Source organism: Bicyclus anynana, chromosome 10 (assembly GCF_947172395.1).
Source record: "Bicyclus anynana chromosome 10, ilBicAnyn1.1, whole genome shotgun sequence".
Classification (NCBI taxonomy): domain Eukaryota; kingdom Metazoa; phylum Arthropoda; class Insecta; order Lepidoptera; family Nymphalidae; genus Bicyclus; species Bicyclus anynana.
In genome coordinates, this window is record NC_069092.1 from 8,968,214 (window position 1) to 9,040,302 (window position 72,089).

The 72,089-nt window shown below is 35.7% G+C and overlaps 1 protein-coding gene across 1 annotated transcript; it reads left to right on the forward strand.

Annotated features, from left to right (window-relative positions):
• The first annotated feature begins 11,627 nt into the window (after positions 1 to 11,627).
• LOC112042927 (lachesin-like) lies at positions 11,628 to 52,683 on the forward strand. The gene is made up of 8 exons (XM_052883913.1): positions 11,628 to 11,875; positions 37,427 to 37,524; positions 38,499 to 38,706; positions 41,692 to 41,856; positions 45,151 to 45,279; positions 50,749 to 50,883; positions 51,441 to 51,593; positions 52,477 to 52,683. Exons 1-8 carry the CDS (start codon positions 11,797 to 11,799, stop codon positions 52,638 to 52,640), a joined length of 1,131 nt encoding a protein of 376 aa, XP_052739873.1. The 5' UTR covers positions 11,628 to 11,796; the 3' UTR covers positions 52,641 to 52,683.
• Positions 52,684 to 72,089: the final 19,406 nt, after the last annotated feature.

Consider the following 72,089-nt stretch of genomic DNA (forward strand, 5'->3'; position numbering starts at 1 on the left):
TCATTATCTAATATTAAATCCGTGGCTTCTTTTGGTGAATAATAATAATACTTTCGGCATACTACAAAAGAAAGCCTCAGTCTTGAGTCTTGCTCTTGACTCATACCGAAAAATCGTGTGTTTGGTCTTCGCTCGCTGGACTAATTTTCATCAACAAAGTAATTATTTATTGTTATCTTAATATTTAATCGTTGCTTGAAATTGGCGAATTACTAATACTTTCGGAAAATACAAAAGAAAGCCTCATCTCATACCGAAAAGTCGTGTTTGGTCTTCGCTCGTTACGCTATTGTTGTACTTACTCCAAACACAGTCTTTACGACTAACTGGATCAGAATTTAGGCTCTTTCTATCTCGAAAAAATCAATGATTGTTTTTTTTTAATCAGCATAATTACTTAATTAATTAATAACTTGCGTTTTAACTACCGCTTCTTATAATGATGTTAACAAAATATGACCCAAATCCAAATATTAAGGTCGTAGTGCGTAGGACGTTGAATCGGGGTTGCAAATTAATTTTCAATATAAGATAAGGAGGCTGGGTACAGTTGTAATCCTACTCTGGATCACAAGGTTGTCGTTTATGTTAATGTTTACATTCAGAATTTCCAAGCCCCTGACAATCCGTTGATCCCCAATATTGGACACGTTGGCCAAATATTGGTATGTATAAATAAGAAGTTACGATACAAATTCATAATAACGTTCTAGTAAATACAAAAGAGGATTAAAAACATAATTATTATACAAACACTCTACTACATGTTTTTCATATCTTGTTTTAATAATTGTATATTTCTCTCATTAAATTTATTGAAAAATATAATGAAAAATAAATGGTTCCTCTGGTTTAAAAGTCCAAACAACCGGTGGTCAGGATTCCTGGGTTATCCTCTCTGCTTTATTGCCTACTGTATCTGACCTTTGCAATAGCCAGGTGACGTTTTGCGTAGTTTGGAAGTATTTATAAGAGCTGGCAAAGTGGAAGGGAAGAGACCTCGAGGACGTAGCCTGATGCGTTGGTCAGACTAAATCCACGCCACTCTCGACACCAAAGTACACGAGGCTCTGCAAGTCGCGAAAAGCCGAGTCACATGGCGCGACATAGTCAAGAAGCAAGCTTGTGTAAGGGGTCACGACCCTTAGTAATGAGGAATACGACGCAGGAGGATAAGAGCTCTATGTCGCAGTGGATGTTAATCGGCTGATAATGATGATAAATATTTATTGATAAAAATACGTGTTAAAGTCATGCCAAAGAGAGCACATTTCCTTTCCGTTGGGGTTAAGAAACATAGCAGAATATATTATATATATATGTCGGAGATTAGATAATAATAGTGCCATTTTATGGCGGCAGTAGGAAACGTCAAGTACTGCACTTGGGTGAGGTTTATGCCATGAAGGCCTGTACATGTGTAACATGGCCAGTTGGAATGTCGTTGGACGTTTTTAAAAGAAGAAGAAAAAGAATATGGAATATGGAATGAAAAAGTAGAACTGTCATAAGAAAAATGGGACGAACGGCCTCATGGCATAAAACTTACCGCGTTTCCATCCAATTTATTATTGTTAATTAATTGTTATTGTTAAATAATTTTGTGATTACATTTTGTGTTTAAGTGATTATTTTGCTATTTACTGGCAATATTATTTCCAAGATTCCATCATAGCTGACCCATACCTATTCAGTCCTCCGAAATATATATTAGAAAAAAATGTAAATGTTAATAAGAGCTAGGAAATTTTGGATGTAATCTAGTAAAAAGGTTACACAGTAGTAAACCGAGTTGATTATCTCGCCTTTCTCCAGTGTAATCTACTATGTTAATACAATTACAACCACGGAAGGGATGTCTAACATTACGGGATTAGGGGAGGTAAAGATAAAAGGTACGCGACTACTTTAATCAGCACAAATTACGCGATACAAAAGAAAACGAAAACTTGTTTAAACTAGCAAATATACCGGTTGTATGAAAATGCTTTTGAACTGAAAATACTTTTTTGGGTCATGCGGATCTTTGGATTTATTTACACGACCGATTACTTTAAATGTTACCCATAAAATCAATATAAAAATTAATATATAATGACAGAATCAAGACCGGGAGCCGCAGCAAAAAAAGCTGAAACCGGTAAGTGGCACAAGATTGCCTCTCTGACTGAGAGTTACATATTTGTACCTTTTGCCGTGGAGACCCTTGGGCCATGTAGCCATGTAGTTTTATTGGCCATAAAAATTTACCGAATGACTTCACCACGGCTAGTTACCTCGACTGGTGACAGAAGTATTGGCTCATTTTTTGCGCAAAGGGTCAGCCTGGCTGTGTGGAGGAGACTCGAGCTCAGCAGTGAGCCGAATATGGGTTGATAGTGTTGATGATGATGATATAATTCTAGAAAACAAGTTTTATGCAAAAATTAAAACATTAAAATCATCTATCCCTAAAATATACATATTTTTAGCTTAACTTAAAAACAATTCAACTTTCCAGCATTATCCAACAGTGAAGTAGCATACAATTTAAACTTATTTAATATTTAACGCAAAGCTTTTATCGTTATACATTAACGGTCCAACACAACATAACAAGTGAGCGACACTTAAGTACTTAAATAAAACCGCCATGTTTATTGCAAACAGCTTTGCATGAGACATTAAAGTCGAAAGTTTAATATTCTCACAGAAGTTCCTCTTCCAAAACCATTATACGGCGTAACTTTTGACTTCGATACCTGAATGCACACTGTTTCTATAATGGATCACTAGAGTTATGTTTCTGAAGCTACAAAAGGAGTGAAGGCCCTTTGGATTATATTTTATTTTAAACTTACGAAGTTTTTTCCATCTATATCTATCCGTCGCTTGACTATAAACTCATTTTTTCATAGCAGAATGGAGGACTATTGAACATCAAACGAACTTACCAAGTGAAGTTCGATGATAATTATGTGAGCAGCTTCTTTCGACGCGATTTATACACATTTATGTTTTAAGATAAAGGTCACTCCATTAAGTAACTCTTTGTGTTGTGGCCTTCTTTAGAAGTGGATTAAAAAAAATAAGAAAACTAATGTTGAACAAAGGGTATGATTCACAATATTCGTCAGGACAGCATAATTAACAAATCAAACTGTAACTAAAACAAACCCTATAATGGAAGAGAACTTTCAGCAGTCCCAGAGGCTTGTGACTCCGGATGCAGGCTTAAGGGATCCCTCCCGACACTCACCTTCACTGCTCAAGCTTTTCTCCCCGTATATCTCAAATAACCCATGAACGATTACACAACAAGGGTTGTGGACGGGTCGAACGCCACGAGACCACTGAAGCCGACCGTACGGCGAGCGCCTTATTTGCGCAAGTCACTGCCGATCGCTCCTCTCTCAACTCCCACTTTTACGGAAACAAGTTGCGCCACCTTGCGTAAGCACGACCCAACACAAGATCGAGTGACATCATACCCGTCTCAGATTACTATTTCCGACAGTACTCATATTAATAAAAAAAAATAGGCAGCCAAGCCAATAGTCAGTCCATACCTTGTATTTCAATACTTTACTTAAGCTCCCACTTTCTTTCTCATAACGAAAACTTTTTCGCAAAGTAAAGTTAAATTTCCGTATTTAGGTAAAACTACACTTAATCAGTTTCAAAACCTTTGGTGAATGCATTTGTTTGACGCAGACTCTACAAAAGCGCTTAGAGATTTAGATGCCATGTAAGAGTGATCCAAATTGCTAGATGGTATATAACAGCCGGATCTTATCCTACAGTACGTCAGTAGATTGCACTCAGCGATAATCCCTGAAGGATTCGAGCCCATTTGGACACTTAAGTAAAGCACTTCTTAATACTAGACTAGACGATGTGTGCATGTGTATTTTTTTTTAATTTTTAATCGATTTTATACACTCAAAACTGTAAATAGTTATAGAAAAAACCCAAGATAAAATAGAATTTATCCTTTAAGTATGTTTAAATAATTTAATCATTTAAAACACCACCATTACAGTGAGTTATACTAACGTGGACTATGACGTAACACATGTTAAAAGACTCTATTTCTATAATAGTTACCTGAATTGTAACACGAAGAATTTTATAGCGCTCAATAGCGAACGTTTCAGTATTATTAAATTTCCCGGGGATGTTACACACTTCTTAATAACTAAAATTCATTATTGTTACTTTAAAAATATACTGTTGTAAGTTTAAATACCCATATTCGGCTCACTGCTGAGCTCGAGTCTCCTCTCAGAATGAGAGGGGTTAGGCCAGTAGTCCACCACGCTGGCCCAATGCGGATTGGCAGACTTCACACACGCAGAGAGTTAAGATAATTCTCTGGTATGCAGGTTTCCTCACGATGTTCACGATGTTGATGCCGTAAGTTTAAATAACACGAAGAATTTTATAGCGCTCAATAGCGAACGTTTCAGTATTATTAAATTTCCCGGGGATGTTACACACTTTTTAATAACTAAAATTCATTATTGTTAGTTTCAAAATATACTGTTGTAAGTTTAAATAAAGGAAGTAGCTGTTGCCATCTCAGACCAATTATAGAAGGACCTGTATCGCACTCATAGTCACGAACAAAATTGTCTGTCATTTTCTGAAGAAAACGAGCTTAGATTTGGTATTTATCTTATACTAAATTAGAAGCTTTTGTCCGTTTTTTACACCAATCAATTACACAGAAAGATATTTTTACGGAGCTCTTTAACCGACTAACACGATTACAACTATTTAACATCGATTATATAGAGACAGGTTTTATAATCGCATTAGATCGTTGATCATATACTTTGACAGAAAAGTAATGTCTAGTGAGGCAGGTCCTATACAATAATTGGTCTGAGGTTGCCATCGAAAAACTTAAATGGAAGTGGACAGGCCACACAATTAGAGGCACAGAAAAATGGAGCAAAACGGTCATGCATGTATACAAGTCATATTTGGAAGGTCAAAACAGAGATGGGCGGAGGAAATCAGACGGCTGGCAGGAGACAACTGGGCAAAATCTGCAAGGGATCGAGAATTGTGCAAAAGCTTGACAATCAGACAAATTCTGACCAAAGGCTCTTATAACGAATAGAAAGAAAAACATCTGGCATTAATTTTTTTTATTCAGTGACAAGTTAGCCCATGACTACAATCTCACTTAATGTTAAGTGAGGATGAACTAAGATGGAAGCGGCTTTACTTATAAGAGGTACAAGTTTAATCTACCCATACCTCTGCCGGTTTCTACGCGATATTGTACCGGAACGCTAAATCGCCTGGCGATACGTTTTTGCCGGTATGGTGGTAACTAGCCTCAGCCAGTAGCGTGAATTATATAGAGGCATATAAGTTCTGCATACCCTGTGCATGTGTTAATTATATTAAAGGACCTAATAATGTAAAGCATAAGAATAAACAATTAATTACTTAAAACAGAACATACGAAATTTTATATACGTCGTAATTTTGTGCTCTGCATCAGTGCTAAAATTCTTACCCTGGGTTAAAGCCCTGTGCACGCCACCCACGTCCGACACCTTCCATCAGACAAATCACACGAAAATTCCCTAATAGGTGAGGTAATGGTCAGCCGGTTTAATAATCATTATAATATTATTTGATCCCTATAATCATGTTAAGCTTTTTGCTAATGAATACCAAGTAATGAGTGAAACTTCGCATATCCGCCTCGCCTCGGACTATGTATTAGAGCGGCTTAAGCCTCATTTACACAAGGGGTTCCCGCGAGAATAAATTTTGAATATAACCGTTTAAAAGTTGCGCTATGAATTTTAACTGGAAACTATTCTGCGACGATTAGAAATTGGGTACGGACGAAGCGAATTAATATCATAAATTAGTTAATGTATTCTAATAGTTAGATACTACACGCGGTTTTAAAATAAATAAAATAACGATATTAATATCACAATTATTAATTAAAATTAAAATGTAACTTAGTCCTCTCACACTTTTACTTATTTTATTATGCTTGTTTACTATCATCATCATCATCATTATCAACCCATATTCGGCTCACTGCTGAGCTCGAATCTCCTCTCGAGAATGAGAGGGATTAGGCCAATAGTCCACATATGACATCACATCCTGCGCTTCATAGACATAGACATAAGTATAGTATTGAGATTAACAGATGCTTATTTTAAATAAAATATGTATAAGCAGATGTGTATACTCGAACATTTTAGAATTAAGCTTAGATCAAAATTGGATTTTCCACAAGTAAGAGATTGTTAAAGCCAGGCCATCGTCATTTTTATCTTATTCAACTTCTGTCATAGAAGTACGGCAGGCAACTATGGAATCACAGTGACTTTGTAAGCCTGTATGTAACAAGAGTCTGACCATAACAAACAATCACGACAATTTTTTTTTTTTGTAAGGAAAGTCGTAAGTATAAGTACATATTACGGATATAAAAGACGTAAGTATAAGTGCATATTACGGATATAAAAGACGTAAGTATAAGTACATATTACGCATATAAAAGACGTAAGTATAAGTACATTTTAGAGATAAGGCCGCCTATTGTGCATTTTCTTTTTTTTATTATTTTTCTGTATTGTATGTTTCTTTGTGGTGTATTTTTATTCATTCATTTCATTTCATTTCATTCATAAACTATTTACTCACAAGAGAATTCTGTGTGTATCTGTAAATTATAGCTTCACAGAAGCTATAATTCACAATGCTGATTTCTGGCTTTTGTAGTTCACAACAATTCATGTATTTTTAATTCACTGTACTGATGCTTGCAAAGCAAATTAGCTTTGAGTATTACGACTACAGGCCCTCGGGTTAGTTATGCTATCTCTATAGAACAATAACCAGATTATCAGGACCCGGTTATACTTGTACTGTATACGAGAATTAGGTCACTGACTTTACACACTATTTTGTTACATGTTGTTCATTTGCATGTTGAAAACTTTGATTTCTACCAAAAGTTTAGTATACCTACAAAATCCTAAACTGCAAGAACTTTTTCTTTAATTGTCATATTAAATGAAATGAAAGTAATTTTTATTGTACACCGTAATTATAAACTAAGAATACGAGATATATCAATAAAATATACCAAAAACAGATAACTACAGGTACAAATAGGCTGCCTTATCGCTACGAAACAATCTCTACCAGGCCATAAATTATAAATATTGTAAGTGTTCGTAGTCTTTTTATTATTATTTTTAACCCCCGACTCAAAAAAGGGGTGTTATAAGGTTGACGTGTCTGTCTGTCTATCAGTCTGTCTGTAGCACTGTAGCTCCCGAACGTATGAAGCGATTTCAATTAAGTTTTTTTTTTGTATTAAAGGTGACTTATTTGCAAGTGTTCCTAGACATGTTTGATGAAAATCGGAAATGTTGTGGAGGGTGAAAGTGGGGAAGAGTAACCGAATGTCTGCAATTTATAGCATACTCGAGTGGGGTCTCAAATGAAAGCGCACTAAAGGAGAATATTAATGATTTTATCTAGAGTATAATTAATAATTTCATGACCTTCGGGGGTTTTTAAACATTTTCAATTTTATCCTATAAGCAATTTTAACTTTATTTTACAGGCAGATTGCTTACCTAATGTGATGTGACAGGTAGCAGCAACATTGATTGTACCATTATTATATGGTACACTAAACACCTCGAGCAGGTCCTAGGACATGTGACCTTTGGAGTAGATTCAAAGGATCCTTTCAGAATGCATCATTCAAATGCACTCACCTTCCCTGCCCGACATGTTCTCCATGCCCACACTAAACAATTTATGAACAATTACATAACAACACAAAACAATAATTGCACAAAATCACTAACGCGACTGGCAGCGTGTCGGTGTCCACGCTGCCTAACAAACTACTGAGCACCCGTTAACGAGGAACCTGTAACACTATCACTGTTATTGTGTAATGTGTATACATATATACTGTATTATCTATGTACTTAGCGAGCATGTAGTTAGTTTGGAGTTTCCATCACGAACAATAATTAAACGCAAACAAACTGTATCCACGGGCGATTGAGTTATTTCGTAAAGGTTTCGAAATAGACATTATTTTTTTACTCGTACTCGTAAATCTTGTTAGCGGAACACGTTTTGGAATATGAATTTATTACATTTATGGCCGATTTCTACAAAATAATTTCCCAATTTTTGTGTAATTGTGTTTTTTTCGTGTATCGTATACTTTGTTGATTGTAAAGGGATGTCATTGATTTTAAGTACCTACATTAAGTACCTACATAAAAGCGGAATTACGTAAACTTTTATTTGAGTTCGAACAACTATTAGCACCCGGTCTCACAGACCGGTTTGTATGCGTCACCGTTAGCGTATTAAGGAATTTTATTATCTATCACCCTAAGACCGACAAAACGCATTAGAGCAGTGGCAGACTGATATTATAACGTTGAATTTATTTTAATGAGCGATTCACACTTACACAGTTTTGTAAGAAAAATGCTAAGCATTGATAATATATGACCTCTGCCTCCAATTCCGGAGGGTGTAGTTCGAATGCGGTACGGGGCAATGCATCTACAATTTTTCAGTTGTGTGCATCTTGAGAAATTAAATATCACGTGTCTCAAACGGTGAAGGATAAACATCGTGAGTTTTTTTATTGATCTGCATGTGTGAAGCCTACCAATCCGCATTGGACCAATGGCCTAATTCTACGAGGAGTCTCAAGCTGAGTAGTAAGCCGAATATGGGTTGAAAATGAAGGTCATAAGAAAATGGCGGAGATGATGTAAAAAGAACTGCATGCTGTAGACATGTTAACTTACAATCCTACTAATATTATAAACGCAAAAGTTTGCATAGGTGTTTGGATGTATGTTTGCATGTTTGTTATTCTTTAACGCCGCTACTACTGAAGCGATTTGGCAAACATTTGGAATGGAAATGGATTTTACTCTAAATTAACACATAGGCTACTTTTTATCACGAAAAAATTCATGGTTTCACGAGATATTTGTGAAAAACTAAATTCCACGCGGACGAAGTCGCGAGCGTCCGCTAGTGAAACAAAAGACAAGAACTAAAGAGGCATGTACAAACATTAATAATATTTATTTATTTTATTACATAACATTTTCGGTTTCTCTCATATCAAGTTTGTATCACCTCAGGCAAATTTGTTTCTGTTGTATTTGTATTCGATACTTCTGTGTCACAAAGGTTACGTTTCTTTCTAATAAAAACATGTTTATTGTTTTTGGATTTGCTAGTTTTTGTATCGGTAATTTTACTAACCTTTTTAATAAAGATAATTTAACAAATAAGTAAAGTGCCTCGTCGTCCAGTGGTAAAACAGTTCATAATGTTTTGGGTATATAAAATTTTGGAGATTTCTTTCTTCCAATAATAAAGTGAGCAGACATGATTTATTCAAATGAGGATAACATTAGTCTCTATATACCTTTAATCTATACTAATATTATAAAGCTGAAGAGTTTGTTTGTTTGATTGAACGTGCTAATCTCAGGAACTACTGGTCCGATTTGAAAAATTCTTTCACTGTTAGATAGTCCATTTATCGAGGAAGGCTATAGGCTATATATTATCCCCATATTTCTACGGGAACGGGAACTACGCGGGTGAAACCGCGCGGCGTCAGCTAGTAATTCATAAAAGATAGCCCAGTGAATGGGTGTGGATTCGAATTCGGTCCAGGACAACTTTTCAGTTGTGTGCATTTTAAGAAATAAAATATCACGTGTCTCAAACTGTAAAGGAAAAACATCGTGAGGAATAGAGAATTTTCTAAAATCTCTGCGTGTGTGAAGTCTGCCAATCCGCATTGGGCCAGCGTGGTGGAATATTGGCCTAACCCCTCTCATTCTAAGAGGAGACTCGAGCTCAGCTGTGAGCCGAATATGGGTTGATAATGATGCTACTCGTATTTAGAAACAGAACAAGAAATCTTCTACTTTCATATTTTTTTACCATAACTCCACTCATTATCCTTCTGTAGTATTTCATACTCGAACCTTACTGTCATTATTGTTACCCTACTCTTCTATTGTCCTTCGGCATGAGGTAAACAAAAGAAAACTTTAGGTAATCGCAAAGTTAAGTAATGCAATATTTGCGATCCATGCAACTGGGTCGAAATATCGACATTAAGAATCTCGTCGTTTTTTCGTGGTATGAACCTACCCGTTTAAATAATAATCATAATGAACAACTACGAAATAAGTTTAAAATCATTAGTTTCATATCATTGCTCATATTTTATAAATATTCATCGCATTACAGAAAATAATTTCCACACATACATAATTTGAATAATAAACTACGAGGAAAAGCGAAAAGTATATAAACAGTTTTTTCTGAATTCAAATAAGGTTAGAATTATTCAATAAGTTTGATATGTATTCAAAGAGAGCGGTTGGTTGAACGGCATCCAAGCGTACGTACGGTCTGAAACATGCCAGCTGCTTTTCACACAAACAGTAGGCTCCTTTCAAACATGGAAACTGTTAGAAACTTCTGAATCCAGAAGTTCAACTATCCGTGAACGTTTCAACATTTGAGATCAAGTTTCCTTTAGCTAATTGATTCAATTCAAAAGATTTTTATTACTGTATTACGAGTATGTTTTATACAAAACCAAGTGGTTTATCGACTTTATTTAAAACTAACAGACGCCCGCGGCTTCGTCCGTGAGATAATCTTTTTAAAACTTTTATAATTAAAGAATATCAGAAAATAACTCTGAGCAGTGTGCCGTCATTTCTGAGCGGTACAGTGGTGAGTACGCGAGTGAATGGAATTTCTTAGGTACAAATGATGAAATACGAATAATTATTAATGTACGGCTTTGTTATAGTGTTAAAGATGATAAAAAATAAATGTCGAAAATACTAGTGCCGTACTAAAATGGTGGTGCAGGAAGTCAGAACAAATTTTTAACTCGTCGACAACTGCAGAAGCAATATAGGTCATTTATTTCTGTACGGCATTTATGCAATTCCTTTTGTACACATATACAGATACTTTACCCGTAAACGCCGTACATTTTTCCAGCGTAGGAGTCGAAAGATAAGGGTCGCAAGCCTTATTTTCACTCGCGCACTCACCTACCGCTTAGAAATGACGGCATAGTGCTCAGAGTTATTTCCTGATATAGTAACAGCATTCTAAGCGTTATTCATGTTGGTTCATTTCACATGTATTTTTTTTTCAAGGGCTTGTAGTCTACAATATGCTTTTAATGTATTTAAGCGCGTAACAAGTCAAACTTAAGTCACTCCACCTAAGGCTTATTACACGTTATTACTTTGATATTGTCAAATAAAGTAAGGTATGAATGACAATCCATATTTGCAAATAAAGGCAGATAAAATAACTATATCTGAACATACATATCTGTAGACATGAATGTTCAAACGGAATATTTGAATCTCACCAGAGTACGTTTAATGTACCCCGCCAAGCGTTTCTACTACATTACTTGGAGCCATTAACTTCGTTTGGCGGCTTGGAATATCAAGAGGATTTATTCGCGAAGGTTATCGGGCGCATGTGCACCAAGTTATCAAACTTCGCCACAACTCGGTGTAAAGGCTTCAGTCGCGCTACAGGTTCGTAGACGCTCGCACGTAGCGGTGCTACGAGAAATTGCGCTACGAACTTCTAAACGCTACGAAGATAGCGCCAAAACGATGAATTGAAAGACCATGCGTGTGCTTCAAATTACTTTTTAATTAGTTTCAAAAGTATGTTATGAGTGAACTGTGGTGCAATGTGAACTGAATGATGGTTGGAAAAATACTGTCCTATATACATTTCGGACTTGTCTTCCACGTAGTGATTTGTTTTAAGGATAGTGTTGGTAAGGAATTTATAGATTAAATTAATTTAGGAACTGATTTGTTTCAGAGGATAGTCACTAACCTGAATGTTTTTAAATGACCATTATAGACTAATTTAAACATATGTTATAATATTCTGGCCTTAATCTTTAGATGTGCAATAAACTTGTCAACCTTTCTTCCGAGCCTTTAATGTTAAAATTATAAGCAAAACTTTTTTTATTATTACACTCATGGTTATAGATCTATAGAAAAGTAAGTCTCCTCTAACTATCCCCGTCACTTTAAGATCTATTTCTATTAGGTCTATGTCTATATCCTTAGTACAAACATGTACTAAGGACATACCTAATAAATTCATTTTAAAATTTTCTGCGTAAACCTGACAAAGAGCGGCGATTCTCATTTTCTTTTTTCTCTCTCTCTCTCTCTCTTTTCATCTGAGACTATTGTCAACATCTGCATCCAAATCACTCCTGCAGGCTGATTCCCTATTTTTGAAGTATGCTAGTTGATATATACGAAATCTAAATTTTAGTGTAACAAATGTCATCTGGTGTCTACTGGATGGCTTATGTAGGTAGATGACATGTTGTCAATCAAACTATTAAAATAAACATCAAGTTTATTTTAATAGTTTGATAATAGAGACTCAATAGCGCATCGGTAGGAGCGGTCGGACTCATCACCGAGGGGTGGTGGATCGATCCCCGCCCCTTTGGTCTATTGTCGTACCCACTCCTAATACAGTCTTCTCCGAGTTTGGAGGGGAATGGGAGTATTGGTCATATTTAAAAGGTATGGCAAATATTCTTTAAAACAAAAGACTATAGTCTAGCTAGCTAATACCTGTCATAGTCTAGTCTAAGGCTAATTGATTGGTCAGTACGCTGCGCAATATTAATTGATAATACTTTCACGTGACGACCATATTTTGAAACCCAAAGAAGAAAAGTTTCAAAACAATTGGCAGTGGAATGGTAGTTAACGTCAATAGTCTTATAGCAAAAAGCTTCAACCTAAAGCTTAAGAAGCTTTCGCTTGACTGCTAGATCAAAAATCTGATACAATATTTAGTAGTCCGGCGCATATTGTGAAGAGGTGCCTCACTCTGGAGGCTTGACCACAGGTGGCTTGAACACTCTAAAGCCAGTTCAGCAAAAGCAGAAGAGCAAATATTTTTTTTTATTTATTTATTTATTTACTAACTTACACTAACATATAAATTTACTTATAAATGTTCATTAGTGTCTTGTATACTTCATTTTTATATCAACATTAGCAGACGCCCGCAATCCTGTTCACATGAATGTATGTTTTTCACAAATCCCGCGGGAACCATGGATTTAGCCATGAAAAGCTAACAGATAGCCAGACGGGTAACGAAAGTTCTCCTTACTGCAAAGCACGCTAATTGGCAACGTAAGCCCTCATTCACACGAGAGTTCTTTTAACGCACGTTAAAAAAGCTTTCAAATATACTATGAAGTTAAATGAAGGTCTATATCCAACGCCCAAAATATAAAATGCAACACTGCTCGAAAATAAGCGTTGAGTTTTAAAAACGCTGTCGTGTGAACATATACTCGTACTTGGGAATGCATTTGATGTATTTGAACTTTTTTTTAACGTCCGTTAAAAAAACTCTCGTGCGAATGAGGGCTAATGTAATTGCCTCACCTCGGGACGAGCTTTCGCCTCGTCATCGCCGCTCTTACGGCTTTCCGATAGCGTTGTTTTTTGCACAAAATATCCTTGAGACTTTTATATCTCTAATCTTTAAATTGAACATTTGAAGAGTATAAACATAAATAGCCAAATTATTTATTTTAATTATTTTTCTTTGATTGAAATGAAGTAAGTCTGGCTATTGCGGGCTATCCATAAGAAAAACAATGAATTGAATGAATAAATATGTCTGTCTGTACACAATAAAACACTGTGTATTATGTGATTATGTGATTTTTACATAATTATTAACTCATATATTTATAGAAAGCTTAGAGCAATAAGCTTATTTATTGAAATAAGCTGTAAGAAAAAAAAAATTAATGAGCTTTAGACCACATGACTGAAGTAAAACTTCTTTACCTCTCCCTCTCAACGTCTGTATCACCTTACCCGATGACATTTTTCGTAACGCGTTTACTAGTGTACTACCCAAGTCAAACGTGCGTAAAGAAGGCGTTTTACTTAAAAAAGTTTCCAAAAATACAATGAATTCCACGTGGATATGAAGTCGTGGGCGCTTGGTGGTCAACAAATTTAATTTGCGATATAAATAATAATATCTCGGAAAACCAATAAACCACAAATAACCGCACAATGTAAAATTATTATCATTACATAGTATAAAATTAAGTCACTTCTGATGTTTGTTTGCTTATTTCTTTTAAACTTTTCAACTGATTTTCATTTTTGACGGCCTTTGTGGCGCAGTGGTGTGTGCGGTGGATTTACAAGACAGAGGTCCTGTGTTCGATACCCAGCTAAGGACTAAGGTTTTCTTAATTGATCCAGGTCTGGCTGGGAGGCTTCGGCAATGGCTAGTTATTACCTTACCAGAAAATAAGTACGTCACGTCATCAACCCATATTCGGCTCACTGCTGAGCTCGAGTCTCCTCTCAGAATGAGAGGGGTTAGGCCAATAGTCCACCACGCTGGCCCAATGCGGATTGGCAGACTTCACACACGCAGAGAATTAAGATAATTCTCTGGAATGCAGGTTTCCTCACGATGTTTTTCATTCACCGATAATAAACAAATATGTATGTATTTTTTATGTACATATTTGGGTACAAAAAATATATCAGAAATCTAAGAAGCTGGGGCAAAGCCGCTGCCGGGACGTACGTTTCGTCTGGACTGACGACATCAAGCGAGTCGCAGGGATTCGTTGGATGCAGGTGGCTCAGTATCGGGATGTTTGGAAGCCCCTACAAAAGGCCTATGTCCTGCAGTGGACGACCATTGGCTGATAAGATGATGATGATGATAGTCTAATCATAATAGTATATACAAATCGCCCGTGCGAAACTAGGGCAGGTCGCTAGTCCTACTAATATTATTAACGCAAAAGTTTGTATGGATGTTTGGATGTTTGTTACTCTTTAACGCCGCTACTGCTGAAGCGATTTGGCTGAAATTTGGAATGGAAATAGATTTTACTCTAGATTAACACATAGGCTACTTTTTATCCGGGAATATCCATGGTTCCCGAGGGATTTGTGAAAAACTAAATTCCACGCGGACGAAGTCGCGGGTGTGCGCTAGTATGATATAAACACGAGATACAGGTTTAAAATGTTTTGTAAATGAAAAATAAATAAAATCGTCAATTATTGCGTAATTTGCATTCGGACGTGAGCGTAATTTTTATCTCCCCTCATTGGGGCGATTGAAACAACTTTAGGCGTTGATAATGAACTGTTTGCCAATTTGCTTTTGCCCCACTGATTACATAAATTGGAACGAAATTATATATATTTTTTTCATTTTCATTATTTATTCATTGTTAAAATATTTTGCCGTTACAGAGTATACGAATAATGAAAAGAATAAATGTACTGCTTTGCTTTTTTTTGTTACCACATAACTCCAGCATTTATTAACTAGTTTTGGACTTGACCAAGGGTTCTGTACATATCTGCAGGCACATATTTGCTTAGCTTCCGTGATTGATTGACGTACTTTAAAAAAATACAATTTTTGTTTTTTAATTACGAATGTTTAGTTTAGATTTTTAGTATAAGACGTTATAACTTGCAAATATTTCGTAGTTCTAGGTTAACCGAAAATGCCCTTTAAGTTATGATGAGAGTATCAAAATATACGTTTTTGGTGGTTTAAAATACCGTATCTATTTTTAACGTAAACGTAGTGTATTTTTTCTCATCATAGAGTGACTGAGTGGATATGAGTATTTATATTTTCATTTTCATTCAATACTTTTACACGTTACCGAGAAAAACAGATGGACTATCAGGCAGACAGACAGACAGACGGAATAACAGATATACAGACAGACGGACAGAGAGATTTGTCAAACAAACGGATAGAGAGATGGACATGCAGAGAGATACAAAAAGTAATTCTATTTTTTTTGATGTACGGAACCCTACAAATAGAATTTAACTTAAACAGAGTTTCGGCCATCCGCTACTTTAATATATTTTTAAACTGACACCGGCACACTGCAATTGTTTAACATAAATTATTATTTAAAACGACAAAACGTGTAAGTGGCAGCGGCGGCCATTGCAAAGTAAAATTTAAATTATGTGCTCTTTTTTTGTGACGCGTGAAATTCGCGATGCTTTCATGGAATTTTAACACGTCATAATTCTTCTTGGTTGCAACCAACGGCCACTGCCATTCACGTAAAATTATTATATTATTTTGTTGCAACGGAATTCTTTTAGCCATCATTCGCACTAGTTTCCAGGCGTGGCGTTAAACCGCAAACCCCGCGGTTTCACTAACAAATAACGATTGGTATAAGAATTGTCGAGATGAATCGAGATGATGTGTCGAACATCTCGATACTGAAACAGCTTCGCATTTCCACTAGACTTTCAACTGTATGTTATCAGAGGATCTTGAGTTACTTTGGCCATATAGCCCGTCGCCTTCCCGATAATCTGGATAAAGTAATAGACATGTCGCAATTTTGTATGAAAGCTGGGCCTTTATTCCGAGTGTCAACTAAGCAGAACAAATTATTTTTATCTTAAAAGAACATAAAATATAAGGCTTAAAACCCAAAATAAAAAAAAATGGAACCCGCATTTTTTTTTTTAATTAATTAAATAAAATGTATTTTTTTCATTAGCTGATAAGAATTAGCTGAACATTAGTTAAGAATTTTTATCATGGTAACCACGGTTTTGCATTCGTTGAAAAGGTCTCGGGCTCCGTGAGGTTTATAGCAAAGAAAATTCAGGAAAAACTTCAACGTAGGGTAGGGGTAGGGAAGGGGTAGAGTAGGGGTAGGGTAGGGGTAGGGTAGGGGTAGGGGTAGGGATAGGGTAGGGGTAAGGTATGGGTAGGGTAGAGGTAATTGAAAGTTTTTATCGAGTTTCACGCAGACGAAGTCGCGGGCATCCGCTAGTAACTTATAAAAATAAAAGCTATTGTTCTATAACATAAATACCTCCAAAATTGCTTACAAGCTTGCGTTTGGATCGCCGGTACTTAGACATCCCAAACGACATATTCTCAATTCCAAAACACTAAGAATAATCGTAACGTTTTATGTTGGAATTTAGCAAAAGTTTTACGTGACTCAAGGGTACGTTAAATACAATATATCGCATGCTCAGGGATATTCAGCAGAGTTTCAACACACGGCGCAGTATGCAAACTTTTAAATAAGTCGAGCAAATATTGCTTTGGTTTGTTAATTCCTTATTTTTTTAGTTAAATGATTATATAACTAAACAAGGAATTAAATATCACGTGTCTCAAATGGGGAAGGATTCATCGTGAGGAAACCTGCATACCTGAGAATTTTCTTAATCCTCTACGTCTGTGAAGTCTGCCAATCTGCATTGGGCCAGCGTGGTAGACTATTGGCGTAACCACTCTCATTCTGAGAGAAGACTCGTGTTCAATAGTGAGCCGAAAATAAATTTCTACTGATGATGATAACTAAAAAAACACAAAAATTATTTCAGCCTCCTAACAGCCAGTTTCTTCATGTAAAGCTAAAGTAACAGTAAAAGTTGTAAGTAGTAAAGAAGACTTTATTTTTCAGTGAATAAGACCGTCAATTTTGATTTATGACGTTACTTTGACTGCGATGAAGAAACTGGCCGTTGGACTTTGAAATCCATCCAACCGATATGTTCTAAGCCAATTTCATTACAATGGCTATAATGCGAAGATTAAAAGTTGAATAACGTAAAGGTTAATAGATTAAATTATTACATGTTCACTTCGGTTTTATTGAATTTGAAAATTGACAGTTACGTTATTTTTAAGCTATTGCATAGCTTCTATCGCGGGCCTTGAGCGCGGGGACCGAATCCAGAAATTCCGTAACGAAAAAACCTCACGCTCCCCACTCTGACGGGCACGGAGGTGTGGCTTGAAGGCCGTGCATCGTCTAACGTCGTTTCAGTTCGGCAGTCTTCGACACGGCGTGTGTGCGTGCGATTAGATGTATTGTACGACTCTACGAAACTCGCACGAATCGAGACGAGCTGCACGGCTATTCTTTAACGATGTTTTGTATAACTCGTAAGTGCGAGTTTCGAATTCACCGCTATCTCTCTCATTCTATAGTATCGTGTTAAACAGAGAGAGATAGAGGTGAATTCGAAACTCGCACTTGCGAGTAATACAAATATCGTTACAGAATAGCCTAGCTACTCCGAAATCGGAAGAATACATAAGCAGCTGTTTATGCGAAAGTATATAAGTGTATAGGTATTTATTTACAGTGAATAGCTGTACTTGTAAAATTTGTGTATAAAGTGTTTTGAATATGAATGATCAAAGTGCATTTATTATTATTAAAATGCTATGCAATAGCTTTACCGCGGCAGTCCCCGAGTGCCACACGTCTTTTATTTATTTAAAGTAAAATTTGAACCAAAACGATAATATTAAATTAAACTGAAATTTTCACATTACTGTTAGTATAGTAGGACCATGTGAAATAGAATATGATTCCCGTTAGCATTATCGTTAGTACCGCGCGAATAATCGCGATATCACAGAACAAATATTAGGAATTAAAACTGTTTTCAATAACGTAACCACATGATACATTAATAGGACGAGTATTGGTCACGTTTGTAAAATAATATTGCGTGGATCTAATTAAATTTCACTACGATACTTTATTTAGGTTTTAGTAATCATCATTCATCAATGTTAGCCTATTTTGACAGCTATTACAGGGCTATGCCTCCCTTCTTAAAGCAGAATGGGACGTGGAGCATAGACCCACCATGCCGCTCCGATGTGGGTTGGCGAGTTTATGTGTGAATGTTTCTTTAACGACCACTATCATCTATACTAATATTATAAATGCGACAGTAAGCCTGTCTGTCTGTAATCTTTTCATCAAAACTGAACCGATCAAGATGAATTTTGGTATCATGGTAAATGGGATATTGGAGCAAAACATAGAGTACTTTTTGCACCCTAATATAGAAATAGAAAGGGGTGAAATAGGGGTAGAAACTTTGTAAGGAAAGTCCTTCGTGTTTACTTGTGTTATAGTTTTAAAATTTTGTTCATAAATCATAAAAAAATACGATATATAATGTGATTCAAGAATTTTTAAAATTCAACCCCAAAAGTGGTGAAATGCGCACCGGTAAGCGCAGTGTTGGTCTACCCCTCACTATAGATGGACCCAAGACATCAAGCGGTTTTCAGGTAACCGCTATATGCTGGCGGCTCGATCTGCTTGGAAGTCTATGTAAGATGCCTATGTCCAGAAGTGGACGTCCATCGGTTGATAATGATGATGATCATCATTATTATCAGCCAAAGGACGACCAGTTCTGGATGTAGGCCTTCTTCAAAAACTTTCAAACACCTCGGTCTCAAGCCACCATCCAGCAGCTTCCCGTAATCCGCTTAATATCATCAGACTACCTCAGAGGGGGTCAACTAATTATGCGTTTCCGGTGTGGGGTCGCCATTCCAGCACCTTGGACTCCAACATTAATCGGCTCTTCGAACTATATGCTCTATTATAATTACTAGCATATAATTCTACTATAATTATAGGTAATTATATTATTAATTTCTTCATTTTTTTAAGAAATTATATATCACGTGTCACAGTGAAGGAAAAACATCGTGAGGAAACCTGCACACCAGAGTATTTACTTAAATCTCTGTGGGAAGTCTGCCAATCCGCATTGGGCCAGCGTGGTGGACTATTGGCCTAACCCCTCTCATTCTGAGAGGAGATTCGAGCTCAGCAGTAAGCCGAATATGGGTTAAAATGATGATGATATTATTAATATAATAATTAGCAATACTTCAATAGATATTAATAATGAAGTATTTTAATGAAGGAACATTTATTTTCTCAGTAGTCAATCATTGATTGTATTACACGTAATTGGAGCTTAGCAGTAACATAATAATATAATAGAAAGCACACGAAGGTACTCAGGAGATTGTTATAACATAAGCTCGGATCTAATCCAGCTTAGCGCCAACCACCCGCCTGTCTCACTTACACTGCCAATTTAGAAAATCCCGTAACTGAAAACATAGTCCCGATTAATCTACTAGAGCCGATAGTATCTGAAGGCGAATTAACACGCAACCCGAATGAAACCTATTACGTTCTGAATGAAGGTTCCCGATCGATTTATTACCACGTAATGAACGTTGAAATGAATTAAGTGAATTAAAGTAAATTTCGTGTAATGCCTAATTTTAGTAAATATCGATAGACGGTTTCTGTATTTAGTAATTCATCCAACCCACTGCGTATTTGAATTGATTGAAAGAATTTGCAGAAATTCATTTGCACCGACTTAGGTCATCTATCCACGATCTAGCTGACCGTCAAGTTTGCAAGACGCTTAATGGTGTGAAAAGAAATCGACTTAACTCAACTTGATCGTGAGTAGCTGGCCTTAGATACCTTAAATAGCTTAATACGCTAGATTCAACAGTTTGGGCATTCATAAAGCAGCTAGATTACTGACTTTCATAAGAAATTTAAAGCAATTCAATTTAATTTAATTTACATATCAGGGAAAAATATTTTTATTACTTGACAATATATGCAGTTATTTTATACTATTATTATTATTATTATACTAATAAATTACAAAGAGGTTAAATTAAGAAGGAAAGCAATACGTTCTTTGTGAGAGGTATATGCTGTATTTCAACCCCATACTCCTACAGAAACGAGAACAACGCGAGTGAAATTACGGGGCGTTAAGCTATTTTAAAATCTATACTAATATTATAAAACAGAAGAGTTTGTTTGTTTGATTGAACGCGCTAACCTCAGGAAATACTGGTCTGATTGGAAAAATCCTTTCAGTGTTAGATAGCCCATTTATCGAGGAAGGCTGTAGGCTATATTTTATCCCCGTATTCCTACGGGAACGGAAACCACGCGGGTGAAATCGCGCGGCGTCTACTAGTATTTTTATAACGGACTTGAAAATAATCATCGTCATCATCATCATATCAGCCGATGGACGTCCACTACAGGATATAGGCTTTTTCTATGGACTTCCAAACATCACGATACTGAGCCACCTGCATCCAGCAAATCCCTGCGACTCGCTTGATGTCGTCAGTCCACCTGGTGGGGGGGTCAACCAACACTGTGTTTACTAGTGCGGGGTCGCCATTCCAGCACTTTGGGACCCCAACGTCCATCGACTCTTCGAACTATGTGCCCCTCCAACCAACTACAAAATTTGACATAATGTATAAATAATATCACTACAATATTTGTCATAATGTTATATTATACAAATTATTATTTTAATATGTTCTTCAAAATAGTATAAGCGGACTCTCTTAACAAAGTATGTTCACTACACTACTATAGTAATATTATAATTAATTATTTTTATACAGATTCTGAAATTTTTTAACGTTAATATGATTAAAAAACTAAAAATGCCTTCGGATAGAAAAGTGTGAGAAAGTTACAGCAGTTTCACGCTCTCAAGGGTGGCGTTAAGAATTAGCAAAGCAAAGGAAACTCTGCGGAAAAAGGAAATTTATTGGCACGCTGGAAACTTGTTGGTACTAATTATTGCACTTCCTGTTTACATAGTAATAATTAAGTGCAAAAGTTTTATGAAATTAATTTTTATTCAAAGCTTAGTAGGAAGCGGTCAATCCGGTTTTTAGCTTTTTAAATTTTGCGGTGCTTTTAGATAGGTATTTTTAAATTATTAATGTATCGTTAAAAGTAAAAGTTCTTTGGTTAAAAACATGAAAAATCTATTTTGTTTGTGACATCCAATTTTAGTAATAAGAAAGTAGTACTTATCACTTTTTCACATTTTACAGCAAATAGGACGTTTCAGCTTGACAGCAACTCATCAGTGTCATAAAAATAAAAATATTATCCCTCAGAATACAGAAAACCACCAGAAGGAGTGATAGCGCAAAGAAGTGAAGCCATTTGAACTACACATTTTACGATTACTCACTCTGTGTTTGTCGTGTTGTTTGACGTGCTATACAGGTGACTAATTTAATTGAATTAAGCCGTCTTGTGCTATTCCTTCGTGTAAAAATGCCGTTGGTAAAAAAAATAAACTGAATAGGATCACATTTCACGTGTAAGTAGCACAAATAAATATTCTTATGATATAATAATGAATAATTTTTACGTGAATTTAGTTGTCATAGAAACCGATGCCTTCATTTTGTAAGTGTTGCCAATGTAATTGTTTTGATTTTCCCTACTTTTAATTTCAATTCAAGGATTTATTATTTATGTAAAATATTAATCAACTAAATAGGTAGGCATAGGTTCCGGCAAGTAAGTTGAAATAAAATTGTGGTAATCAGCGCAGATAAAGAAAGTGTAAAATAATCTTAAAGCTTTAAAATTTTACAAATAACAATGGCGTGCTATATTATAATAAGTTCGTTCGTTCTTGTCTGTTTGTGTGTTTGTTTGCACATTTGTTTGTTTTCGTCTTTTGTTTGTTTGTGTACCTACTTGTTTGCTTGTTTGTTTGAGCAAGAGGATTAAATAAAATATTTTTATCTTCAAAACACATTCTTAAAAGATATTAAACCGATTAAATGGTCTTATTTATACTTGAATTTTAAGAGACATAAAAATTAGAGAAATAAGACGAGATAATAATAACTGTGCACGCGATTGAAATACATATTTATAACATTAATATAATATAATTATATGGAATATATAAAATTATTATTATAAATATGTATTTCTTTAGTTTGTTAGTTGATAGGTTTTATAATTACCGTCATATTATATCTATTATTTATTTGTCCTTGTCTTAAATTTTTTAGAGTTCATTTTCTTGCTGACTCTTAGCAATCACTAGAAAACCGGTCCCACTGTTTTTATTATTTACCATACAAGTTAACATTTAATGTGATGAACTGTACACTTATTGTTTTCCTTTTAACATTATAAATTTTTACCACAAAATAGGGAAAAATTTAACAGCCTCATGTACTAGCAACATTACGCGGGTGAGAATTGCGACGAGTGCAGGCTGTTGTGTACAATTTTTGGACACACTGCGCACTATAGAATGACATCTAAACGTGGCTTCTGGTGGTTTTCTGTATTCTGAGTATTATCCTATCCAGCGCGTAGCGAACATTTTGGTTGTTCCAAAAATAAAGTGGTTCTCATAATATTACGAGTACTTTATTCTGTACTTTGTTCCTTATACAATAAGGTGTAACGAAATAAAATCAAATGCAATATAAATAGAACGAAGCTGCGATTGCCAGACCTACCTTGTTTTGCAAAGGTTAAAGTCAGCCATCTTCTACCATAGGTAGTAAGTACGAAAGTCAATTTGAATGGAATTTGGTTGTGATGGCTGTGGAAGGTAGAAGGTGTCGATATTCCAGATCTGCAATTCGCAAAGTTGAAAATGTAATTGTTTGATATTTTCTACGCGATATTATGAGGAATCGTTTCTCCAGCCGTCAGAAGTTTAGCCTTGTACTCTTTGCTAGAGACACTTAATGTCATTTTTAAATAAAATAATTAAAAAAAGTATTTAAAATACTTAACGGCGTCTTTCAAAGAGTTGCCACAGAACAACGAGACACCCTGAAAATTGGCATTTTTTTATTGTAGGTGTCCAGTTGACTCGCACAAAACTTTTCGCATTGACGTTTCTAATAAGAACAGGGAAATGTGGAATGACCTTCCGACTTCTGTATTCTAACGCTTACGATTTGTACATCTTCAAGGCAAGAGTGAATAGGCATCTTCTAGGCAAGCGCGCTTCAACCTAGATTTCATCATTGCTTTCCACCAGGCATGATTGTAGTCATGCACCAGTCTATTCAGAAAAAAAAGAATGTTAGTGACTGGCGATTGAAGAGACATGATTTCTCATACTATGCCGAGCAAATTGTAAAACATAAGCGCTTTATATTTGGAAGGGTTGAGGGTTTAGACCCTTGAAACCTTCCTAAGCCATCATCATCATCATCATTATCAACCCATATTCGGCTTCCTGCTGAGCTCGAGTCTCCTCTCAGAATGATGTGCCCAATGTGTCCACCACGCTGGCCCAATGCGGATTCATAAACTTCACACACGCAGAGAATTAAGGAAATTCTGTGGTATGCAGGTTTCCTCACGATGTTTTTTCTTTCAACATTTGAGACACGTAACATGACACAACTGAAAAGTTGGAGGTGCATGCTCCGGACCGGTTTCGAACCCACACCTTCCGGAATCGCAGGCAGAGGTCATATTCACTGGGCTATCACGACTCCAAAGCCAACACAGTCCGAAATGTATAATTGGCTACCGTACTTACCTATAAAAAAATGAGGTAGGTCTGCCTACCGCAGATTCTCGATCCAAAAGTAAAGTGCGGCCGTGGTAAATATATTTGAACCAGGTGTCATAATATCATTTTCAAAATCCACAGCGATATGAAAACGTTTGTCCGTCAGCCGCTGGCCGCAAACATCGGGGCAACACAACAATGCTTTTAGCTGAATTTTACACTGAACAAGCGCTTTACCAGAGCGTTGCATTTTAAAATTGAAAATTTCCACAATTTATTAATATTATTATAGCACATGATGGCGTAGTGCACCAGTGTTTTTGAATTGCCCGTTAAACTGTATTAACTATATGTTTCTGGACGTTGAGGTATTTTATTTGTGCTATTATCGTTTCAATAAAAATGTTGAGTTGTAGGCTCATTAGCCTGATTTTCCAGAACAAAGTATCACTTTTACTAATAAATAAATACATTATCATCATTATAAGTCTATTTTAACACACATAGCGGATATGGAGCTTAGACCGACCATGCTGCTCCAATGCGGCTTGGTGGGCACAGGGTGAAAATGTTAAATTCCTTAACGTCCACTATCAGATGTAAATCAACGATAAACAGGAGTGTAATACCTTGAACATTCCAACACTGGGCTAAGAGAAATTTAACAGAAAGTTTCTTGGAAGAAAGAAAAGTTTTACGACCTATTCGAATTCAGAACGTCGTGATTGGCAGCGGCAAATACTAACCACTTGTCTTACAAGGCAGTTTATTTTTATTTATTTATTAAAAATACAAAATTTACAATAAAAGGAATCCAAATTACACGGACAACCACAAGAATTACAGAGATTTGTTTGACTGTAAAAAATACAATTCATTATTAATATTGTTTCACGACACTCCGTACCCCCCGGCTATGGCTAATGATTGTAAAGCTTGCCACCACCAATGACGACCACGATCACTCTACCAAGAGTGTAGTGACGAATAAGAAGAATATTGTTTCAATAAATAAACGTTGATCATTACATTAATTTTATTGCCGGCCCCAGTGATAGGAATAGCAAATAATTGAGCAATAAACGGTCGAGAAACTCCGCCATCCGATCACATCCGGCAAACTTCCGACCAGCCATTAAATTAAGAACAACCAAACTTCATTTATCTCGGCTTGTTACTTCTATGGACGATAAGGTTTGGAAACACGGCTGGAAACTTCCACGAAACTTACGGCTAACTTTGGAAGAAAAGTTGCCGAATCACGACGATCGTTCACAAATTTGTTAGGTACTTACGATATTTTAAAATACTACGTCGGCTCTTATCGGCCAAGTTAGAGCTGTGAAGTTTATACAGCATTGTTTAAGTTTGCGTAGAATAATTAGAAATCTCTTTGTTACGATAATTGTATGATATCTTTGCAAAGAAAAGCCAAACAGACGTCTCAAAAGAATGGTCTGAATTTCAGCTTTGATAGAGTTGTTGGGTTATTGTTAGCGTTTGTAAAGTAAGCTTTGTATCTGGGGCATGGTGTTTGCCCCTAATTTGCAGAATAGGCATCGATCGGGTATACAAGGGGTAGTTAAAGTAGAATAAACTTCTTACATTTAGACTCGAGCTCGCGTGACGAGTCACGTTACAAAGTGCGACTCAGGAAGGTTGCGATACTGCCGGTCGCTATATGATACGCAATTTTTTTTTATTCTTTACAAGTTAGCCCTTGACTACAATCTCACCTGATGGTAAGTGATGATGCAATCTAAGATGGAAGTGGTTTAACTTGTCACCGAAATGGGTATTGATTTTCATTCTCCTCCTGTTAGGAGGATGATAATCAACACCCCTTTCGGTTTCTACACGGCATTCTACCGACACGTTTATTTATTTATTTTTATTTATTTACTTAAGCTATACCCGGGAAGACATTACACTTGCCCAATTCGTCTTACCGGGGTATAACCGGGCTAACTTTGAACAAGACACAATTTGAAAACTACAACAAAAATAACACTTCAACAAATTACAAACTGCAACAAAAATAAGACAAAATAGAAAAACATACTAATTAAAATACAAAAACATTAATCAATAACAATAATAACATACGTATCAATTTAACAAAATAGGAAAATGAATCTCCTATACCTACTCCATTAATAATAATTTAATGGTTTTTAAAAGCATCGGCGGTGGAGAGTGATAAACGTCCAATTCCAAACTGTTACCAGTTAATCGCGGATTTGCGGATAGGGTGGTAACTAGCCACGGCCAAAGCCTCCCACCTGCCAGACCTGGATCCATTAAGAATACTTCAATCGACCCAGCCGGGGATCGAAACCAGGACTTCCGTCTTGCAAATCTACCACGCCACGGAAGCCGTCAAATTTTGAATCTCCCAAGTCATTGCTTGAAAGCGTTGTCTCGTACCTGACTGTGATTCGCTTTAAAGAGAAAATATTGCCCGTCAATATTATTTAACGCAAAGTCACGTAGCAAATAAACTCTTTGTATGAAGGATATCGTCGTAAATTCATATTAAGTGATGTTGGCGGTATCATAAATCGTGGAAGATGAATTATAGTTAAGAGCACTGTTACAGTGATGTTAAATATTAATAATATATATCGCAGGCATGAGATTTGCGTCTAGGATAAGCTACTGTCTGAAAGGTAGAAAGATATATTTAGCAACGAAAATAAATTACATTTGGAGCTTGTTACCGCCTTAAAAAGTTTCATAATGATTTATTTCACTGAACCCTAAATGCATTAGAAGAAATGAAAATTGAAATTTTGTAGTTATAGAAAAATTATATAAAATAATAACGTTTAACTAACAATTGGAATGGAGACCATTTACTATTTATATTCATATACTTACATACTCCCGCGACATCGCCCACGCGTTAACTTCTGAACCTTGAAATTTCAATGAATTGAGACACTTTTAACAATTATCGTTACAACACTTTGAGAAATGATATAGCAGAACCTAATAAATCTCTCTATTTATAGAAGAAAATCGTATTAAAATCCGTTCTGTTTTAGAGTTTATTACGAACAAGCAGACGGGCGCAGTAGAGGATATAGTTTTACAATATGTATAGATTATTTCAACGTGAAATAATTATATAAATATGTTACCTATTATATTAATTATATATAAAGGTGCAATAATGAAACATGCTTATGTTGGTATGTTTTGCAGCTACATCTTTGAATGGGCAGCTAGTCTACTGGAAAAGTAAGGAAGTCACTTCCACTCACCTGTGGATTCAACAAAATGTATTCACTCCGTAACACATATAGTAGAAAATACTATAATTGCGCCGCGTCATATATTATAACATATTGGATAAGTTTATTAATGGCCCCTCAAGTCTTAATAGATACTTAATAGATTCACTATTATGTTTTATAAATGCTATTTATATTTTAAATATTACTAATTATCACGTGTCTCAAACGGTGAAGGAAAAACATCGTGAGGATACCTGAGAATTTTCTCAGTTCACGACGTGTGTGAAGTCTGCCGGCTGCATTAAGCCAGCGTGGTGGACAACAGATCGTTTCATGTAGGATGGTGCGGGTGACAGTTCGTTTCATTCTTGAAAGATTTCCGAAAGAAAGTTTCGCGATAATAGCACGTATTATGTACGTCATACAGACGACTGTCACCGTACCCATGCTATCTGAAAAACAAGGCCTAATCACTCATTCTGAGAGGACACTCGTGCTCAACAGTGAGCCGAATATGGGTTGTTAATAATGATGATGATGATTCATTTTATGCCTAAAATTACAACTTGGGTGCATTTAATTAAAGTAGTAAATTCGTCTGTCTGTCATATATCAAAAAGTGATTATAAATTTTAAACAATACCAAAGTTACAAATTTGTTTCTCTCTCTTCAAACCAATTGAGCCAAATTAAATAAATCGTAGATTAGTTACGAGTAGAATATGTATGAATTCTAAACTAGTTACTGCAGATATTCTGGAATGATAAGTCTGGCAGTTAGAAAGCTAGACGTCATTTACAGAATTACAATTCAGATAGTCTCTAGCGAATTTCTTTTAAACCTATCTACCTTTAAAACATATAATATGATTGTAGGTGAAATCTGAGCTTATTTTATTTTTTGTAATCGTATTAATTGATGGTTTGTTTACGTGTACAACGTACACAAAACGTTTTTGTTTTCAATTCATTTAATAGAAAAATTTATAGCAGCTTTAAGTTTGACGTAACGTAGCAACCAAGCGAATTATTTAACTTCACTGTCAGGAACACAAAACAGAAAACGCTAAAAGCTAACGCTTTTAGGAATTAAACTCCCAACTTAAAAATTACAAAAGCAAAGTTAAAAACTGAACAAGGGTGTATCGGTCATGTACAGTGTAGGTTCCGTAGATTAAATTGATCATGGCGAAACAATAAGCGTTCCTTGTTGACTACGAAACCCTGAAAAATTACCCTAGAAAATTTGCATTTACTTATTTAAATTTTAATTACCTACGTACTGTACGACCAAAGCCATACCATAACGCAAAAAGAACTCTTTCAATAGACGCTCATGTATTTTTGAGGGTTCCGTATCAAATGGTAAAACGGGATCTTATAACGGAGACTTCGCTTGTCCGTCCGTCTGTCACCAGATTGTAAAGTTAGACAGTTGAAATTTTCACAGATGATGTTTTTCTGTTGCCACTTTATCAACCAATACTTAAAAAAACAGATTAAAATAAATCTTTAAGTAGTCTCCCATACAACAAATCATGATTTTTTGCGCGCGCGCACGTTCGCGAGTTCAACTCGCACTTGGCCGGTAATTTTGTCAATATCATCAAATCTCTATCTTGATTTAGATACTATAGTGTTAGACGAATTCTGAGATGATAACATCAAAGTAGGGATAAAAAGTGGTGGTAATGTGCCGATAAAGCTATATTAGTCGCTACACGCTTCATTCGAGGCGATTTTCGTATAGCGATAACAAGTAAGGTCAAAACTCTGTCCATTTGAGTTTGAGAATTTGTTATAATTTGTTGTAATACTCAGTTAAAATTATTAACGAGTTAGACCTTTGATTTTGTTTAAATTCTTATTACAAAGTACATGTGCGTATCAATAAATTTGTATGTCGTAAGTTTTATTTTTACCAACTGGTTTCCAAAATTAGGATAACTGGGTTAATTTAGTATTAAATAGTTTAGTAAAGCAGCTTAAGTATTCGTCGACACAAAAAACGCTTGCATCTAAAAGATCAAATTATGCTTTCACAGCACCAGTGCTTACATAAGATGTTTAAAAGTTTCTTTTTACAGTCTCCAAGAAAAGTAATATTCCGACATAAATTCACCCGCGCGGCTCACCCCACTCCTTGAACCCATAAAAAGATAAAGATCGTATTTTGTAGCCCCTGTTATACTTTGGTGGGGTAGAAATTATTACTTCTATGGTATACTGCGATGACTTTTTTTGTCAAGATAGCAGTTTTCACGAAACCATAGTCATGTACGTAAATGAATAAACCTTTACATATTACTTCCTGATGTTTTATCTACTCACGCCATTACTTAAACCCTAAATCTCAGTAATTTTTTAACACGCCTATATTAGATTCACTTGTAACTATGGTTGTAAGAAAATCAAATCTTAGAATCTTAATTTAAGCCACTTCCCGGTCTTCGATTAGGATGAAATTTTGCACACGCTCTGAGATCTGATGACAATAATTATATGACTAGCTAAGAAACGTCATTACAAATACAATATGGCGGCCTCCCCAATCACTATGTATGTAAGAAAATCTTGGAATCTTAATTTGACCCACTTCCCTGTCTTCGATTACAATGAAATTTTGCACACGCTCTGATGACAATACAATGACTACTTAAGAAACATCATTACAAATCCAATATGACGGCCTCCCCAAGATGGCGGACTAGCTGTTTAAAACACACCCCCATGATATAAATATCAAATAGGGTTTGCTGTCAGAAATATAAAAACAATAGTCACGTGACTTAAACCCAATATAAGTTATTTTCAGGTGCGTGATAAAAGCGTGTTTTTTAGTTTATTAGTTATTATTTAGTTATTTTATTTAATGACAAGAAAAACTACAATCGGACATGATATTGTGATGATGCAGTCTAAGATGAAAAATTTAACTTGTAACAGGCATTTCATTTCGTGCCTTATCAACTGAGGCAGCCTTAACTTGTTCATTAACTAACCATACAGCAGTGTGGTATGTTAGGCTTCCAAATCCTCTCTCCTTTAAAGGGGCCTGGCTTTGTAGTTTCTAGTAGGCCATCCAAAATATTATGGCCCAACGACAGAGTTAATAACATAGTTACTTTAGTTTTTTTCAACTAATTTCAGTTCAGTTATGCGACATCATTTAAGCGAGCTACAGACCTTCAGTTTTTATTCTGCTGTTTTAACTGAACAGGTTTATCTAATCGAAATTATTAGACTTAAAAAACTGCTCAGTTAAAAATTTACAGTTCTAACACAGTTTCACACTGTGCGTTTAACTGCAAATCTGTGGCCCACATTCAAAATGTTCATCTAATTTGTAGTAGTTCTTTTCTAATATATGACAAAATTGAACCTACGTACCTTGATAATATTAAGTAAAAAAAATTAAATTATAATTAATTTCTTAGAATGAACAGATATAAAAATTCCAAATATAAACTGCCTTTTTAGATACTATTACTGTTATAATTAATTTCTTAGAATGAAGAGATATGAACATTCCAAATACAAACTGCCTTTTTAGATACTATTACAGTTATACAAATAAAAAGTTTTATCATATTCCTTAAAAAAATAAATAAACGAACGAAAATAGATAATCTTTTTTGTATATAGTGTTGTAGATGAATATGAATGGTGTTATGATGATGAACAAAGTGAAACATAGCTAGATGTAAGTAATGACTACTCTATGTAAATTATAAGACAAATATAAATAAACTTCCCATACCCAAATTGACTTTTGGCATATCCACAATTACCGCCACGAGACCCATAAACATTGCGAAAGCATTTTATTGCCTATAAATACAGCTATTTATTGTTTCATTTCGCCTAATCTGTATTTTAACAAAGTCATTTTATTGTAAACACGACCTTAACATTTGGTAACAAGAGCTTTTTTTGTTCAAATTGTTTCGTAGCACATGTGCACCATTGAAGAACATTACTTAGCTATAAAATTTGAGTGCCAAGTGGAGACATAAGTGAGAAGGCTACTGGCTTTATTATACCTTTAGCGTATTGACTTCTCGTGCGAGATACGGGAAAAAACGTTCATTATCGGCTCAGGGCGGGCAAATAAAACAGAATAGCTCCCCAAGGCCCGTTCGCTGGGATATTGCGTCCCACAAGCAAATTTGCTCTAGGCACAATAAATGCTTAGAGCGAGAAACAAGCAACGATAACATTTATATTATACAGTTGGCTATAGCACGTAATTCTATCCGTATAAACCATATTCCACCTGTTAAAAATACAAGGAAATATAAATATAGGCAACCGTGCATACTTTTATAAACATTTGAAAAACATTATCTTGTTATTTGTTCTTATTTTTTATTTATTTGATATTACACACAATATACGAGACTTTAAATGCTAGGACAACAGACTATGTAGTTTTAAAATATTATTTTTTTTTAAATATCAAATAGTATTGTTTTGTGCAAATAAATTGAATTTGTTTAACACTATGCAATTGTCTCTAAGTTTTTAAAAAGCGTTATACTGGACCACTAAATCGGTAGTCGTATTTACAACGGAAACCCACCAATGAACAATTAGCTAATTTAAAAATATTAATAAAGAGCTGGGAATCAAACTGGTTATCTCTGGCATTTACTTATAATATTGTTTATACAGTGAAAATGTTGTTGTATATAGATTCAAATTAAGACCGCCATTACGGTTGTGTATGGAAATTTTATATTCGCACTTCCTAAACTTATTCCGAACAATGGTATGATTTTGAAAGCGGACCGAACTTTTTCTGAGCCCAGCATTATAATTAGGTACTTTAGAAATATGAAGTCTATTGTCGGGAGAAAACGCTAATTAAAATAAACGCAGAATATTTAAGTAAACAAGACAAATTCAATTGTTTTCATGTAAACACACGATATCCACTTTATAAAGTGCTCGTTCAAACTCGAAACTTTTCTATACAAATATACCGACAATTACTTTTGATGCCTTTCTTGTTTTACCCGTTCTGTTGTTATCTTTTTATTATATCTAAAACTTTAAACCTGCGGTTCTAGAAAAGTTGCAATCGCGCTTTGATCTGAATGATAAATTGTAATTGTTTAATTTTATAACAATGTCTGATTTGATATTTCTCTGCCTTTGATTCGAAGGGCTTACCTAACTTTTAGTTATGTGCATTTTAAGAAATTAAATATCACGCATCTCAAACGGTGAACGAAAAATATCGGGAGGAAACCTGCATACCTGAAAGAACATCTATGTGTATGAAGTCTGCCAATCCGCATTGGGCCAAAGTGGTGGACTAAGGCCTAACCTCTTTCTTTCTGAGAGGAGACTGATGCTCAGCAGTAAGCCGAATATGGGTGGAATGATGATGATAACGTTTTTAAGAGCGTAGAACCTCCTCCTTTTTGGAGGTCACTTAAAAATTGATAAAAACTACTCAAATCTATCTACTGTAGCTTAGAGCAAGCCATTTTCATTTCATGCCATTTAGCAGAACCAGAGATGCGAAGTGCACTACGAAAATGAAGTCGCGAGCAAAATGATTTCTGCATTTGGCAAGTTCGACCCGAATTTTTAGAGTAGAATATGAGTACCTAAATAAAAATGTAGTATTTTGTAAAACCATCGTTTGGTATATAAGGACGATAATACGATTTTGGTTTTCTACAAATTTTCAATAGCATGCTCACAGAAGGTCGAAATTTGTAAAAAATAGTTGCTAAAATCGTTAGCTTTAGCGTTTTCTGTTCTGGGGATGTCAGATTAAAAAAATAGCAGCCGCTATTTATAGCTTGGCAACTTCGTTCTTAACACTGCACTGCCAGGGGGCGTGTAGCGATGAATGAAAAACCCACGACTGAAGCACGTCACTTCCCCGCACGCACGATTTCACACCCGCGCAGTCTTTCTCCCCGTCGCTTGCATATCATAGGAGTGTTATCGACGAACTTGACAGACTAATTCGCATTGGAAAAGCGTAATATTTTTATACTTGCGGCTATCTGCTAGTAAATAAATAAAGAAACATTAGGCTTATCATAATTGGATAATACAATGCTAATTTCCTACATGAATTGTAGTTAGCCGTATTTTACACATGAAATTTTGATGCAAATTATTACTACAATAATAAAAATATTAAAAATTATTTATTTAGTATACAAAATTTACAAACATTTATGATAAAATGTGTTTAAAAACAGGCTTTATTTAAACTAAATCTGATTATGGTAATTATTATCCTTTTGTGGATTGTTTGAAACTGTATAAAACACATTTGTAATAAACTCTCACCAGTTATTTATTATATTTACGAGAAACATAATTTTGTGTTGACCAATCAGGATTTACATAATTTTTACACACTTCGCATTTTCAATATTAATTTTATTCATTCAAATTTTATTCGAGATCTGTCCCCATAACCGTAATAACTAATTTGGTTTTTATTCAAATTTATTTGATCAGATTAACATTGAGTTACATCTCATCGTCACATGTACATAAATAAAAGATTATGTAACGTCTATTTTTAGGTTATTTGAAATTTTGAAAATAGGCAACCTACTCTAAGGGTAAGCAAAAACACACTAACTTTAGAAATACTCAACTAGCACGTCAATTAGGTAAGTACAGCTATTATAATAGTGATAGTAAATAACTAAAAGGGATGCATTTCTAAATTGTGACGCTTTTAATATATGTTGTTTTTTAGAATTTGTACTGTAGGAAATAGTAGACAATATTGTGAATCCTAACCTTTGTTTCGACATTGGTTTTCTTATTTTTTTTTTAATCCACAACTAAAGTTTGCTAAAAATACTGTAACTAAAAAATGTACCTAGTATTACCTTACCTAGTGGTTTACAAAACTCCCGGTAACTATAATAAAAATGTAAGCATCCCTTGTTTTTAAGGACATGTAAGTTTACCAAGCCCCAATAAAGCGACCTTTATAATTATTATCTGCTATATTTTGTGTCTTATTATAATATACTGATAATTTTCTCATTTGATAAGTTTTTATTTTCTCACATAATTATAGCGAGGCATGGGGATACAAGTAACCGGTAGTTAGAACTCTAAACCTCCTACTATTGTATCCTATATCCTATTTCTACCTTTTGTATGCTAAAGCTAAGCTTAAGCTTCTTATCATTATCGCTATAAGATCATGGATTTAAACGTCTGAATAATATAAAGACCTAAGGTTGCCTTAAAATTCTACATCGCGATATTTTTACAAGCATGATGCAATTATTTAAAACCTTTAAATAAAGTAAGTCGCAGGTATTTGCTGGATTCGCTGGCTCAGTATCGGGATGTTTGAAAGTCCCGACAAAAGGCCTACGTCCTGCAGTGGACGTCCATCGGTTAACATGATGATGATGATGATGAAAGTAAGCACCGGATGAAATTTGTTATATAGAATCTCAATTTTGTATCTGTTAAATATAGAGAATTAGCCTGCAAGCCCAGTAGATTTTGTCCGTCCAATTTTTGGAATTTGGTCTGTACTATATATTTGCCAGGGCTTTGGGATAAGGAGCTTAGAATCACACAGTTCCAATGCGGGTTAACGATCAATTTTTTTTTACACAACTAACCCATGACTAAAATTTTTACTGCAACACAAAGAAGACCGAGGTTACCGTAAAAGCGAAGCTTTCGCCATTAAGTACGTTGGTCCCAAAAATAATGTACATTACGCCATTACGCCCTTATCCAGTGGTTTTCAGAATCCGTTGCCATTATAATTTATGCAAATACCTGTGTTCGTGAGGACAAGCATTAAGTTAACCGAGTTAAGCCCCATTCTAGCGACCTCTATCTCTACAATTTGTGGATGGCGTAGACAAACTTGATGTTACTGCAAAATGCAATTTTATTATTTAAATACCTGGGGAATTGAGCTTGATTTTGTTTAATTTGTTATTACGTATTTAGGATGTTAATAAAAATACTTGTAACGTGTTTATAAATCGTAAACTCATTTTTGAAATATACGAAATATGTATGTAAAATAGATTGCTTGTTAATATAGATGGGGATATTGAGGGGGAAAATAGATTCCACCTCATATCACAGCCCTAATAAATTTTTTATTTTATTTTGAAAACTTAATGACTTATCACGTTTTTTGGGTAACTGATTGAGACTTTCTCTTTTTTGGGTAGTTTGGGTTTTAAGTACTTACATTAAGCAGAAAAATATTATTAGAAACGTACAGTAGGTACATTCATTGTTATTTGTGTTATGTTATGTTCGTTTAAGCAGTGTAACAAAACTAAATTGTTAAATAAAATCTAAGAAAACATTGTAAATATTGTTAGGAACTACAAAATATGGTTGTGAAACAAATGTACAAATCATTTAATTTCATATTATATAATAATGTACTTGATAAATCATTCATTAACATTCGTTTGATCTGAAAATTTAATATTTATTCGAACAATTTGCGCAGTTTATTAACGGAATATGAAATGCCTATTAATTATTATTCCTTATTTTAATTAAACTTTTCATTATTTTAATACTTTGTGACCGGGAAGTGCTTTGACCTACATACTCATAGTTGCAATAACGAAGGGTTATGAAACACTGGGAAAGTATTCTTTAATTGAAAAATCTTGGAGTTCCTTCATTTCTTTAACGCTCAGCTTGTTTTCATATATTCGAATTTCAATTTCAATTCAATTTAACATTCGAATACTATTGGGTTGAAGTGATATACGCAAATGATTATCACACCCTTACATCATCAGCAGGTTAATTCACTATCTTTGACGTATGCTTCTTGACATTAACGAAAGTTGAGGTTCTATGTAAAAATGTCATCCGATGCTTACTGGTGGATAACATCCAGTAGGTAAATGACATTTTGTCAATTGATTTGACTTTTTTTTAATAAAAACTAAAATAATGAATAGGACAGATGACCGCAATAGCTCTAAATTTATCACTAGTTCTAAAACATCATCATTATCAGCCTTATTTTAAAAACCCCACTTCAGAGTTCCCCTATCAGGAGGAAGGCCAGCGGATATAGAGCTAAGCCTACCCCCTTGCTTCCATAGCGGGTTGGCAAACTTAGGGTGATAATAAGATAATTTTTTACGATCACTATCAGTTGTTAATAATAATTACCAAAACTACCTTAACGGCTTAACGGGCTGTTCGAGGCATAGAGACATAAACAAGCAACTTTCCAACTTTGAGCTGAAAATATATACTGAAAATTTCTAGAAACAAAAACTGTATTCCATAGACCGGTCCAGGAATCAAAACTAGGACCTCATGATCAGCCATATAATCTAACCGCTGTACTAACTGAATGCTGAAATGAATCAACTTTTATTTTATTTTTAATTTTTTTTATTCTTTTACATGTTAGCCCTCGACTACAATCTCACCTGATGGTAAGTGATGATGTAGTCTAAGATGGAAGCGGGCTAACTTGTTAGGAGGAGGATGAAAATCCACACCCATTTCGGTTTCTACACGGCATCGTACCGGAACGCTAAATCGCTTGGCGGTACGTCTTTGCCGGTAGGGTGGTAACTAGCCACGGCCGAAGCCTCCCACTAGCCCTGCCGGCGTTCGAACCCAGGACCTCTGTTTTGTAAATCCACCGCGCATACCACTGCGCCACGGAGGCCGTCAGAATCAATTTATTCTGAAAATTATTTTATTAAACTAGGAATAGAGGAAGTAGTGAAAAGTAGAGTAAGAGGAAAAAGAAATCAAACGGTTTTTCCCCCCTTTTGTTATATCACGTTGCGAATGTAATTGTAGATTGCTTTTACTGAAATTGTTTTGTTGCAGAAGTGCCACGTTTCGAAGACAGCCTAAACAACCAGACAGTGTCATTAGGAAGAGAAGCTGTGTTCACTTGTGTCGTCAATGACCTCGGCTCTTACAGAGTTAGTACTAATTACTTATTTTATTAAAAAAATAGACTAGCGAAAGTGTCACTATACAATTGTAAATGGTACCAACAGCTTTTAAAACACTTTATTAACAAATTAGCGGATGCCTGCGATTTCATTTGCGTGGATTTCAGTTTTTCACAAATCCCACGGGAACCTTGATATTCCCGGGATAAAAAGTTATATATGTTAATTAATATATTATAGTGTTTTGTATATTTAATGTAGAACAAGTTAATTAAATTTTAGTAATTAAAAAAAAAAAAAAAAAAAAATATATGTTAGATATGTTAATCAAGAGTAAAATCTTTCCATTCCTAATTTCAGCCAAATCGCTTTAGTAGTAGCGGCGTTAAAGAGTAACAAACATCCCTTTCGCGTTTAAAATATTAGTAAAATATGCTACATACATCACAATTTTCATTTTTACTCATCAATATCTACTTCCAGTGTAATCACGATCGTTTTCTGCAATTTGCATAAACCACGTCTCGATTCCGAATAAACTCAGTACATAAAGAGGTTGTAGGATGAACGTCTCATCGATATTCTACTAACACGTCATCGAATTTTTTTTATAAACTTTATTTACCCATACAGCAATTAAAATGCGTAAACGTCGGGTAACATACGAGTATACACGTCCAATAATTGAAGAAAAACATAATCCCTGTTGAAATTTTTAACTACATTGCGTTTTATATTCGATAGCAACTTAGAGTATACCTTTGTATAAAAAGACATGTATAGCTCACACATAAACTCGACATTCGACAGATCTGTTGTTGACACTAATCTCTATTGTTTATGGTGGAATACGCCATTTTTATTGTCTTTAGTTATATAAGGCATGAAAGCTTACTGTTTTACGTAAAAATAGCCAAGTACTAGCCTATATTGTTATAACTTATTATATATATGTTATTATCAAAAGGTATTTATGTATAGGTGATCTTTATAACAAACAGGTGGCGTGGCTACGTGTGGACACGCAGACGATCCTGACGATAGCCACGCACGTAATCACCAAGAACCATCGCATCGCCGTGAACCACAGCGACAGACGCATCTGGTTCCTACACATACACGACGTGCGACAGTCGGACCGCGGTTGGTATATGTGCCAACTCAACACAGACCCCATGAAGAGCCAAACAGCGTACCTTGACGTTGTAGGTAAGTGTCTCTAACAATAAAGAATAAATGGACCACTTGATCACTAAGAACCATCGCATCGCCATGAACCACAGCGACTAATGCATCTGGTTCCGATACATACACGCCGTGCGACAGACGGACCGCGGTTGGAACATGTGCCAACTCAACACAGACCCCATGAAGAGATGAAGAGTGAAACAGCGTACAACAAAGCAACTTGTCGTTGTCGGTAAGTGTCTCTAGCAATAAAGGCTAAATGGACCACTTGATCACTAAGAACCATCGCGTATTTTACAACAGCAACAAGGTCATTTAGTTCCGGCACATGTTATTGACATATTAGGGTAGTCGGACCAGATTAAGTTAGTGCTTTCCTAGAAACGGGGGTGTCTCATTTCTTAGAAGAAAGAAAAGGAAAGCTCATAGTCCGACACAGGACTCGAACCTCGTGATCCGAAGTCACTCAGTCTAACCAAGCACAGTCAAGGTTTTTTTAGCGAGTCACAAATAAAAAAAAATTTAATCAGTGTTTTGAGCGCAAAGTTACTTTACCCCTTAAAATCGTTCTCGTAAATTAATTAGTAAAAAAGTGTAACCAAATTGTGTTAATTGTATTTAAGTTTTAATGGATTTATTTCTCATGTTAGCAAGCATAATTTGTTTAGCTCCAAAGCTTAAGACTCCGCGATGCGGTTTTATGAAACTTTAAATTGAAATTATGCGCGCCACGAGCGGAAAATAACAAAAGTTAAATGCCGAAATAACCTAGTGTTGACTTTTATGGCGATAAGTTTAAGACAGCTATGTGAAAAATAATAACAACAAAAGTCCGAGAGTTAAATGGAATTAAGAAAGGCTAACAATAATACTTTAAGCCGTTTAATCATTTTATAACTTTTAAATTCCTAAACATTTTCTTATTGTATTTGAATTACAGCAACTTTGTTTTTGATAATAACGCTATTAAGAACTCATCTGCTACTATAGTGATGATGTAGTATATTGTAATATGTCAATGGGATTTTATAGTGCTGACAAATGTGAATTCGCGCTGCAAATCCCAGTGTTGGTCGACCTTCCATTAGGTGCATAATCCAGCGGGTTATAGGAAGCGTTGGGCGGAGGCGGCTCTAAGCCGTGTTTTTTTAGAAGTCCTTCGAAAAGGCCTATGACCAGCAGTGAACGTATCATTATCATCATCATCATATCAGCCGATGGACGTCCACTGCAGGACATAGGCCTTTTGTAGGGACTTTAAAATATCACGATCCTGAGCCGAATGCATCCAGCGAATACCTGCGACTCGCTTGATGTCGTCAGTCCACCTGATGGGGGGTCGACTAAAACACTGCGCTTTCTAGTGTACTAGTGGATGTATAACGGCTGAGAATGATAAAATATGATAATAAACACTCAACGTAAAGATTATGTTGTTACATAATATGCTATGTATTGTTCAGTATCGTTCTACTAGTTTGAAAAATAATCATTATACTTTTTTCAGATGTGATTACAATATGAAAATTTAAATATTTAAATATTTTTTGGCAATATCCTCTAACAAACGGAGCGTTTGACAAAAATATTATTAGTTAACAATTTGATTGCCGTTTAGTACATTAAGTAACATTGTGACGTCACAAAATGGACGACCGCGTTTTTGACTTTTGGAAAATTGGAAAATACATGTTTTTTAAATTAATTTTTATAAGAAATCTTTAACTTAATAATTAATATCGATATATCTCGGACCCATATTCCATGTACTACATAAAGTTAATATTGTTTATTGATATGAGTCAACTACCTTATTACAAATATTGATCATTTAAACCATTTTCATGTTATAATTTCTTATTTTTCAACTAATGACCATTATAGCGTGCTGTAGACTCAACGGTACCTAATGACTCGTAATTGCAACAATAACGGTCCCAGCTGTGATAATCGCGAACGTAACAAAACGGTATTCGAATTTCTGTGTATGATATCGTGTGCAACATTTGGTTTTACACAATAGAACAATAATTGCGCTTCCATTTATCTAATTAAATAATGTGAAAATAATTACAGTTTTGCGGTTATTTGGAATTAATTATATGTACACAAGTCGTGTTGTGTATTTTTTGTTTAAGACCATCAGAGTCATTAGTATCATAACAGTCGATGGGATTGCGGAACCTCTTTTAAGTACTAGTCTTTTTTGCCGTCTGCAACCAGCGGCTCTCCGTTACCCCATAAACCCCGATTACATTACAATCCCACTTGGTGGACCAACACCAAGTGGGATTGTAATGGAGTAATTGCTATTCTAGCAACTTGGGACAGGCACGTTCGAAGATCCATCGGACGTTGGGGTCCCGCATATCTTTAAATCGTTATCCACCCATATTCGGCTTACTGCTGATTCTCCTCTCAGAATGAGAGGGGTTAAGCCAATAGTCCACTACGCTGGCCCAATGCGGATTGGTAGACTTCACACATGCAGAGTCCTGGGTTCGAACCCTGGGTCAGGATATAAGATAGGTGAGATTGTCTTCTTGGAAATATTAAACTGAAATTCATAGCCTGTAAATGAGAAGTTGGTGGTGTTACGCCTTCGTGTTTCGGAGAACACATTATTATTCATTATATAAAGTCGTCAATGAATTTACATTATCGCCCTAACCCCGCCAATCTGCGTTACAGCAGCGTGATGAATCTAAGCTACATAGAAGAAGAAGAAGAAGAAGAAATATACTTTATTGTACATTAAAAACAAAAATAAACAATAACTTATAATAACACTTAGAAACCAATGTACAAATGGCGGTCTTATCGCTAAAGAGCGATCTCTTCCAGACAACCACTGTGGAAGAGAAAAAAAAAACGTAAGCACCGATTCGGGTATAGCTACATATCCCCTTTTCCTACAAGGAAGAAGGTCTGGCCCTGTAGTAAGCCATTAAAATAGGGTGATAATGATTGTTCAAAATGTACTAATATTTATTTTCCACTACCCAGTGCCACCGGATATTCTAGACTACCCCACAAGTAGCGACCAGGTGGCTCGAGAAGGTGCCAACGTCACCCTCCGCTGCGCAGCGCATGGGGTCCCCACTCCAGCTGTGGTCTGGCGGAAAGAGGCTGGAGACCTTCTGCCAACCTTAAACTTTACAGACAATCACAGTAAGTAAACTTCATAACAGTCACGTCCTGAGTCACACGGCATTTAGAAAAAAAAAAACATTTTTGCCACAAAAAAAAGGAAAATCATACCACACCTAACTTCTTAACACTATTGCAGTAGCTGATTCCCAGACCATTAGGCAAGTCAAAAACTAAAAGTAGTCTGAGCATCAGAACACCACTATGTCATATTTGCCACAACCTTGAAAAAGGATCCAGCTCAGCATTGTGCTGCATGTCAAATTCATCAATTCATATTCGGTTCACTGCTGAGCTCGATTCTCCTCTCAAAATGAGAGGGGATAGGCCAATTAGTCCACCACGCTGGCCCAATGCGGAGTGGCAGACTTCACACACGCAAAAATAACCGTTGACCGTTCACCGTTTGAGACACATGCTATTTAATTTCTTGAAATGCACATAGCACATAATGCTGCATGTACCAAGCATATATTGGACATACACATACAGCTCTGATTTTCAGCTGATTACTTTGAACCAGATGACACTACGGAAATTCGTGGTGGCGTGGTGTCACAATGCGAAAAGTCATTCATCACGAAATCTCGAAAACCACTTGACACGTACAAAGATGAAATTTTGCAGGGAGCTAGCCTATAGTTAGTAGGCATCCACTAAGAACGTATATCATGATAGGGCCGGATTACAGAGGTTTAAGTGCGGACGAAGTCGCGGGCGTCCGCTAGGATGCTTAAAGTGATAAATTTGAATAAAAACCATTTTCGTAGCTATAATTAAATCCATCATACATAACTTTACAGTCCAGCGCGGAAATGCAGCCAGTATTCTTGCCACCATTCCACGTGGGCATGATTTGTATAGTTATTAGGTTAAGTTAGCTTAAGTTCCTTATTGTATTCTTTCTCAATAAAAAAAAACTTTACATTAGAAGTGCCAAATCTTGCAATGTAATACCAGCTAGCATGTGTTATTACACTTATCTACCGTTTTATGAAATGAAAACGGGTAAAACCGAACGAAACATCGACTTCAAAGCATGCAACATGCAAACCACAAAGACCCTACCACTTTCAATCTACCAGTAAAGGCTTACCCACACCAATGCGACCACAGAAACGTACTCCCTTAGAACTAGAACTACACATGCCAACATTTCCACGCTGTCTGATTTATCATAATACATCTTCTGTTACAATGTTTAAGACAACTTTTCTTTGCTTTTCTCTTAGTACGTTTAGATAGATTTTGACATTAACTTGCCTATTTTTTCTTTATTCCATACTAAACTTACAATCTACGAATATATCGAGTAGGTAATAGTATACATTATAAGTAGCACAAATACAGATACAATACAGTGTATAATAACATAATATTATAGGTTTATAGTATACTTTATCCTTATGTTCCTGTGAACATAATCTAGGGCTGATGTGCGGGTGAGACCGGGGGGCACAGCTAGTCAAATAACTCTACGTAGGTTTCATTATTTACGATACGGGTATACTCAGTGGTGTTTACAAAGTTTTTAACTAGGGTAAGTACGATTTGTACGATTAGGAAAATACCTTCTTCAGTAAGAGTTCGTAATGAATCCTCATGATAGTTAATGCAGTTTTGTTACTAGAACAAGTGTTTTTTGTCTTTGTCTCAAGTTGCTTGATCAATCCCACCTTTAATTTTTAAAAATATTTTTAATTTATCATCCTAGCAAAAGATAACCTTTGATTATTAATATTGATTGATACACTAGCTGACGCCGTGCGGTCTTACCCGCGTGGTTCCCGTTCCTGTAGAAATATGGAGATAATATATAACTTAAAGCCTTCCTCGATAAGTGCGCTATCTAACACTGAAAAAGCTTTTTAAATATAACCAGTAGTTTCCGAGATTAGCGCGTTCAACCAAAACAAACAAAGTCTTCAGCTTTACAATATAAGTACAGATATTTATATATTATCGAATAATATAACACTACTTTAAAAGTTAAGGATGGAATATTCTATCATTAAACTAATCACAACGTTACGAATATTAGCTAACCGTCGTTATTGATGAAACATAAACATTTAAAACACTATAAAGTTATTATAATCATTGCTCAAACGCCGCCTAATTGCGTCGCCTTTTACAATAACAATAAAATAATAACCAAGGTGGGAAAACACCAAGACCGCACAACAATAATATGGAATTATAATTCCTCGGACGGAAAGTGTGATTCCTGATAAAGATAATTTGCGCAATAAAACTGGAAACGGGATTTGTATAATGCCCCGCTCGCCGTGAATGTGATTACGCACGTCATTAAAAACTTAATTTCAGGTTGGAAGTAAATACATTTACATCGTTATTGTTGTTTAATCGAGAACATTTCACGATCAAAAGTTATTGTATTTATATTGTACTAGCGGACGCCTGTGACTTCGTCCGCGTGGAATTTAGTTTTTCACAAATCCCTCGGAAACCATGGATTTTTCTGAGATAAAAAATAGCCTATGTGTTATCCAGAGTAAAATCCATTTCCATTCCAAATTTCAGCCAAATCGCTTCATTCGTTAAAGAGTAACAAACATCCATACAAACTTTCGCCTTTATAATATTAGTAGGATTTAATTAAAATATTTTTTACATTGTCATTATTACATACGATACATGTGAAAATACCTGGATGAACACAAAGATATTTTTGTAAAAAGCACAGCTAAAACGTGACACAATGTCGGAATATGCCCGACTACTTTCGAGCCCATACGGGACCCTTTAGTCATAAGATGTTTCTTGAAACGCGTTGCAAGAACCAGGTCATGTTTTTCATGATAACGTGATTAACATTCACGATTTGGCTAGGAGGCTTCGGCCGTGACTAGTTACCACCCTACCGACAAAGACGTCGTGTAGAAACCGAAAATGGGTGTGGATTTTCAACCTCCTCCTAACAAGTTAGCCCGCTTCCATCTTAGACTGCATCACTTACCATCAGGTGAGACTGTAGTCAAGGGCTAACTAATAAATAATAAAAATAAAAAAATCGATAGTTTAAATTCTAAAATAGCAAATTATTGCATAACTATAGACAAGAATAGCTTATTCTGTAATTTGATTTTCTGCAATTTTTCATGATGATAAAGACTTATTATGTTGCAGTACAATATTACCCTATACCTTACTCTGTGGACGGGTATCATACATAACCTCCCTAAGACTGTGGCGATGGGGGATACCCTAAGATCCCAGTATAAATAAGCCAACGTTCAAACAGGACGTACGTTCAGATAGAGTATAGTATAAAATGACAGTTTGTTTCTATAGATTCGTCTGTGAACGGCGCAGTGCTGCCCCTGGTGAAGGTGTCCAGGCTACACATGGGGGCGTACCTCTGCATCGCCAGCAACGGGGTGCCGCCGTCCGTCAGCAAACGAGTCATGCTCGTTGTACACTGTAAGTAAAGATTGCTTATATATGCTAATACTAGCTGCGCCCCGCGATGTTACTCGCAAAAAATAAGTATATACGTACGTAAAAAGTAGCCTATGTCTTAATCCAGGTTGTAATCTATCATCATTCCAAAAGTCGCGGCGTGAAAGAGTAACAAACAACCCTAACAATATTTTTTTGCAAATATCGGGAAACAATGGTTTTTTTTTTCGGGACAAAGAGTAACCTATCTGTTAATCCAGGGTATTATCTATTTTCATTTTAAATTTCAGCCAAATCGGTTCAGTAGATGCGACGTTATAAAGAGTAATAAACATCCAAACAAACATCAATACAAACTTTCGCGTTTATAATATTAGTAGGATTATAAAGATGTACAGTTTGTGGTGTCTATAATGGGTAATCTCTGGATCTACGGATACAATTTTGCAAGTTCTTTTACCAATAAAAAGCTACGTTGTTTGTGGATGTCATTGTTTATTACCATATTCTCACGGGAAAGGAAACTAACACGTAGTGATTAAAGTTGAGAAAGGTAGGCTTAGATTATTGGGCATGCAGAGCGGGACAAAAGAGATTTAATGACAAAAGGGAATTAAACGCGAGAAATGTTGGAAGGGGAAAGCCAAGTTGAATGTTCTTCTACCATATCCAGGACATTTTCATTAAAGGCTTATATGAAAAGAATGATAAGAATGGAAGAAGAAACTTATGCAAGGATCCTAGCAAATAATAGGACGTGGTCTCTGCCTACCCTTACTGGAATGAGGCGTGTTGGTAATGTGCTTAAAATAATAAATAAACGACTCAACTCATGTGAAGTAGGGAATCCGATTTTTCAATAAAAGTACATAATTGTTATAAGTATTTTCAATAAATGGCGTGAAAATTATCTGTCATGTCACATCAAGCCGCGTAAGCGTGAACTCATCAACGCGGGTATTGTTCCCAGAATGTAAATTTTAAGTTTAATTTATTAATTTTAAATCATGAATCACCGATGTCCGCTAGACATCGGTGACTCATATTATTCACATAACCCGCACTAAAAGTAGCGGGGCATATTTCGAAAAACTCTTTAAGTTGAGTCGTGTACACGTTTTGGTATACGGTTTTAAGACCTGTCATGCTGTATGGATCAGCAGCTGACTGCGCTGTGCAGCTTTAATTTCATTTAATTTAATTTCGTAATGTTGGGCGTTAAAAGAGACGGATAATAGAATAATACATGTGAACGAAATGCGTATTGCGTATGTTGAAATGGATGTGGTGTGTTTAGAATGGATAAATATGGAATGAGAAGGTATATAAGAGGCAGTCTGAAGGTGGCGCCAGTGACAGAAAAAATGAGGAGCAAAAGGCTATAGCTTGGTATGAACATGTATTACGGATTGATGAAAGTATATCAGATACCAGGAGAATGTTGAATTTGAAAGTGGAAGGACGCAAGAGAAGAGGAAGACCACAGAAGGTTGGACTGTGTGAGAGGAGAGAGGTGTCTAAAGAAAGAGGATGCTGAGCTGACGAGTAATAGAAACGAATGGAGGAGATTCACATATTTTGCCGACGCCACTTAAGTGGGATAAGGGACAGGAGATGATAAATAATGACACAAGTTTTAATCCTTTAGTTGGCTAATTCTTAATAAAGAAACAAACAACAAATCTGACTTTTAGGTACTAAAGTCTATAAAACAACAATAAAAGAAAGCATTGCTCAACTATGTTGTGAATTATATAGGATACAGTACACGATGCTCGTATTAAACTTGTATTCTTATTTATGTCACCATTTATTTATTCTAGAGAGACGTCCGTCATTGCTTTCAGTATAGGAAAACTTAAATTAGGCACCAGTGACCAAATTAATGATTTAATTATTACTAAGAGATATTTTAGTAGTACAAGATCTAATGAAATACCTATTTACTGATGTAATAGAATAATTGAAAGATTCAATTTCAAATACACACGTAATTCTACAAATTACGATTCTTTGAAGCAATTTCCTTGATATATTACGTCCATGTTATAGGTCCAGTTCACAACTTGAATAACCTATTTAGTAATTGACTAGCTACGTGTTTATCTGCAAATAATTTAGCTAGCTTCTAGTTTATTTTTATAGCCTTTGGAAGTTATTTTTAGTCTTGCAGTTTTGGATAATTGTGTTTATTTTTTTCAGTCTAAAGATTAAAAAAAAGAAACCTTATATAAAGAAGTTTATTTTAAGGATATTTACTGTAAGAATGTGAATATTTTAAAGTTCGGCGAAAACACGGCAGTCGATATTCATTCTTCATTGTAAGCTCGACATCTCATCAGAGCATTATGAGCAAAATATGAATCAAGTTCGTGCTTCGCTTACAGTAAAGCATGCCATTACCAGTCTCGTCTCTTGACGTTAAAATACGTACAAGTATTTTTTTAATTTTTATGACTTCTTTTTTACATTTCTCTCGATTTTTGGCCTGTTTAATGTCGTATTTTTGCAATGGTAATTAAAATAAGTTTTCCGATGTAACGATTTATAATATTTCTTTTAAAAAATATTTTTGTTCGGAACCTTCGCTGCTTACTCGCACTTGGACAGATAAAACAACTTATGCGATTATAATTATTTATTTATTTTATTTTCGCTGGATGCAGGTGGCTCAATATCGTGATGTTTGGAAGTCCCTACAAAAAGCCTATGTCCTGCAGTGGACGTCCATCGGCTGATGTGATGATGATGATGGTGATGATGATGATGATGGTGATGATGATGATGATTTATTTTATTTATGCAGCACTTACACAATTTTTTTTTCTTCAATACACAAAAACAAAATTGGATTACTTTATTTATTCTTTTATTTTTTATAAAAAATGAAAGAAAAAATAAATAAAAACAAATAAAAAATGTCTTTACGTTGAGCTAGAATCGAACTCTGGTTTAATAAGTTTTGCTTTGCTTGCCCTAATTTCACGTCGCTTGTCGACCACAGTTGAGTCGATATGATAATGTCGAAATGTGTTACGTTGATGCACGGCTTGGATGTAAGGTTTATTTTCGTTACGGAATTTCTTGATTCGGTCGCTGCGCTCAAAGCCCGCGATAAAAGCTATGCAGTAGCTTAAAAACAAGAAACGCAGAATATTAAAGCATTGTAGAAAGCTTCTTATAGCTTGTTGAGCTTGAGCGTATTTTCCCACAGCAACACTATTAACTGACATTCTTATAGGACATTGATGGACGGGCAGAAATCACTTCACGGTACATTTATCTTGCGAGGTTAAAGAGGAATCACATTAGCTCTACTTCTATCTATGTCATATCATAATTCATAATATTATTGGGTATTTTACTCTTACTTGTACTATTATTGTATAGTATTTGATATTATATTAAACTGTCCTTAGTTTTAAAGACGAAAATTTCTTAGAAAAGAAAGCTTAGTATAATTTAATAGCACCACCCAAGACTCGAACCCAGGCCCTCGGGATCCGTAACCACGTAGGCTAACCGTTGGACGACCAAGGCAGTAGGGAGAGTTAGAGGTATGTGGTCGATTTAAATTGGTAACAGTTTCAAGTTACCTTGCTACTATTATTACTATTGTGTCTTCTTTTTTACAAACAAGTGGAATTGGAATAAAGTCTAACTTGTCGTAAAATCAAAATATAACTCATATCTAATAGAGTCATCAGATCATCAGATGCAGATAGAGCAGTGATAGCCCAGTGGATACGACCTCTGTCTCCGATTCTGGAGGGTGTGGGTTCGAATCCGGTCTGGGGCATGCACCTCCAACTTTTCAGTTGTGTGCATTTTAAGAAATTAAATATCACGTGTCTGAAACGGTGAAGGCAAACATTGTGAGGAAACCTGCATATCAGAGAAATATCTTAATTGTCTGCGTGTGTGAAGTCTGCCAATCCGCATTGGGCCAGCGTGGCCTGACCCCTCTCATTCGTAGAGGAGACTCTAGCTCAAAAGTGAGCCGAATATGGGTTAAAGATAAAGATAAAGACGATTGATCATCAGACATCATCCGTACGTCTATTTAACTGAAACCTAATAACAAATATTAATTACAAAGTACATTTTAAACTGAACTATTATTATTCGTAATTAAAGCAGCCATAACAACTGTAGCCAAGTTATTATCTATGCTAAAAGGAAAGTAAATAGCCTATTAAAATCATACCGTAGGGCAAAGGCCTCTACACTAACAAGAGGGATCAACTTCAAGCACCCCATTCCGTTGCGAATTGGCGAATGAATTCTATTTCTGAAAGTCTTTGTGGCTTTCTCTCAATAAAATGAGTTAGGTATGCAGACAAAATAAAGGTGAATCAGAATTTTGAACTAAAACATTTTTTTGTAAGTACTATCTAATTAAAAGACTAATTTCTCCAAACAGACGGATGAAAATACGTTTTTGAATGGTTTTATTTTCTTTATCGCTTGTAACAGCTAGGATATTAATTAATTTAATTTACTATTGTTACAAGTGTTTTACAATTAGGTAAAATTATTTTTAAGTTTTATCTTTTAGTAATAATTTTTGAAATTCTATTTTTCACAAATTCTGCAGGAACCATAGATTTTTAGGACAAAAGTAGCCCGCATTGCTTAACAACCTCCCAACCAAGGGTCCTGGTGCAAATAAAAAATGGGGTCCCTCTACTATCCTAACTGCCCTCTACTAGCCTCAATAGCTCAACGGTAAGAGCGGTTGGACTCATCATCGAGGGGTGATGGTTCAATCATCACCCCGTTGGTCTATTGTCGTACCTATTCCTAGCACAGTCTTTCTCGACTAGTTGGAGGGGAATGGGAATATTGGTCATATTATAAAAAATATAGCAAATATTCTTTAAAAAAAAAACTGGTTAGGGTGTTTTAAAAATATTAAATATACAGAATCATCATCATCGCCATCATCATAAGAATACATATACAATACATGTAAACATATATACATATTATTTTTTTTAAATTTTAACTACTACTTTAGCTCTTTTGGTGTGGCAGGTAATAATAATAATATTTAAACAGTAACGACAGAAATTAAAATTAATAATTGATGTAGGTATTAGGCAATAAAAATCCCGTAAGTTTGGGCACTGCTGCGCCTAACCCTGGGTAGCTACTCCACTGCTCCACTTATCTACCAGAAAACCTCTCAATTAAATCGGTTCGGCCGTCGTGTAATCCTCAAGCACTTAAGACACAAACTTATTGTGAAATTACACAGAAACACTCAAATTTTATTTATATGTATCGGTGTAGATAAATACCAACGTGCACCGCCTCCCTTTGTGACGTTTGCGAGCGTTATAATCTGGTTGACATTTACGTCCAAAGAATTCCATATAAGGAATACTAACCCTTTGAGGTGAGCCTTTTCAGGTACCGGGTGGCTCTATTGAGCTGTTACTCTAACTGTTAAATGTAAAACAGTCTAATCTTAAACTTTGTTCACAGTTCCACCGATAATGACGATACAGAACCAACTGGTGGGAGCAATGGAAGGCGACACGGTTCACCTCGACTGCCATTCGGAAGCCTTCCCTAGATCTATAAACTATTGGACAATAAATGGCCAAATCATATCACAGAGTGAGTATTGTTTATGTTATTATAGATTGATCCTACGACCGGACACCAAAAACAAAGCAATTGTTTTTTGTCCGATATTTTTTTTGTAATTATACTTAGATTTGTTATTGGTGGGTGTCACCCAAAAGCGATTATAATATTGTTTACTTTTGAACGAATAATATTTTAGTCTTATTAACACATTAATGTAATTCGCAGCAAGTTCAAAATTTTTAAAATGTAGCATAAAACAACTGACTACTACATACTAACTATATAATACATACAGTGTTAACTATTTACTTACTCTATAACTTCGGCTCGTCTGTCGGTCTATCTGTTCACGATAAAAACACTAAAACTTTTCTCATAATTCACTCTATGTTTTGCTGAAAGCAGCATGAAAATCCGTTCTATTTTCCGTTCCGTATCCGTTAGTATTTAGTAAGAGTTTATCGTGAACAGACAGACAGACGTGGTGGAAGACTTTGTTTTATAATTTAAATACATTTAAAATATTTAGTTTGCTTATTCTTTATATTCAAAGATTGCATAAAATATGTATCGTATTTTTACAGCGGACAAAAAATTCGAGGTCACGGCCGTAGAGAGAGGCTACGAAGTGGACATGAGGCTAAAAATAAAGAAAGTGGGACGCAATACCTTCGGCACATACAGTTGCATATCAAAAAACTCCCTCGGAGACACCGACGGAACTATTAAATTGTATTGTAAGTACCTTTATTATGATTTAATTCTGTAAGACTTCGCAGTTCGCACCTATTCAGAGTACTTAATACGATTAAGACGATTTTCTGTTATTTTGGTGTGTTTTTCTAATTTACTTTAAAAAGGGGTCTAAATATTTTTTTCAATTAAACTATCGTATTTAATTATATAATACTCCTAACTAATTACACTATTTTTTATATTTTACATACTAAACTAAAAATGGCTATGTAGTTAGTCTGTACGCCGTAGAAGTAGGTGCGAGAGGATTACCGGCAAAATCTCTCTATAAGTTGCTTAAAGACCTTGGCTTCTCTAGAAGTGCAGCTAGTTCTATATTAGAACGAGTATCCAAAGCTGCTCTAATAGGATCTTACCAAATTTAGATAGGCAGGGCAGAACAATACGAGCAGAGAAGGGGAGTGTTGATCGATCAAGGAATTCCTTAACCCTACATCCAGTAGTCACAAGTCCTAGACTTTGCTTGGTGTTTTTCTCTCTACCACGCGATGGACCCGGCACCTGCACGGTGAATCCATGGAATGCTAAGATATTCGTCTCATAAAATTCATCAACTTCATTGTCTTAGGCGTTGACAGAGGCCATGTCTTTCCACTAGCTACTATCCTCATGTATCTCACTTGTTTCCTACACTTTCATAAATGCTTTGATACTAGTCTGTCAGTAGAATAGGTACTCTTTGCCAGGACTTTATTGAGAATGACCTGAATTTGGCATTCCCCTTCCAACATTTCCATTCACCCTCGCCCTAAATTCCATTTTGTCAGTCTTCTTTCATTTATCCTCTTCATTTCGTTTATTTTACACATGGAAATAAAATGGAACGTAAAGTTTATTGCGGATTAAAATATTGTTTTATTACAGCTCTCTCCGGTAAATACGAGGAGATGCAATACAACGAAGTGGATGGAAACTTCGAAGAAACCCTTATTGTAAGCGAGTTAGAAGCGTTGAAACGGAGCTCGGCCAGAACACTCGCGCCAGTACTCTCTCCAGTACTGAACATTATTGCCATATTATTATTATAAAGCTACTTTGTATATACACAATATATTGTTACAGTAATCTTTTTGATGTAGTTTCAATTTTGTCATCATCATTAACCTATTTTAGCACACTGCAGGGCTAACTAAGTCTCTCTTTTTATGTAAAAGGAAATTGGTCTTCACGACGGTGCAAATCAATCCAATCAAAATTTCATGTTTGACTCTGTAACGGTAACTATCAAATCTTAGTCAAAAGACTGGCATAGACGTTCTCTCGTGCTTTCAAAGACGTGGAGGTGAAACATCACTAACTTCCAACTCTGGCTTGCTACTGAGAATCCCAAGGTCCTAACCAAAACTCAAATCATGGTCTTCATGATTTGTGGCCGTATAAGCTAAATAATGGGTCAACGAGGGAGTCAGTTTAGTTTCAACTTAGAAATCCTCATTTTCAAGATTACATTAAGTGAATATAAAAGTTGAAGGATTTTATAGCGCTTGTTAAGTGTTTAAAAGGGTTTTTATTGGATAACTTTGAAGTCACTTCGTTTTGAAAGAGGTTACAAGGTCGGCTATCTTAAACGTTTAGGGCAAATACCTTTTCTTTAATAAATATTTTATTCATAGAACTTAAAACTTCTTTCAAGGTCGCATAGTACTAGACCAAACCGGCCAAATGTAAATACTCTGAAACGAACAAATAAGAATGCTTTAGCAAATGGTTTCGTTAATTGCCAAATAAGCATTGCTGGTTTCAGGGACAAAGTTAACTTTACCATCGGAGCACTTTTTTCCCTTGCTCAGTTTATCAACTAAGACTTTTCTTAACGTCATTCATCACGAAATCTCGAAAACCGCTTGATGTAGAAAGCTGAAATTTGGCAGGGAGGTTGTTTATGTAGTTATTAGGTATCCACAGAGAACGGATTTTGCGATAGGGCTGGATAAAAGAGGTCGAAGGGCGCACGAAGTCGCGGGCGTCCGCTAGTATTGAACAATGGTTGAGTATATAATGTATAAGCTAAAATATTTGTTGTTGATGAGGAAATAAACTAATTTAGGGTAACCTCAGAATCTATTATTTTCCTTAAAAATTAATCTGATAACGTTTGAATCACTAGGGCGATAAATTTTCAGGAAAACAACATGTGACTATAATTGAGCATGATAAAGCCGAAAACTTTGGTGTACTTTCAAAGTAAAATATGTAAGAGACTAAAGCTAAGTGATAACGAAAATATTTATTAAAGGTGGTACACAGGACGTTATTAAAAATGGATATCCTGACCTCATTTATCTTCGAGAATATTAAAGTAGGTAAGTATGAAACTTTTCGCAATACCTAGCTTGATGATATAAAAATGTCATTGCCATCAATCAGTCAATCAAGATAAGAAGGTCCTAATCTCGATTGGCTGATTGTCGTCTCTATTCAGCGTACTGGTGAGCTCGAGTCTCCTCTCAGAATAAGAGGGGTTAGGCCAATAGTCAACCACGCTGGCCCAATGCGGATTGACAGACTTCACCCACGCAAAAATTAAGAAAATTCTCTGGTATCCAGGTTTCCTCTCGATGTTTTTCCTTCACCGTTTGAGACACGTGATATTTAATATCTAAAAATGCACACAACTGCAAAGTTGGAAGTGCATGCCCCGGATTCGAACCCATACCCTCCGCAATCGGAGGCAGAGGTCGTATCCACTGGGCTATCGCGGCTCGTCTCTATTAGTCACCTGGAAAGACTTCCAAACACCAGCATCCTAAAGCTCAACAACCTTTTTGAAGTCGTAGGTCCACCCTGTGGAGAATCTACCAACACTACGTTTTGAGGTGTGGAGTCGCCAATTTAGCACCTTGGGATCCAAGGATATATCAACGCTTCGGACTATACCTGCCGTCCATTGCCATTTAATTTTCCGACTTGTTGTAAGTTTCTTCGTTAAACATAACAAAATACTATTTTTAATTTACATTTTTATTTTTATAGTTTTACTTTAGTTATTTTTTTTTTGTAATAGTTAAAGAAACATACCATTGGCCTGTATGACATGAAATTAAGAGCCATCGTGTAGAACACAAAACAACATGCTTTATTATGAGAAATATAATATGTTAAGCAAATTTCGATCGAAACTGACTATAAATAGCGCCTTTCGCCTGTAAAACTAGAAAACATACGCTTTAAAGACTAACACAGCTAGGCTTCGTGGCAGCAAATATGCGTGGTGGTAGTACTACCCCAGATGAGTTTTGCTCTACTACTAATCTTACTTGTTCAACAACGTGTTAAGTTGTTAAAATAAGTTAAACAGCTATGTAATTTAAGATACTCTAACAGCGCGCAAACTTAGAAGGGGTAAAGTTTGTTCATTCCATTCCATTGAGTGGTTTCTTCGCGGTATCATATTGCTAAGCTTGGCATCTTCGCTGCATAACCAGCAGTGGCGTGCACAATGTTTTAACTAGGGTAGGCACTATACTTACAAAATGGAAATTTAATTTTCCAATAGGTACAATATCATAATGTGTCATCAGGGTACGATACGATACGATAACCAGTAACCGTACGAGGGTACGATAACCAGTCTGAGGCTATATGGAAAAAAATACTGAATTCACCGCATCAAAAAAAAACACAACTTGATCAAGAATTTCCATTCCAATTTGAACAATTTTTTTGTAAGCATTCTCATTTCGTAAGGTTTTCTTTCTCCTCAAATTAAGCAAAAAGCTTGCGTCAAATGGGGGTAAGCGACTTTCGAATATGAGTCAGATTCTTTCCTGTCTGCAACTAAGTAGTCATATAACTAATATAATCAATCTAATCTGTCACATAACCGTCCTGAGGAATTAACATTAGGTATCTATTCCGAGGCAATTGATGAATTATTATTATCTATTTATAAAGTACTAGCGGACGCCCGCTATTTCGTCCGCGTGGAAGTCAGTTATTCTCAAATCCCGCGGGAACCATGGATTTTTCCGGGATGAAAAGTACCCTATTTGTTAATCCAGAGTAAAATCTATTTCCATTCCAAATTTCAACCAAATCGCTTTAGTAGCCGCAGCGTAAAAGAGGAACAAACATACTTACACACTTTCACACTTACACACAAACTTTCGCCTTTATAATATTAGTGTGATGACGGCTTCACCCGCGTGGTTCCCAATCCCGTAGGAATACGGGGATTATATAGCCTTCCTCAATAAATGGGCTATCAAACAATGAAAGAATTTTTCAAATCAGACCAGTAGTTCCTGGATTAGCGCGTTCAATCAAACAAACAAACAAACAAACTCTTCGGCTTTATAATATTAGTATAATTAATATATATTATAATAGTGGCAGCAGGTTGTGTTGTGGATATATCATGCCGGTCCTGTCCAAAGTGTTTTATATGTTATGCCTCTAGTGGGCGAGCTGACCACCTGCGTCCTTTTACTGCGAACCAAAAATTTACATCCCAAACGTTAGGTAGATCATTTCCACATATATCTACCGACAACGAGATTTATACTAGAGATAGGGCACCAGCACATCAAAACTGAGGCGGACAAATGTGCATAATTGTCTTAATTTCATTTATTCGCTTATTAAACAACAAAAGTTATTTAAACACATAATACTAGACTACAAACCCTTGAAAAAAATTTACCTATGAAATGAACCAACGTGAATAACGCTTAGAAGGCTGTTACTATATCAGAAAATAACTCTGAGCACCATATTTAAAATGAAATAGCGCAGAAGTGACTGCCGTCACTTCTGAGCGGTACAGCTAGGCTATTCTGTAACGATATTTTTATAACTCGCAAGTGCGAGTTTCGAATTGACCTCTATCTCTCTCTGTTTAACACGATACTGTAGAATGAGAAAGATAGAGGTGAATTCGAAACTCGCACTTGCGAGTTATACAAAACATCATTAGTGAATAGCCGTGCAGGTGAGTAGGTACGCGAGTGAATCGAATTTTTCAGCTGTACCTAAATATTGTCTACAATGTCGAGTTGTGTGTTTAGAAAGTGTAAAAATTATATACACATAAACATACTCGTATAATATGTAAGTAAACACAAAATTGTGCATGTATGCGCTCAGTGGAGTCGCTTCATTCAGATCACCTCTTGCGGTGACTTTATAGGCACATAACATATCTATAGTATGAAATAATCATTACCAACCAACCAATATATTGCAGGGTCGGTAAATAACAAGTCCTTAAAAATTACTAGCACGGAAAACTAGGTAAACTGTTTTTTTTTAGTTTTATACGTATTCATTTTCATCGTTGGACGAACGTCCCCTGCAGGATATAGCCGCCAGCATCCAGCAGCTCCCGTTGGATTTCGTTGGTCCCGCAAGTTGAAGGTCGACAAGCACTGCGCTTTCCAGTGCGTGGCGTAATACGTAACACATATATGACGGATAATTTAATACAGAGAAACAACTGAAAGGAATGTATAAAACTTTACTGAGGATTCTATAGCTTACATATTGCGATCGATGTGGATGTTCTGGGGTTTTCTGTCTACGCTCCGTGACTTCAGTGACTTGCGTGGTAGAGGAAGCTTGAGTGGTCAACGCCGGCATATAAATGTAGGTATATAACAGGTATAAAAGGTATACTGGTTCTGCAGTTGCTTCTTTGTTATATAAACGTAAATGTTACATATATATTCGTACGGTGAATTAATGGTTTAAGAGCCATTGATCATTTAATATAAGCTGAAGGTTTGTCTGTATGCTCTTACATACTAGTAAACTTTGGAGTTTGGATTACTCATGCGATGGCTTTTGGAACAAAGATTCAATTAGAGTAAGTATAAAGTTCATTTTTTTAAGTACTTCCTCCTATTATACCACATATGAAAGTAAAGAAAAATCCATACACATAGCTCCATCATAACCATTTTTCAATCAACCTTAAAATTTAGATTTTTATACACACGTGTAGATAAAAGCGAAATATAATTATGAATTACATAAAATATTGAACTAACAAAAAACTTAAACTTCACATTGTTTGCAATTTTTATTCAGGAAAAAGAGGAAGAGACGAAAATAACTAATCTGATGATAAATTCCATACAACATTTGCTCGAAAGTGACAGATTAGTTTCACTTCAGACTCAACTTGACGTGGGTATCAAAATTTTCCCCGAGGTATCAAATGGAAGTAATCGCCGAGCAGAATATCAAAACCAGGATACAAAAGAATAGTGCGAAGAAAATAAAATTGTTGATATTTATTTATACTCGGTATACGTACCTACTTATGCAATGATGATGATGATGGTGATGATGATGATTCCCCGTTTGAGACACGTGATATTTAATTTCTCAAAATGCACATAACTGAAAAGTTGGAGGTACATGCCCCAGACCAGATTCGAACCTACACCCTCCGAAAGGAAGGCAGTGGTCATATTCACTGGGCTATCACGAATAATAAAGTTTTGAGCAAGAATTCAACTGAATAAAAAATAGAAATCATACCAAACTGAATCATATAATAGTATTCCATGACATAAAACATCTTCAGTGAATAGTTTCTGAGAGACACTTCGGTTTACTAGAGCGAGTAGGGGCATAAATGATTTATGGTAAGCTAGCCGTGACGTAGATCCCGACCGTGATCAACGATATTTTGAATCGTATATTTTACAAGCTGCCTTACGCCAGACACGCACGGTTGCCTAGGCCTCCTAGGGTCTAACCTCAATATTATGTTACTCTTATCCTAGGAACCACAAGAGAAATTTGAATAAAAATAAAGAATTTCAAATCATTTATTAACACACACTTACTTTGTAATAAACTTTAAACAAAATCAAAAACAAAAGAATTCTAACACATTAATAACTTTAAATGAATATCATACCACTATCTTTATAATAAAATTAAAAACAAAATAGGCAGATTGACTTTCCAAATGGGCCCCATTACACTAATTGTTTTTTATTTTAAAAAAATTTTATTTTTATTTTTTTTTGTGTATTCTAATTCTTGATTATTATTATTAATTTATTTGAATTGTTTATTTTAATTTATTTGACTTGGTTAATGTTAATTTATTCTTAATTTTTAATTTGAATTGAATTTATTATTTTTAAATTATTTTGATTGTTTAATACTCATTTTGTAATTTTAGATTTATTGTTGTAATTATTATTTCTGATTGCTCGAGAAACGAATTGAGAAACTGTAATGTTTCTCTGGGCATATTTCATGTGTATAAATAAATAAATAAATTAATTAATTAATAAATAAATAAATAAAATAAATAAATTGTTGTCGCTACACAAAAGTCGTGTCGAATGCAGCGCCTAGCAGCTTATATAAAGCCTTGCTTGCATTACCAGTACTAGTCATCCCTTCTCTTCCAATGTTAACTTATAATTAACTATAAGTAAATTAACTAATAAATTACTATAAAAATTAACTATAAGTCTCACTATTCTTCCAATACTAAATATACAAGACTTTATAAGAAATGTCATTCAAAGTCCGACCATTCCTCTTATTTTTGTTATTTATCATCAACAGCCTATTTTAATGGCACACTACAAGGCCTGGCCTGCCTCTTTATAAGAGAAAGGAAATGGAGCTTATAACTGCCACGCTGCTCCAATGAGGTTTGACGGATTTCGCTTTTGATTTGCGTTGTGTGTATTTCATAATTTTTAAGCTTTTACTTTAGAAGGAGTGCCAAGGCTTATTTTCATCCTCTGTTGATAGAAGCCGAAAGTTGACATCCCATTCTTTTACTATAGGTACTCGTAACTAGGGTAGATTCCAGACCTCCAAAGCGCAATAAAAAATATTTTTTATTGCGTAGGTATACTATTAAAAAATATTTTTTATAGTATACCTACTTAAGAACTAAACTTTACGTTGCTATATGGATTTAGCAACGCCTTCAAATCGATTAGTAGATAAAATATAGTACGACGTTATTTATTGTTTTTTAGTACCTATAGTTTGGGTTCAATAAATTCAATTGACCTTTTTTTTCAAAAAAAGATTACTCTTTAGTTGATTCCCCCGGATGAAAATTCCCCTTTATTTTTTCTGAGCCCATGACTAGATTTATATCCAAAATTTCATGCATTTCATGCAAGATTATAATATAATTTTCCAAATATTATAATGATCTTTTGCGTAATTAAAGTCTATCAAACAAACTAATCAATTCACTTTCACATTTATAATATTAGTAAACGTAAACAAATTATGATACGTAACGTTCAACAAATAGTTCAAGCTAACTTAAGTGTAAATCTTCGTAGTTAAAGACAGTAAGTGGAAATAAGTTATGTATATAAACTCCAAACAAAGCTGTAGTGCATGAAATGAAGCAGTGTTCAGAGAAGTCGGTTATTACGCCACTAACATATAATTACAGTGCATATCAAAGTAATTAAGCCGTGAAATAGGTTTTCTGTATACGGACGTGCACTACGAAGCTATGCTGAAATTAAGAATAACTTATAAATATCTGTATTGCTTTTAAATTTTTAACGCCCGCCCCGACTTACGGTAATTATAGACCGATAGACTGCTGTAGCCAGAATTTCTTTACAAGTTAGCCCTTGACTACAATCTCACCTGATGGTAAGTGATAATGCAATCTAAGATGGTAGCAGGCTAACTGGTTAGAAGGAGGATGAAAATCCCTTTCGGTTTCTCGTATCGGAACGCTAAATCGCTTGGCGGTACGTCTTTGTCGGTAGGGTGGTAACTAGCCACGGCTGAAGCCACCCACCAGCCAGACCTGGACCAATTAAGAAAACTTCAATCGGTCCAGCCGGGGATCGAACCTAGGACCCTTGTAAGTCCACCGCGCGTGACAGTAGTACAGGCTAAGTCTCAGGCAATTATGGAATTTGGACCATGGTGGCCTTGGAAGGTATTACATTTTACATTTAATTCTTTACAAGTTAGCCTTTGACTACAATCTCACCTAATGGTAAGTTAAGATGGAAGCGGACTAACTTGTTAGGGGAGGATGAAAATACAAACCACTTTCGGCTACACGAAATAGTACCGAAACGCTAAATAGCTTGGACGTACGTCTACGGCGATATTCTCTACAGGATATCATGAGAAATCATACCTCCAGTCGCCAGACCGTTAGCTTCGTGGCAACCCTTCACCTTTAAAATTATCTTTAAAAAATCGTTAATGTTGTTTATCGAAGGGCTAATATTTAGACGGTTGAAGATCTGGGCCTCTCAAATCTGCTATCTTCCAAAGCCTAGGCTAGCTTCTACAGGCTCTAGGACCACCATATTATGGGTTTATTCCTAAGTATATAAATCTTTATGTAACAGACTACGGTACACACAAATCACGTGGCTTTCTTGTAATAAAAGAATTTTCAAAATGTTTTCAGTAGGTCAAGGTCACCCTCTACAACACCACAAACTTTACTTCAAATTGTTAGTATAGATATATCTATACTTCTATACTATTATTATAAAGCGGAAGAGTTTGTTTGTTTGAACGCGCTAATCTCAGGAACTACTGGTCCGATTTGAAAAATTCTTTCAGTGTTAGATAGCCCGTTTATCGTGGAAGGCTATAGGCTATATATTATCTCCGAATTCGTGCGGGAACGAGAGCCACGCAGGTGAAACCGCGCGGCGTCTACTAGTATTTTTATATAATTTACTTGAAGTTTAAGTCCTAACGAGAATGAGATAAGAAAGTGATTGCAGACACTTCGCAAAGTTATTATTCAGTCGTTTTCTGGAGAAAGGATAATTCATAAAAAGTTCAATGCTTGCTAAGCAAAAAATCTTTTTGTTAATTAGTCAAAAGTAAGCAGTCGCCACAAAAAGGCAGGTAAGCGGATTTTGCGTTTATCCCATTATTCTCCCCCTGATATCGTTCTTGCAAAAAGAAAATTGAAGATCGTTCACATTTTTAAATATAAAACATCAGTAACGTAATCTGATATTATACGAGTAAATCGTTAGTACTCTTTTACATAAACCTTTTTAAATAGATTTAACAGCGTCTCTTTAACAATACTATGATGTAAGTAAGTGAGACATAAATGTTGAAGGTAATACGGGGTCAAACTTTTATCCCTCGACGCAAAAAGAGGGGTGTTATAAGTTTAACGTGTCTGTCTGTCTGTCTGTATGTGGCACCATAGCTTACGAACGGATGAAGCAATTGCAATTTAGTTTTTTTTTTGGATTAAAGGTGACTTATGTAACGTGACACTAACGATTGGCCTTATCCACAAATTTAAAGCGCTCAGCGAGCTATGGGCTATGTTATGAGTCTCTCTGAAGGATATAATCCCGAATGAAGAAATCTCGAAGGAGGAGAACGAAAATGATTGATATAGCTCAAAGGATTAGGCAAACTGAAGTGAAGGCAGTGGGCGGACCATATGTCGTAGAACAGATGGCCGCTGGGGCAGACGTGTTCAGGATTGGAGATCACGCCCTCCAGCTAGATGGTCCGACTACATCAAGAAGGTAGTAGGAAGTGGCTGGATGAGGAAGGCGGAAGATCGTGTGTGGTGGCGCGCTCTCGGAAAGGCCTATGTCCAGCAGTGGATGAATACAGGCTGTTGATGATGATGATGATGATGATGATGATGATGATGATATGTGTGAGCTGTTTACATCCAGTGCTTCCTAACTGAGCGACTTACCTCAGTGACCAGAGTGACCAGAGTTTGACAGATGCATTAACAGATAGTCCAATCAATCGGGCGGGCATCGAACCGATGATCTCGGTGTTAAGTCTAGCCCAGTCATGTAGCTATTGAGACTTGTTGTTTGTTTGTTTCTTTTTTGTCTACACAAAGTCTACACCATTGTGTTGAAATTATATCGAAAATATTAAAAATCAATCAAATCAATACATGAGATAATAAGACATTTATTAATATTACCTCATGTAATTTAGCCACTACCAATCATTATTATAAAATTATTAATTATATTTTCTTTTGTATAGTATAGATGTATATAGTTGGTGGAGGCATTCCATCAACCATACACCAAAAATACCAAAAATACTTATAATAAATTATACTATCGTGAATATATAATGCCAATGAAATATACTTTACCTGTATGAAACCGGTAAAACTATATTAAGGATTAGTAAAATTAGATTTGTACCCAATTTACAATAAAATTAATTGCCTCTCTTAGTAATTTTGCGTGTCGACCATGGTATAAGCTTGAGTTACAGAACAATGCCTATTCGAGGCTTGAAATAAGAACTGTAAATTGCTCCGCTAACTAATGACCAATTCTTTTTTATTATAGTTTATTATAATCTGATAAATAATTATTGGTCAACGGTGAAAATACAGCATTGTTACTCATGTCCCGTAAATAATGGATAAAACGCAAATGGTTGATACACCATCTTAATATCTAATTGGAATAGTTTAAAAAATGCCTATGGTGTCCAAGTTATATTTTTTAATAATTTAAGCCGTAATGTTTAACAAAAACCAGATCTTTAAACTCTAATGAAGGAATTGGATCGCAATTTTTTGACCCGCGAATAAATAAATGACGCAGATGATTCTATGATGATACTTCATCTGATTGAAGTTATAAAACTATTGCTACTAAACAGAGAAAGATTTCGCAGGGCAAGCAAGAAAAAATATTATCCTTTATATTTAAACGCTTTTTTAACGTCCTTCAAAAAAAACTCTCGAGCGAATGAGACCTTATTCTTATTCTTACCCACTAAATCAAAGAGATATAATTTTAATATTTAGTTAAAACCAGCGCATCGTCTTTAGATTTCAATATAATCGGCAGAGTCAATGTTTGTCTGGACATTATTTCTTTAAAAGAAATTTCCAACAAAATATCTTTGAAAATAGATTGTAGTGTTTTCAGGCCACGATACACATTGCCCTGTCGATTCACTGAGCTCCTAGCGTCCGGAGAGAACCTTTCGAGACTGATCCTACATTTTATAAGATATTTCATATGATAAACCCTGCATGATCGCTATTTTATAGCGGCACTTCAAGTCTCAAGGCTATCGCCGCTTTGCTACTTTGCTTTCCTTTCCAGAATTAAAAAATGTAATTTTATTCATTAAAGGGCTGGTTGCGTGGCATCGTGGGAAGTGACCCTGCTGTCTGGATTCACAGCCGTGGGTTCAATTCCCGCAATTGGAAAACATTTGTTTGATGAGCATGGGTGGTTTTCCAGTGTCTGGGTCGTACATTATTTAAGTATTTACATGTACTACCTAGTTACTAGTAGTATTTACTTTGGGGCTTTGTGATAGCTCAGCGAGATCAGAAATGAGGAGATCCCCATTTTTTATTTAGATTTTGAAGAACCAAAGACACCGACATAGCTCAACGAGTCGAGAAGCTGAAGTGGCAATGAGCGGGGCAGTTCGAAGAGCCGATGGTCGTTGACGTCCCAAGGTGCTGGAATGGAGACCCCGCACTAGAAAGCGCAGTGTCTGTCGACCCTCCACCGGGTGGACTGACGACATCAAGCTAGTCGCCGGGATTTGCTGAATGCAGGCGGCTCAGGATCATGATGTTTAGAAGTCCCTTCTTTGTCCTGCAGTGGACGTGTATTGGCTGATATGATGATGATGATGAAGTAGTGATGAGCGTATTGTGTAAGTATAAGTATTAAGTATATTTATTAATTATACTTAAAAATATATGTAAATTGTCAATACACCGAAAACACAGACTACTCCAGAAAATATCCTTTCGTCTGTTTCCTGATTCTCATAATTTGACCAGGTATCTTTGACAACATTAAATAGACATATGTATCTCAGCTTAGACCACATCTACATTTACTAGAATCAGGAGAAATAGTGGTGAAACGCAAGCATTATTTACATAAAAAACCACTTTAGTTCACATAACCCATATTCGGCTCAATGCTGAGCTCGAGTCTCCAATCTCCTCTCACAATGAGAGCGGTTAGGCCAATAGTCCACCACACTGACCCAATACGGTAAAAACAACATTTAATATACTGAAACCCTTCTTATCTAATCATCATCATCATATCAGCCGATGGACGTCCACTGCAGGACATAGGCCTTTTGTAGGGACTTCCAAACATCACGATACTGAGCCGCCTGCATCCAGCGAATCCCTGCGACTCGCTTGATGTCGTCAGTCCACCTGGTGGGGGGTCGGCCAACACTGCGCTTACTAGTTCTTATCTAATGAATTGTCATATTTACAGCAGAACTAAGCCAAGGTTATTTAAACGTATCAAGTTCACAATTCGCTAATCTATAAGCCACACACGTATTACTTACTACGTGACTTTAAAGTTCTGAGTTAAAGCTCGTTTTAGTAAGTTAAGGCTCCTGAGAGAATTTAGTTTCTATAGTTACATTATGATATTATTTATATTAAGGAAAAGGAAATATATGCTCAGGTGTAATGTAAACTATATTTTATAACTAACTAGCAGACGCCCGCGACTTCCTCCGGCTAGAATTCAGTTTTTCACAAAATCCGCGGGAACCATGGATTTTTCCGGGATGAAAAGTAGCCTATGTGTTAATCCAGAGTAAAATCTATTTCCATTCCAAATTTCAGCCAAATCGCTTCGACACCGGTTTAGTACCGCCTTCAAACTGATCAGAACTATTAAAAATAATTATTATTTTTTTTATATTCAATTTGCTAGCTACATAATGTAGTAAAATAAACTATATGATAATAAATTCCTATGTTTCGCTAATAATAATAAATGATAATGATTGTTGCTTAATCGAAAATACGTTTCGTAAATAATAAGAAAGATTGTATTACATATGTAAACAAACAATCTCTCTGCAAATAATTGTACTTTCCTTCAAACAATGATAAAAGACGAAAAAGAGCAGATTAAACAATAGCTGAAATTCATTAACATCGGTCCTTCCGAGACTTCGAGTTATGTACATAATAATTAAGTTTTATTAAGATACCGTCTCCGTAGAAGGACAAGGGCGACTTTACCTAATAAAATCGATTTTCAATTACAAGAAATCCGCTTTTCGCCAACGTTTCACTGTTCAGTACTTAAACTTATTAAATAAAACGATAAGTATTTCCATCGGGTGATTCATATTGGAAGTAAATTAAAATGAAAGCTATCAAGAGGTTGGGCTGATCGAGTCGATTGTTTAATTATTAGGTGCAAACAGGTTTTGTAAGAGCCGTGATAGGCCAGTGGATATGACCTCTGCCTCCGATTCCGGAGGATGTGGGTTCGAATCCGGTCCAGGGCATGCACCTCCAACTTTACAGTTGTGTGCATTTTAAGAAATTAAATATCACGTGTCTCAAACGGAAAACATCGTGAGGAAACCTGCATACCAGAGATTTTTTGTGATTCTCTACGTATGTGAAGTCTGCCAATCCGCATTGGGCCAGCCAGTCACTGACGATAAAGTAATCTCACATGCTTGCAGTAGCGATGTGCATGACATCATGTCGATCGCGACCAACACACGATCAGTTTTAACGCACGTCAAGCCGTTAGTGCTTAGTGCAACCCAAAGTTGCAGTGTGATTAAATAAATTAAAAAAAAAATCATTTAATACTGTACGGCCGCAATGTAACTAAGAAACCTTAGTACAAATGTGTGATGGTGAATATTTTCTACATTTTTTTTCCAGTAATATAACAGATTAGCTGACGCCGCGCGGTTTTACCCGCGTGGTTCCCGTTCCCATAGAAATACGGGGATATTATATGACTTCACCAGAGCCACTAAATCTATCTCCACGAGTCGCCAATTTATAAACTGAACCAGTACGTGACCACCGGAACCTTAGAGTCAGCTGGATAACTGTGGCCATTTTGAAAGAATTTACTATCACTTCATAAAAGTACTGAGCGCTGCATGAATGGGAATTCTCCGATTTTTAACAGCTTTATTTACGGATTAGTAGGTGCCGCACGGTTTTACCCGCGTGGTTCCCGTTTCCGTAAGAGTACTGGGATAAAATTATAATATTAGTATAGAAGTAGATGAGGGTATAAATTTCTTAAGCCAGATTTCGTACCATTAGTTTTTCTGCAGATACATGTGCACACAAGTACATTTGACAACAGTACAAAGTAACTACGTAAAAAAATTCAGTACATATCCATAAAAACGTCTTCAAATGTCTCTAATACTAAATATTTCAGATCACGAACGCTGTAATCCTGTCTGATTCAAACCGATCCTTTTCCCGTGCTCTCCTGAATGCATCCCCGCCGTGTCCTTAGGGAGCGATCGTATTCTTCATACCTTTTTTATTATATCCTACTAATATTATAAACGCGAAAGTTTGTATGGATGTTTGGATGTTTGTTACTCTTTAACGCCGCTACTATTGAAGCGATTTAGCTGAAATTTTAATTGAAAATAGATTTTACTCTGGATTAACACATAGGCTACTTTTTATTCCGAAAAATCCATAGTTTCCGATTTTTTAGATTTGCGAAAACTGATGATTTTCATGATATGAATGTTTGTTACTCTTTCACGCCTCAACTACTGAACCGAATTAGCTGAAATTTGGTATTAAGATATATTATAGCCTGGACTAACACATAGACTACTTTTTATCCCGGAAAAATCCATGGTTCCCGAGGGATTTGTGAAAAACTAAATTCCACGCGGACGAAGTCGCGGGCGTCCGCTAGTTTATTATACATGATCCATTTTGGGATAGCAACGGTTTGTTGGAATATCCAAGCATTTTATTTTCAAGTTTCAGCTTTTACTTGGTTAAATAGGTAATGTAATCAAGCTAACTGACCGCGCGCTGCATACTTTGATAACATCGGGGTGACCGAGCTCGCTAATGTATATTACGTTTTTGTGAAAAAAAAAGTTTTAAAAGTTGAGAATAATACCTAATTGTCATCGAATAACTGTTATTGTTATTTAATTTTGTCTCTCATTTATTTAATTTTACTTTTTTTTTAAATTAACAATGTTTATAAACTACAAAACACTATTAAAAAAATATAAATAATCGATTCATACGTTACGGGGCATTTGAGTGCCCTAGCAACCAATGGTCAGAACTCTAGAGTGACGAGATACCTCCTCATAATATAAATGAAGAATCATTGCCTTCTGTATCCAACCCCTAATACGATTAACGACAATTTTACCCTTAATATTTAAGAAAATTGGGGACTATAGAGGCAAGTCATAATACGTTGTTTTCCATGTAATATTAGTAGTTAAATTTCTACTACACTCAAATGTATATTAATGTTTGTTATACTATATTGTATTATAGTACATGAAGTAAGGTTAGTACAATCAAAAAAACAATTCCTAGCTGAATGAAGAACAATTTACTAACATAAATTGCAACGTGTCCTGACACTAGTCTCTTATCGTGCAATTTCTAACTTTCCCTACTAGGTTAATCGGAATTTTTCGCGAAAACTTTTTCAATTGAATTTTTTTTAACTATTTTTAGAACCACTTCTGCTTACTATGAAATGCCACAAAAACGATCTAGGGAGATATAAATGCTAAATCTTGAATTCCATGATTAGATTTAGTGTTTTTACCAATTTTACCAATTAGTTAATAATTCCGTGTTAGCAGTGGGTATGATAATAGTCCAGCAAGTCAAGATCGAACCCACGACCTTTTGATGTTGAGTTTAGCTCCTGTACCGTGGAGCTATTGGTGGTCTTTAAAAATTTTAGTAATAGCTGATAAATTACAAGGAACAACTAAAAAATTATCAAATCCCGGGCATCGTTATTTATAATATAAAATTAAAATTTTTGAAAACCCCCGAATGTCATGAAATTATTAATTACATTCTCGATCATGTCATCAATATTCTCTTTCAGTGCGCTTTGATTTGAGACCGCACTGGAGTATATTCGCAGACATTTGGTTGTCCTTCCCCTCTTTCACCCCCCACAACTTTTAAACGGCTCAATCGATTTTCATCAAAATATACCTTTAAGAAAGTCATAAGTATACCCATAAGTCACCTTTAATACAAAAAAAAACTAAATTAAAATCGCTTTATCCGTTAGGGGCTAAGGTGCCACAGAAAGACTGACATACACACAGACAGACAGATAAATACATCAAACTTATAACACCCCCCCCTTTTTTGGGGGGGTTTAAAAAAAATGTTTGTCTTGAAACTTTACGAGTACCAGGGTACTATAAAAGTTCAGCATAGGTCCCATACATGTTAAACATCACGCAACCAGCTAAATCAAAATCACATTTGCGTCACTTTAAGCTTATCACTTTAAAATTAGGTTGGCTAGTCGAAAATAGGAGACCTAACTAAATTAACTAACATTCTGCCACCATAAATTGCAATGTTGCCGCCGGCCGGCTTTATCGTGCAGCGTTTAACTTTGAGCTTTATTTTCTCGAGGTCAGTAGGGACTTCGCATAAGAAATACTGTACTTTAATTAAAATTATACCCATTATGCTCAGACCATTATTATATAGGACCTGCCTCGCTAGAAGTTACTTTTCTGTCAAAGTATATGATCAACGATCTAATGCGATTATAGAGACTGTCTCTATAGTATCGATGTTAAATAGTTGTAATCGTGTTCGTCGGTTAAAGAGCTCCGTAAAAATACCTTTTTGTGTAATTGAATTGTGTAAAAAACGGGCAAAAACTTCTAGTTTAGTATAAGATATATACCAAATCTAAGCTCGTTTTCTTCAGAAAATGACAGACAATTTTGTTCGTGACTATGAGTGCAATACAGGTCCTTCTGTAATTGGTCTGAGCCATTATGTGTCACGATAATAAATTCACCGTGAAGTTGAATATTTAAAACTGTTGTTTTGACTGGCAGATGTTAAAAAAGGAAATTCTAAAGTTAGCTTCGCACATGCTCTGGATATGCAATTTACAAACACTATAAATAATTGTATGGCTCATGTTCTCACAAAAATACGAATCGATCGTCGTCGTTATCAACCCATATTCGGCTCACTGCTGAGCTCGAGTCTCCTCTCAGAATGAGAGGGGCTAGGCCAATAGTCCACCACGCTGGCCCAATGCGGATTGGCAGACTTGACACACGCAGAGAATTAAGAAAATTCTCTGGTATGCAGGTTTCGTCACGTTGTTTTCCTTCACCGTTTGAGAACGTGATATTTAATTTCTTAAAATGCACACAACTGAAAAGTTGGAGGTGCATGCCCCGGACCGGATTCGAACCCACATCCTCCAGAATCGGAGGCAGAGGTCATATCCCTTGGGCTACGGAACGGCTCAAAATACGAATACTGTAACTACATTAAATATCCTTAAAGAGATGAACCCCCATATCCAACTCGGCTGGGCAGCGTTCGGGAAAATTCGAGACATCTTTTCGTCCGAAATTTCTCAGTGTCTAAAGACAAAAATTTTCGAACGGTGTGAGTGGAGTATATAGTTCGATGAGCTGATGGACGTTGGTGGCTCAATGTGCTGCAATCCTCTTTTCCTTCAATTTTAGTAATTTAAATTTAAGTGCCTTTTCGTTTGTTATTTCTATTTAGCCACAATGTGCACTACATTATGTCGTAATAAAGTAGTAAATAGTCTTAAAATACCTAGCATCATGACCTAATAAATCCCAGTGCCAAATAAACTCAGTTTCAGGTTTAAATATACAAATTCAGCCGACAAGAAAAGCAACGGAGACAGCTTCGCACATGGAATATTAATAGTATATCTCTAGCCAAGTCAAGGGACGTCTTACAGACATTGCGAAAGGATGTTTCCTATCCATAGTACGAGGTATTAGTTGTGGCGTCGATAGTGTTTGGTTATCGAAACTAGCTACGAACTGACGTAAGTAGTCTGCTATTCCGTACTTTAAAGGTACGTAACGTAGGTTAATTATGTAAATTCAATAACAATACATTTTTAATTAAAAAAAGTATAGATAATGGTGGCGCTATCATTCGGAGTACCCCTTAATGTATTTTCTAAATATCGGAAACTAGCCAAACCACCACGGTCTCATCCGCATTGTTCCCATTCTCGTGGGAATACGGTTTTAGAATATAGTGCATGCTACTCGCTGATAATGTTGCTTTCCATCGGGGAAAGAATTTTCAAAATCGGTCAAGTAGTTTTAGTGCCTGTTCGTAACAAACAAAAAATCAAATCTTACCTCTTTACTATAGTAGTTTAGATTGATTAATTCATATTAAGTTTTCTGATTTTGAAAAATCGGTTAATGGATGCATGCAGCTTTTTAATAAATTTAAATTTGATTTTGACTTTAAAAGTTTTTAGTAGGTACGTTTAAACCTTGCGAGGTGAACAGTTTCGTACTAGGGGCCCTTCTCATAACTAAGATAACAACCGTCACGTGCCCTCTGTAGACCTTTGGAGTGACAAATTTACATTCGAATCGCAAACTAAGCATCTGTGGACTATGGGTCTCTCTGACGCAGCTGCTCCGCAAAACTGTAGTTCTGCAAAACATTTGAAATAATAATGTATGATCAGTTTATTTTTTGGAAACCCTTGAAGTTTGGGCCAACTGTTCAAAATAAACTGTTTAATATAGGTATGTGTTGTTAAAGGACCTTTCAGATTCACGGATCGAATGAAGAAGACATTTTTTTATCGAATTATTAATTATTCTTTGATTCCTATCAAAGTAGAATTTAATATGAAATGCATTGCATGCATGCATGCATTTTAAGAAATTAAATATCACGCGTTTACATCGTGAGGAAACCTTTCCTCACGATGTTTTCCTTCACCGTTTGAGAATTTTCATAATTCTCTGCGTGTGTGAAGTCTGCCAATCCGTATTGGGCCAACGTGGTGGACTATTGGCCTAACCCCTCTCATTCTGAGAGGAGACTCGAGCTCAGCAGTGAGCCGAATATGGGTTGATGATGATGAAAAAGGTCAGCAGGTCTGGTGTATTTGAAACTTTGATCAAACGCTCACTCACACACGAGTTGGTGGGATTTGGGTTGTAACTATTTTTTTTATTCGATTGGTCAAGGGTTAACTTGTAAAGAATAAAAAAACACACTCACGGCACGGCACACGTTTTAGAAGCTTGTAATGACACAACATAAACAACAACAATAATCCTTACAATATTAAAACGCATACGGGATGAATTTGATAACCTCTTTTTTTAATGTCGGTTAAAAATAATCAGGTATCCCAAACTTCATGACCGCAACCATGGCCATTAAAACGTGGCTCCTATAATTGAAAGGGAACGTTTATTTAAAAAGAAGAAATAATTTTTGTAATGCTATCTTCAATTTAATTACGCAAATCCTCTTACAGATCATTCTCTCTAGATAAAATCTTTCTTACTTCGTTAGAAATATTGGTTAAGAATTATTAAATATGGGAAAGGAGCTTACCAGACAGTTACACGTGGGCCAACGATATTTTATACTATAGATACGTGCTTACAAAATCACCGCAAAAAATGATCCTAATTTAGCTACTGAGCGCACACATTTACAATTTTGTGTT

Bases quoted from the DNA above. Each gene is read 5' to 3' on its own strand.
- LOC112042927 (XM_052883913.1), top strand. From the start codon at position 11,797: ATGATGGTTGGAAAAATACTGTCCTATATACATTTCGGACTTGTCTTC. The intron at 11,876-37,426 runs GTAAGGAATTTA...GTTTTGTTGCAG, and splicing joins TTGTTTTAAGGATAGTGTTG to AAGTGCCACGTTTCGAAGAC. The intron at 50,884-51,440 runs GTGAGTATTGTT...GTATTTTTACAG, and splicing joins TGGCCAAATCATATCACAGA to CGGACAAAAAATTCGAGGTC.